The following is a 67,990-nucleotide window of genomic DNA, read 5'->3' as shown; positions in this document are numbered from 1 at the left end:
CTATAGATTTCTGCAGGTCTTTTGCTGTTACCCTTGGGTTCCTTTTTACTTCTTCAGCATTGCACATTGTGCTCTTGGTGTGATCTTTACAGGATGCCCACTTCTAGGGGGAGTAGCGAGATTACTGAAGTTCCTCCATTTGTAAACAATTTCTCTTACGGTGGACTGATGAACACTCAGGTCTTTAGAAATGCTTTTGTAGCCTTTTCTGGCTCCATGCAAGTAGTTGCAATAAGAAGTTCTTTTAAGGTCCCCTGGAAGTTACTTTGATTGAGGCATGGTGCACTTAAAGAGATCTTTCTTAAGAAGAGCAGGCTCTGTCAGTAACCTGACTTTGTCTTTTATAGGGCAGGGTACCTCTACAATCCATTACTCCAATCTCATTTCATTGATTGGAGCACCTAGATTTTGTAGAAGGCAATACCCCAGAGGTTCACATACTTCTTGAATCTAGTCTGTGATTGTTTAAATGGTGTACTCAGTATTAATGGGAAGTACAATTGTTTGTGTGTTATTAGTTTAAGCAGATTGTGTTTGTCTATTATTGTGACTTAGATGAAGATCACATTTTATGAGTAATTAATGCAGAAAACCAGGTAATTGCAAAGGGTTCACAAACTTTTTCTTGCAACTGGAAGAATTACCAATATGTAGCATAGGAAAGGAACCGCTCATTGCTGTGTGTATTCATCTCTAGCTGAACACCAGATTCAGTTGTTTACATGTAATACTTAAATTATAATCAATATTCATAAAGAAATGCAAGGACTAACCGATGCAATAATCAGTAAAGTATTTTGAAATATGTGACAGCAAGAATTCAATTCCTTATATTAACTTTAATTAAATATTTATTTAAATAAAACATTTTAAAAAATTGTATGCAAAATATTCTTTTTACAATTAAAAATATCAATATATAAAGTTCTTATTTACATAGAAAAAGGCTCTAAGTACAATAGTATTCTCACAGTAAGAATGTGCATGTAGTTCTAGGATCTCTCCTCATGATGATATAGGATCCATTTTAAGTAAATAAGATACTTAGTGGCAGTTCATCTGCTGGAGGAACTCAGCCGATTGAGCAGCACCCCTGGTGCAAAACAATTGTTGAATTGTCTCCTCCCTCCCTCCCTCCCACCCACCCCCATGTAACTGTGAGACCCGCTGAGTTCCTCCAGCAGACTGTTCATTGCTCCAGTTCCCAGCGTATGTAGTCTCTTGTGTCTTCAAGATATGAAATATTATGATTGTACCTCAAATCATTCACTGTAATTCTATAAGCTTTCCTAAAAGCGTCCACGTTCATTGGATTGTTTTGGGGAAGTTGCAAAAACATGTTAAGGAGAGCTTCACCCACATCTGTGGTCTGGGATCTGCAGACATGTGACAACCTGCATTCTGGTGCAAGGTGAATTAGGGACACATTTTAAGGATCTTTTTGGGATTAGAAGGGATGTGGTATTTAATAATCCTTAGTCCTCCAGTAAGATGAAAGACGAATTGAATTGGGGCAGTACGGTAGCGTAGTGGTTAGCACAATGCTTTACAGTACAAGCCACCCAGGTTCAATTCCCGACACTGCCTGTATGGAGTTTGTATGTACTCCCTGTTACTGCATGGGTTTCCTCTGTTCCAGTTTCTTCCCACAGTCCCAAGATTTACTGGTTGGTAGGTAATTGTAAATTGTGGTTACAATTTGTAATAGGTAATTTGTAAATTTGTAATTTAAATTGTGTGATAAGGTTAAATTTGTGGGTTCAAAGGGCCGGGAGGACCTATTCTGCGCTGTATATATAGTGCAATAAGTAGATTCAGATTCCTTCCCAAGAACACTGGAGAACATAATATACATTAGTTTTGGAGGCAAAGCGTCTTGTAAGTATTAGTAATGGGACAGAAATATTGAGAACTTATTACCAGAAGCTGCAAGAATGGTACATTGGAGATCCAGCAGTTGTAGGAAATTATGCACTAGTACAGAATGTATGGTAGATATAATATTGTGGAAGTGGCCATTTCCATGGTATATGCAGTCTAATTATACAAGAAACTGGTAATTTAATCAAATCAAATTGTTCAGACTGGGGGCAAATTAAGTCAAAAGGAACCATCAGGAATTTGATCCATTCTTTGGGATAAAACTGAAAAGCCACATTACCCACTATTGTGCAAATCCATACTACTACAGTCCACACTAAGTGGCGCGGTTCACCCACCAGAAAATTATTTCGTAAAATCTTTGGCAGGGAAAGCTGTTGGCCCCCTGCTCAAACACAATGTTGCAAGCAAGAACAGATAACAAGTAATTAAGTGAATAGAAGGCGTACAACTGGAAGTGACATTCTGCTTTGACTCCATCACTAACAGGCAGGCGGTGGGGAATGCCACATCTCTGGATAACGTGTGTGAGCATGGTATCCAGTCATCAGCAATGCGATGCTGTCACAGCTCGGGGCATTAGAGCTTGGAGGTCAATTATGACTTCTTCTATAAAGAGTCTGTACATCCTCGTGGAATGCAGATTCTTCTTCCCCCCCACCCCACACCACCCCGGTTTGGGGTGAGGGTCCCAGACTTCAACTAGGGGAGGCCTGTCTGACAATTCTTATTATGCAAAGGGTTGCATTAAAGACTGCAGTTGCATGAGCAACAGAGTTAAAGGCTGAGCCTGAACTCCATAAACACAAGAGATTCTGCAGATGTTGGAAATCCACAGCAACACACAAAATGCCGGAGGATGTCAGGAGGTCAGGCAGCATCTATGGAAATGAATAAACATGAGTTGTTCTCAAATGCCCCTATTCTGGTGTTGTACTCAACCCTCAAATAGGAAACAGGGTACCTTGAAACAAAGACCTTTACTTCCTTTTTCTTTTTGCTAACCGTACTTCCTGATCTTGACAGATACCGCATGAAAACAGGTCCACTGTATCCACATTAACCATCAACTGCCCATTTTACTCAAATCCTTCATTTGAGTAAATTAAGTTTTTATTCTACCCACATTCTCTTTAACTCCAACCCCATCCCCAGGGACTTACCCATTACTTTGACCTGCTAATCTGCACATCTTTGGATGTGAGAGGAAACCCACAAGGTCACAGGAACAATGTGCAAATCTCCACACAGACAGCATCTGAGGTCAGGACTGAAGCTGGATATCCGGTGGAGTGAGGCAGTGATTACTAGCTCCTTGCTACATCTGTTTTTTAAAAAAAAACAGAATCTAGTATCATTATTCACAAAACTAGACTCCACTTGTAGGTGTAGAAAGCCACTGCTGAGTTACTGTGCGTAGTTTCCAGGTTCTTTGGCTTTAACAAACTTTATGTCCTCTCTGTACTTCATGCTGGTCACTGGCTGTCTCCGGAGCAAGCTGTCACCTTGGTCTATCTCCTCAGGTTCGTCATACACAGTTGAAATCAGGTGACTGGTCTGTCGATATGGTTTCTTCACTGGCTGAAAATTCTGAATTTTTTCTCCATGATATCTGCAGAGTTAGAGCAGGAAAGGAACATCAGTAAGGAAATTCAAATTAATCACATATCATTCGTTTGTTATGTGCCATGTTGTATGACGCATCTTTCCATGACTATAACCATTCTTGGCAAATTCTTCCACAGAAGTGGTTTGCCATTGCCTTCATCTGGGCAGTGTCTTTTCAAGACGGGTGAGCCCAGCCAGTATCAATACTCTTCAGAGATTGTCTGCCTGGCATCAGTGGTCGCATAACCAGGACTTATGATCTGCACCAGCTGCTCATATGACCATCCACCATCTGCTCCCGTGGCTTCATGTGACCTTGGTTGGAGGCTAAGCAGGTGCTACACCTTGCCCAAGGGTGACCTGCAGGCTAACAGAGGGAAGGAGCGCCTTGTACTTCACTTGGTAGAGAAGTATCTCCACCCCACCACCCAAAATCATTGATAGCTAATATATAATTTCAGGTGATACCATAGCAATATCTCTGTTGTAGATTAAAATTCCATCTCCACACTGAGTCAGTAAGTACAGTGGATAGCACTCTTGACAAGTCAGAAATTGAAAGGTTTATCAGTGCTACTCTAGAGATTTGAGCAAAAAAAGGACTGCACTAAGACATAAAAGTTCTTTGTCTCTTTCACCAGCTTTACCACAAGCTCTTCTGAGGCAAGAACATCATCCAGCGGGCTTGCTATTTCAGAGTGGAGGGATTATTGGAAGAAAAATAGAAAGTTCAACACTGTTGAAATTTAGTGGTGAATTAATAAATTCTTTTTTTGTCAGCGCACTGGTTATGGTCCAGAGGCTCACATTTCACAGCCACGTCATTCAGCAGGCAGTGCCAAACAAAATTCTCAGCACTGCTTCTCCCAGACATTCAGCACTAGACCCAGTACTGGAAGCATGAATAATATCCGAGTCCACTGCACTCACAAACAAGTGGGTGAAGGAATATTGTCATGTATGGGGTGAAAGGTACCATAGAGCCAATGATGTCCAAACACTCAGCTCAACAACTGCAGTAGGACAAGGTAGCTAGAGTGCCTAAGAATTTTCGCACAGTACTGTCGTAATTTTATATATTCCACTGTGCTGCTGCTGCTAAAAAAAAAAATCAAATTTCATGATATATATGAGTGATGATAAGCCAGATTCTGATATGGGCCTCTATTGTGGGCTGAGAGTAGGAAGGAGGCAGGGAGAGGGGAATCATGGTTAGGAAAGGGGGAAGGGAGAGGGGAGGGAGCGGGAAGTATCAAAGACATTCTGTAATGATCATTAAACTGATTGTTTGGTATCAAATGATCTTGCCTAGTGTCTCAGGGCTGGGTGTGTCTACAACAGTGCTACCCCCCTCTCCTGGCAGAAGTTCTCTGCCACCTGTCCCACATCCCTCCGGCACTCCACTTTTGCCATTCCGAACATCATCTGTTCCTGCCAGATTTACAAAGTTGCTGTCCACTCCACATTGACAAATACAGTACTGTACAAAAGTCCACAGGCACCACAGCTATATTTACTTCTGCACAATACTGTATACAGTGAGGACATTATCATTTATAGAAGATTCTTTGTTACTAATTCTATAGAGAAACCACCAGCTCGATACGAAAAGCCACTTGCGTAACCTACCCGAATCCTCGCTTACACTTTGGATGCTGCCCGTCATTGTCCAGAGCATCAGCCAACCCAGAGTTGCTACAGCCGAGGCCTTGACCATCCCTCCATCCCTGCCGTTCCATCACTTTCCTGCCAATTCCCTGCAAGAGAAGGAGAAGGAACACATTGATCCACATAACCTGACGAATGGAAATGACTGAGACAAGAGAATAAACAGATTCAATAACCACGTTTGCCCCTGTCAAAGCACAGGATGCACTAAATGAAGCAGGAATCTGTGGCGAGAAGATTCCAGAGCCACAGCACTTTCAGCATCAACTCATGACGGACTTACACAGAGGACCTTGGGTCAATAGATTAAAAATAGCACTGTATTGTTCAAAGTACACATGAATCACCAAACACAACCCTGAGATTTACTGAGTATGCCCACAAGACAGTGAATCTATAGAATAATAACCATAACAGAACCAATGGAAGACCTCCCAATTGGGTATTCAAGCAGAGGGTAGAAGACAACAAATTGTGCAAATCCAAAAAGAAGGAATAGTAATAAATAAGCAATAAATACTGTGAACATGAGATGATGAATCCTTGAAAGGGAGTCCATTGGTTGTACTGCTTACAACAGCCATAACCCAAGAGCAAGAAGAAAACACTACAGCAGAACTAATGGAGCACTGCAGTTATGCAGAGACCGACAACAAAGCCACACCCGAGCCACTTCTGCTCGGGACCACACAAGAAATCACAAAACAATTTTCTGAGAATTAGCAGGGAGCTTTCAAAATATTTCACCCGGCATTCGCTTCTCCAAACTAGTAGGACATTTCTCTCTTTTCCTGTCTGTGGAGTTGAGTGTAAAATTGACAATGAGTTAGAAAGGTACATTCTTGCTATGAGGTTTAATGGTAGCCTCTTGTTCCTTTCCATATGGTGGGTATGAGAAAAACCATATTAAGAGAAATAATTATTGTAGTAGCTTAGATTCAGAGCGAATCTATTGTATTTAAGGTGACTGTACAAATTATCTTGGAAAACCACAGCTGATCACGTGGCTCATATGAACAGAGAGCTCCAGGCCAGGGGTTCCCAATCTGGGGTTCACAGATCCCTTGTTTAATGGTATCGGTCCTTGGCCAATGGATCTTTGCTATATTAGGAAGGTAACATAAACACCAATTCAGAACACACGCTCAATTTAAAACACACATTTAAACAAGAGAATCTGTTTTATCAATAAATGTTGTTTTAAGTCTACTACTGTAGGAGACTTGCTTACCTTGGTGTATCGCTCAAAGCCTCCAATACGAGGGGACTGCACAGATGTGTTCTCAAGACCCTCCCTCAGCCGTTGTTCCAGCCTCATCTGCACATAGTCCTGGGAATCTTTATCACCTCCATCTGTGGAAAGTTCAAAAGAAATTTACTTCACAGTTGTTTCTGCAGAACTTGATCAGAAAATCAATCAACACCAAAACCTCTGAGCAGTTGTAACATCCGTGAAGAATGGAATCCTTCCAGTGACACAGTCAGTAGAGAAGCTTCCTCACAGTGCGTTTGACCACAGACGCTGCCTGTTTATTTTTGTTTATTGACATACAGCACGGAATAGGCCCTTCGAGCTGTGCCACCCAGCAATCCCCAGTTTGACCATCACGGGACAACATACAGTGACCAATTAACCTACCAAACAGTACGACTTTGGGCTGCAGGAAGAAACTGGAGCACCCGAAGGAAATCCACATAGTTGGGGGAGAACGTACAAACTTCTTAGAGACAGTGGCAGGAATTGAACCCGTGTTGTTGGTGCTGTAAAGTCTTGCGCTAACCACTACACTACACGCCGTGCCTTATTTTCTCCTTGGAATCACATGGATATCCTCTGGGTGCTTTGCTTTCTCCCATATCCCAATGATCAACGTGTGGGTGGCTAAATGGCCACTATATATTGCAGGTGAGTGAGAGATTTTGGAGGGTAGGGGGAATATTGATGGGAATATAGAGAGAATGAAAATTGGGATGAATATATTAGTGTAAATGGGCAGAACTCCACCATGGACAGTCCCAAACCTGGTTGCAAAAGCAGGAGGGTTGGGCACGGGTCTAGCAACCCCATCCTGTACAAAACCCAGTGCCACAGAAATGCCAACAGAAGCTCCAAAGACCTCATTCCTGGGAGAGGAAGGATCTTCACCTACAAGACGCATAGATGGGCTACACCTGGACTTGAAAGACAGACCCAGGCCGAGGGGTCTCGAGTGATGGGCTTAAGAAGTAGTAAATTGATGGCTAATGGTCAGTTTGTAAACTATAGCCAGTTTACATGTTTGTTTCTCACTGAGTGTGTCTGAGGGATCATTACAAACTTTCACCATTCATATCAAGGGAAAGTAGAAACTTGTAATATTGCAAAGCACAAAACACAGACTTTGAATTTTATCCCTGAACACTGCATGAAAGAACCCTATTGTATAAGGCATTACAAGAGGTTCTAATCCCTGCTGCACACAGAAGGAAGCAGACCACGAAGTGCCATTCCACCACTCTTCCCTCTAAGCTGTGTGGGTGAGTGGCCACACAACAACTGGAATGTTCCCGTGCACACTGCCTTTGCTGCCACACAGCTGGACAGTCAAGTTAAAGTTTACTAAACATGAACAACCTTCTTTTCTGTACTGTATTTCATTATATCCTTCAATAAATTAAAAATTATTTGATATTTCAATTTTCATTCTAAGTATCCATAGTATACATACTACAAAAATTGCCACACAGTTTTCAGGGCATGTGAAAAATTTCCTGTTCAGAGCAATGGTTAGCTCATGCGGCCGTAATAAAAAAGGGGACATTGCATTCCACAGACAAAAGGGCAGACGAGCACTGATGTCCTGTTCCAGTGGCCCTACAGCTCGTGCAGTATGTGCAGCAAAGTTCAAATATTATCAAAGTACCTATATGTCACCATATACAACTCTGAGATTCATTTTCCTGCGGGTATACTCAACAAACCTATAGGATAATAGTTATAACAGAATCAATGAAAGACCGCACAACTGCTGCGTTCAACCAGAGTGCAGAAGACAAGTATGCTCATACAAAAAGAAGAAACACTAATAATAATAATAAATAAATAAGCAATAAATATTGAGGACACGCGATGAAGAGTCCTTGAAAGTGAGTCCAATGGTTGTGTGGACTTTTCAATAATGGGGCAAGTGAAGTTGAGAGAAGTTCTTCCCTTTTGGTTCAAAAGCAGGATCTCCAGCCAGTGCCGCACTTCACATGATTAACAGCCACAGTCATGATGTGCCATACTAGACAGGACTAGTTCCTCCAGCCCAATTAATACCACACAATGCACACATGCGCACCAAGCAACATAGTTTTTCATAGCCTGTATTGTGCACTCGAGAAGAAGACCCTAAAGTATGCACTATTCTGTACCCTGCATAGAAATGGTATAGTTCACATTGCCCTTACAACATCTTGCTGCATCTGGTATTTCGCACAATCTGTACCGGACTGCAGAGAACAAACTAACTATAGACATGCAATCTAAAGCACACTGCAAATGGCAAATTTGCTAGCCACTGCACACTGCTGCAGTCCCTAAGTAACCATACACGTAGCCACTACACCTGTGTCGGTCACTAAACACCTGACAAGGTGCAGTGCTCAATAAGTCTACACAAACAGGAATTTTAGGCTCAGTTTCCACAATATCATTCTCTTAGGTTCCTTTAATTTGATCCAGTTTCCTTTTCACATTTCTGAATGTTGTGCATTTATACTCAATTCATTAACGCAGATGATAGTTTATTTAACAATTGAATCAGGTTAACTGTTGTATTTGCAAAGGTCTACAAAAGGAATCATGCGTATAAAATTCAAAGTTCCAATTACAAATCAAACAGATGAGAGATGTATAAATTACCTTGCCTTCCCGGTTGCCCTTTGTTGTAGTATACACTCATATCGACATCCCAGTCATCTGCCGTCTCCTCATCAAAATCTGAAATATAGAGCAAAAGTCAACCCTAAACAAATCAACCATCAATGCCTACCCACAACATGCCCTGGTCTCAACTACTGAAGTCTTCTGACCAAAAATAACAAGCATGTCCCACCTGTTTTCTCTTGCCAAAACTGTGCATCTGTATAAAATACCAGGCCGGAACCTCCTTTCTCCCATTTTAGCTCAATTTCTTCCTCAAACAGTCGCTCCTTTGTCCGATCCTGGGTTGTAACATCCTCATACAATGCTTCGTGTCGCTCCCATTCCTCACACTCATCGTCATCCTGGAAATAAACAAAGTAATGTCACCGTTGGATGAGAACTTGCATTTGTATTTGTACATCCTCCCCATGGAATGCGTAGGTTTTCTCCCAGTGCTCTGGTTTCCTGCCACAGTCCAAAGGTTAGCAGGTTAATTGGTCGCTGTAAATTGTCCCGTGATTAGGCTGGGGTTGAACCGAGGGTTACTGGGCAGTACAGCTCAAAGGGTTGGAAGGGCCTATTCTGTGCTATATCCCCAAAATAAAATTAACTTTCCTGTGGCTAACTACTGTTGAAATATCCCTACCAGGGAAGATAGGGTGCCAAAATTAAGAACTACTAACAGTGCTCAGTTTCCAAGTAGAAGGCTCTGTTCGGACTCCTGCACTGCAATTAGCAATGGTGATAGGTTCCTCAACTGAAGCTGAGGCAAAGGCCGAGCTCCACCTACCCCAAGGACGTCCCTTGGGGTTATCAGGGTGCAATGGTCCTCCTTCACTATGGATTCTCAACTCACTTACGACATGAAAATGCTACTTACATCCTCAGAACAGGACTCCTCTTCCTCTTCACTTCTCTTTGGAGATTTCTCATGCACTGCCTCTTGCAGCTCCAGGAAGGGAGGAGTTGAATCTGGCTGTTGGTTCTCTTCTGCTGCTTCAGTTTCAGTCCTTCCTTCAACCTGCCTTGAGGTTGAATTCTGGTACAGGAAAGGAACATTCCCATAACGCCTATTAGAGCTTGTCTTGGGGAACTTCAAACAGAGCTTGGTGATGACACGGGGAGGTAGACGACAAGTTTGGATCAATTCGAGGAAGACCCTCAGCGGCGTTCCCACATTCCCATTGGGCATTACTGCTGGAGGGTTTAGTTCTGCCAATCTGGACAGATCTTCAGTTGTGAATGTTTCACTCAGGGCTCTTCGACTCCGAAGCTCCTTTCTTGTTTTGTATGAAATGTCCGAATCTGTTTAACAGAGAGAAAAAACAATGAGAATACAAGACACTCTGGATGCTGGAATCTGAAGAACTGGGGGCAACTCAGTAGATCAAGCAGTACCAATATGAGGAAAGAAATTATTGATGTTTCAGATTGAAACCTGCATTGGGACTCAACAATAACCTTTCACAGAAGAAATCGGAATAGCATTAAGATCCACACATGCAAACGTGCCCAGTGCCACACTCCCACCCCTTCCACCTTGACTTTCATTACTCGTCAGCTTCCGCATCCCAATCCCAATATAACTTTTGTCCTCAGTCTTCTCTAACATTCCTGCCATCGTACTTCTTCTTTACTTCTATTACATTCTTCCTATGTTCTTCCTCTTTACACCTTGTGGCACATCTTTAGTATTTTTGTTTATTTTTTCAGCAGATGATGGTGGTAATTCACAGTAAGTACAAGAAACACTTGATCCCAACATAGATGGAAAGTGTGCAAGAAGCCAGCCAGATTCGAACCCAGGACCATTTGCCTAGAAGTCTAGTGCTGATGCCACTACACCACCAGCCATCTTACTTCTACTATACTTTTGTTCTTCACCATTAACCCCTGCTGCCCTTTAATACCACCTGCCTTCATTCTTTCACAAATGCAAAAAGAATGTGCAATATGCTTTCTTCTTGTCTCTGCCGTCAGGAAGGAGGTGCAGGAGCCTCAGGATCCACACCACCAGGTCCAGGAACAGTAATTACCACTCAACCATCAGCCTCTTCAACCAGTGGGGATAACTTCACTCGGCCTATCACTGAACTGTTCCCACAACCTATGAACTCACTTTTAAGGACGTTTCATTTCATGATCTTGATACTTATTACTTTTTTCCTTTCCTTTTTGTATTTGCATAGTTTGGCGTCTTCTGTACGTTGGTTGTCTATTGGGTGTGGTCTTTCATTGATACTATTGTTTTCTTGTATTGACAGTGAATTACCACCATGTGCTATGTCATATGACATCATCATTACGTGCCATGTCAAATAACATGGGTGATCATGACCATGATGCTCTTGGCAAGTTTTTCTGCAGAAGTGGTTTACCATTGCCTTCTTCTGTGCTGGGTCTTTACAAGACGAGTGAGCCCAGCCATTATCAATACTCTTCAGAGACTGTCTGCCTGGCGTCAGTGTCACATAACCAGGACTTGTGATCTGCACCTGTTGCTCATACGACCATCCACCACCTGCGCCCATGGCCTAACGTGACTATGATCAGGGGGTGGCGGGGGGGGGAGGTTTAAGCGGTGCTACACCTTGCCCAAGGGTGGCCTGCAGGCTAGCAGAGGGAAGGAGTGCCTCACACCTTCTTTGAATTGAATTGACTATTACTTACATCCTCCATATACGAATAAAAATCTTTACGTTTAAATGTGCAATTTGTAGTAATTTGTAACAAATAGTATGTACAATAGTCAATATAACATAGAAATACATATCTTTGCCCTGCCACCTATTACTGGGAATGCCCATAAGAAAATGAATCTCAGTGTTGTATATGGTGACTTATAAACACTTTGATAAAAATTTACTTTGAACTTTGAGGTAAGGCAGCATCACTGAAGAGGAAAGCTGAGATTTTTTTTCTAGTTAATGATTCACCTTTCTTTTTCATTCCCTTGTGTTCTCGATCCTATTTCAAAGTGCTCCTCTCTCACAGACACTCCCATTCTAATATTTTATGTCTGACAATGTCTTCCGGAGGTGCTGCCTCAAGAAGGTGCAGCTATCAAGGATATGCACCATCCAGGTCAAGCCTTCTTGCTGCTGCCTTGAAACAGAAAGTACAGAAACACCAAGTTTCACACGACCAGGCTCAGGAACAACGATTCCCTCACAATCATCAGGTTTTTGAACTGAGACACAAGTGACTGCAGACGCTGGAAACTGGAGCAAAAATTCACTGGAGGAACTCAGTAGGTCGAGCAACATCTGTGTAAGGAAAGGAGATGTTGATGCTTCATGTTAAAACCCTGTATGTATCTGGACGTTTTGAACTGACCCACCCAACCTTAATCTTACCTAAGTAACAGAACACTACAGACCAACTGTCACTACGATAGACTTGTCTCTATCTTGTTTTTCAGTCTTCCCCAAAAACTTATATAGATGTACCGTGGAGAGCATTCTGACAGGCTGCATCACTATCTGGTATTGGGGGGGTGGGGGGGGGGGGGAAGGAGGAAGAGACTATTGCACAGGACCAAAAGGAGCTGCAGAAGGTTGTAAATCTAATCAGCTCCATCTTGGGTACTAGCCTACAAAGTACCCAGGACATTTTCAAGGAGTGTTGTTTCAGAAAGGCAGCTTCTGTTATTAAGGACCTCTACCACCCTGGGTGTGCCCTTTTCTCATTGTTACCACGAGGTAGGAGGTACAGAAGCCTGAAGGCACCCACTCAGCGATTCAGGTACAGCTTCTTCCTCTCTGCCATCCGATTCCTAAATGGACATTGAACCCATGAACGCTACCTCACTTTTTTTGATATATTTTTACATGATTTTTAATCTATTCAATATACATATACTGTAATTGATTTACTTATTATTTTTTCTTCTATATTATGTATTGCATTGAACTGCTGCTGCTAAGTTAACAAATTTCACAACACATGCTGGTGATAATAAACCTGATTCTGATTTTCTCTTCACTGTATTGTATAATTTATGTGTTGTCCGAACATATGACAATATGTTCACAAGGCAATAAAGGGAACCCAGGAATCATCAGGCTCTTAAACCCAAGGAATCACTTGCCCCATCACTGAACTGTTCCCACAACCTATGAATTCACTTTCAAGGACTCTTCATCATGTTCTCGATATTTATTACTTATTTATTTACATTATTATCTCTTTGTATTTGTACAGTTTGTTGTCTTCTGTACACTGGCTGAACGACCAAGTTGGGCGGTCTTTCATCGAATCTGTTCAGGTTATTTCTATTGGTTTATTGAGTATGCCCACAAGAAAATGAATCATAGGATTGTATATGATGACGTTATATACACTTTGATATTAACTTACTCTGGACTCTCACAGTGATTCTGACTCCGTACTCACCTGGCACCTCCCCGACTCTGACGATGTGGATGTGGCAGAGTCCCCGCAGCGAGTCCCCGGCCCTGTCGACCCACTGGCTGCCGTCGTACATTCGCAGGAACTGCGGGGCCCGCTCGGCCGACAGCCTCACCACGCAACAGCAGGTCAGTGCCTGGTCCTGCCCTTCTCGCCCTGAGCCCTGGTGCCGCTGCCGCTCGGGCCGATGCCGGTAGTGAAAGCAGCTGAAGCCGCCGCTCTCGGTGAACTGTGAGAAGTACTGGCGGAGATCGGCAGCGCGGAGCTGCTGCGGAATGTTCCTCACCACAGCATAAACACAGGCTTTGTTCGCCATCTTGCAGACGGGCAATCTAGAGCATGCGCACGAGCCGTTTGGAGTGAAAGGTCGAGTTCGCCATGTTTGATAATGGCAGATTGTAACAGGAGTGAAATTATTGCGCAGTTTCAACATCCCAAACATTTTTATTTTAATTTGTGCAATTTTCCGTCTAAACTTTTATTATGTCAAGTTTACAGCATATTGCTCCGAACGACTGCTTAAGCTTCACATAAGTACAATGGTATCTGTTTTATTATTTCGTACATTATAATTGCTTAATAATTGTAAATTGTTATTGTACCCTGTATGTATTATTATTCTGCACTTTATTATTAGTTAGGTCTTCACACTGCTGTGTGTCTTTAAATGTTGTTGTAACGAAAGAATTTCCCACTCGGAATCATAAAGTAATTATTAATAATAATTTCCACAAGGGGACGTGGCAAAACGGGATGAAACTGAAGAATTGCCAGAATACAATTAGGGTTTAGAGAATTAACATGAATTTTGATAGAACAACTGGGAAGAAATTAATTAATTTGGCAAATAAAGAGTCATGGATTTGAAACAAAAAATTAAAGGGCAAGGGGAAATGCATAATTTCATGCATGCATGTGACGTTCAAATGTTATGCAATCATTTCTCCCCAGTGCTACAATCTGCCAATATCAAATTAATCATTTTTATTGCAAAATTCACTTTCTAATTTTTAAGTTCCAGTTGGCCTGGCATCTTCCCTTTTCTTTAACACTCTGTAACCTTAGATATCCCTGCATCTCTAACTCTGGCCTTTCCGTCTCCAATTTTAATTGCGCCATTTTTGGTGACAGTACAGTACTCTCAGCCCCCTTGTCCCTGTGCTTATAAATTAATTCCCTGAATCTGACTGCGATATAAATATGTATGTATGTGTGTTTGTGTATATATATGTGTGTGTGTGCGCGCGTGTATATATATATCCTCTCTCCACTTTCCCTCCCTTCATTTAAAGTGCTGCTTATAACCTCAAAACAGTTTGACCAAATTTGTTGTTGAATTTAATTTAATAACTCGCCTGTGAGGTGCCTCGGGCTGTTTTGCGACTTTAAAGAATCTTTAGAAATAAGGGTTCTACTTTGCCTACATTCTTTGAAGATAAGGGTCTGATCAACAGCAATGTATACAAGGCTTTTGGTATTCTTTTTAAACTTTTGTAAGAAAATAGACGATACCGTCCGCATTTGATCAGTCTGGAGCAGTGACAATCTAAGGGTTTTGTGCAAAGAACTTCAGTTTGAGGAAATATAACAAACATCCCAAAAATACAGATGCTAGAAATCTAAAATAGAAGCAGAAAATACGGGAAATTGTTGTGTATTTAATATTTAAGTAATATTTGTCATCTTGCAAATATAATTTTTGATTAAGCATTCTTTGGTGTTTATATAATAATTATGGGTTATAGGTATAAAAACGTGTGAATTGCATACGTCATGACGCTACCACGTGATATGTGCGCGCCGCGCTCTGTCGGCGCTTGTTTTCCTTTGAGTTAGTTGACAGATTTGAAGTTAGAAAATATAAACACGAGAAAGTCTGCAGATGCTGGAAGTCCAAGGAAACACTCACACAAAATGCTGGAGGAACTCAGCAGGTCAGGCAGTCGACGTTTAGGGCAGGACTGGGGAGAAGGGGGAACGATAATTAGAATTGCATTAATGCAAAACTCAAAAGTTCCACTTTTCCACTCAATTTTGTCACCTTCACATTTTACTCTTCCCTCTCTGATACTATTGATCTCCACAGGATGGACTAGCCACCAGCATCCACGACAAGCGCACCACCTCCCACAGCCACCTTGATTGTACAGGTACATCTGCTGATGAAACCTCCCGCAAGAACTGTTCCATTCACCCAATTCCTCCTCCTCCATCGTTTTTGTTCTGATAATGAGACATTCCACACAGATGCCTGTGAGATGGTTTCCGTCTTTAACCATGGCTTCTCCTCTACCAGATTACACAGAGCTCTTGGCCACACCTCATCTGTTTCTCACCTCTGCTCTCACCCCTTCTCCCTTTCTACAGAGTAAGTTTAACTTCCACGGCACCAGTCTCTGTATTTGACCTTTCATCTTTTGCACTTTCCACCACCCCCAGCAGGATTCCACCGTGAGACACACATTCCCCTCCCTCTCAGCATTTCATAGGGAATTGCTTCTTGATTCCTGCCATGGCCTGTAAGGAATTTGTATGTTCTCCCTGTGACCCACGTGGGTTTCCTCCAGGTGCTCTGGTTTCCTCCCAGATTCCAAAGACGTACAACTAGGATTAGGGTTAGTAAATTGTGGGTGTGCAGTGTCGTTGTCTAAAGCGTTGACTGACCCAAGCACAACTCTCGCAGAATTGATTTGACGCAAATGACACATCTCATCGTATGTTTCAAAGTGTATAGGTTTTATTCTTTTACGGCATTATCCTGTGCAACCACAGGAGGTGTCCTCTGGTCCTTTTGCTTTTTCCCCACTCTTCAGGATTTTTTTATTTGGATAAGGTATTCACAAGTATTACACAAACTTTTATTACATATAAAACCTTTTCCATTTTTATATATGTATAGATCGATATATACATTCACAAGTACACACTGAGATGATATTAAAAGAAAAATAATTAGGCACTTAAATAGATATTTATGTGCAATTGTAATTCCATACTATTAAACTAAATAATAATAATAGTTGTTTAAAATTAATAATAATAGTGGTTGAATAATAATTTCCATGTATCTCTTCTCGTCCATTTCTTTCTTGACCAAAATAATATGTGTAATCCTATGTAGGTGTTTGTATCTTAACACGTTCATGTTTGCTCCTACCCATAAACATACTTATCCAATTCCTGTGCACTTATTTACTTCAATTTATCTTTTATTCCCCAAATCTTTTTCTTCACTTGTACTTGTATATTTTAAATATACACTCCAGGCTAAGCAACTATACAATTGCACCTTTTCCAATCTTACTTACGTACTTACTTCCCGTTACATCACTGGCATTTCGGGCAGCAATGAAGGTCCTCCATCTCTGGTGGTGTTCAGGGCTTCTTTCACCATGTCACTAGCTTCCTCCCGGTTTTCACTACTGTCAAATCATGCAAGTCCTGGGTGGAGACTCAGGAATACCGTCACACTCAGACGTAGACAGATTCTTCATTGCTGTTTCTGTAACCACTTTGTATTACCTTTCAGGGTTGTTAGGCCTGAGGTGAACCCCTGAATCCTGAGGTCTGGTGGACCACTCTTAATCTGGCCTCTACTGTTTGACCTGTTTGGCATGGTGACCCGACCAAGAGCCAAAGCATAAAGTCCTGACTCCAGACAGCAGAGCTCCCCGGGTCATTGAGGCACGCGAGCCTCCAAGCCACGACAGTACATTGGAAGAACCTCCTCTTGGGGGTCCTCCCAATCTAGTATGCCGCATTCGATTCTCAGGATGGCGGCCATCTCCCCATTGTTGAGAGATCGCTTTCTGGGGCATCTGCACTCTGTCTACAAACATGACCCTTAACTCCTAGTTGCTTGACATTTTAATTCACTGTCCCATTCCCACACTGATCTCTCTTTCTGTGACCCAGTGTAACAATTCACCTTCTATCTGTGGACAGTGCAGCTTCCCAGGTTTAATATTGCATTCTTTTAAGTTTGGATAACTTGCTTTCTGTTTGCATAAGAAGCATTTCTGCTTGCCATTCCTTTTTCTTCCTTCCTGTCTACAGTCTGGGCTGCTGAGCACGCCTCGGTATACCACAATCGCATCAACAATAAATTATCTGTCTCACCGACACTTTACTGCTCCCCGGACTAACATATTTCTCTTTGTCTTAACATGTTTCTCTTTCTACAGATGTTGCCCGTAGTTTCTGTTTTGTTGATTTCTTGTCCTACACACTAGATTCACCATCTTACCATTAACTCATTGTGCAGACCTGGAAGCTCAATGGGCCGATAAACGTCCCCTATTTTGCCAGCCGGTGGTGTAGTGGCACCCACACCAGACTTTGAGGCAAGAGGTCCCAGGTTCAAATCCGGCCGGCTTCTTGTACGCTTTCCATGTGTTGTTAGGTTGAGTGTCGAGCCTGACCTGATCAGTTTTCCAAGCATTTTCTATGGTAATGGGAAATACTACATTTAGTTTTTGACACGTGACAAGCAGTTAGTTTCAAAGGGCTGTATGGCTATTACTTTTCCTAAATGATGAGCATGAGAGGAGTTTAGATTCCATAAGACATAGGAGCAGAATTAGACCATTTGGCCCATCAAGTCTGCTCCACCATTCCATCACGGCTGATTTATTATCCTCCTCAACCCCATTCTCCTGCCCTCTCCCCATGTGGGCTTAAGCAATTGCCTAATATCCGTGGGGCAACTGGAATGAAATGGCTACAGTGTCTTACCTGTGTGTCACTTTGAGTTAACAATAAGCGTATGGACATTGAGCACATCTACGTGAAACGCAGGAAAGCAGCATCCATCATTGGGGACCCCCACCACCCAGGACATGCTCTCTTGTCGCTGCTGCTGTCCAGGAGGAGGTAAAGGAGCCTCAGGACTCGCACCACCATATTCAGGAACAGTTACTACCCTTCACCCATCGTACTCTTCAACCAAAATTCACGCCCCAACATTGAGATGTTCCTGAAACCAATGAACTCACTGTCAAGAACTCTTCATGTCATATTCTTGATACTTATTGTTTATTTATTTATTATTATTATCTCTTCTTGTTGATTTGCATAGCTTGTCTTCTGAACTCCAGTTGAACCCCTAGTTGCTTGATCTTTCATTGATTCTGTTATGGTTATTATTTTATAAACTTACTGAGTATGCCCACAGGAAAATGAATCTCAGGGTTGTATATGGCGACAAATACTGTATGCACTTGGTTACTAAAGTTACTTTGAACTTTGACTCAGTAAAGGTAATAAACTGTTTAAAATAAGTACAATATTTTTATTCATGATAGAAAATAATACAGAACACCAGGTGGCAGCAAAAGGAAGGGAAACCTGGATGGTCCTTAAGGTGTGAGTGGGTTGTGGCTCTACAAATGAGCAGGGAGATCTCGGTGGGCGAGGGCTGTGTAATGAGGTAGTCCAACATAGAACAGGGCAGGAGCAGTGATGAGAACAGGAACTGCATTAGCAGCAGTGAGGTGCAGAAGGGCATTTGGCAAGGTTAATCAGTGAAAGAACGGTCAAGTATAAGTGGGAGAGGGCGTGGGTGAGTACTGAGGCTCGAGTGGGCAGGTGTTGTAGGAAGGCTATAATGTAGGAGTGACCAAGTGATGTGGGTGCGCCGAGAGGCTTGGCCAGGCAGGGAATCAAACAAACAGTCCATTAGCAGTAATGATGGTAGCTGTGCTTGACTGGTGATAAAGCATCTCTAGCACCAGCTCATTCATGTCGGCTGCTCCGATCACTGGCCTGAAAAAGAGTTCTGTTATGAGATCAGCACTGATGGTCTTCAGGCTGGAGACGGTGAGTAAAACCTGGGCAAAGCGGCTGTCGTCCTTGGAAGGAAGAGGCATCAGGACCTTGTGGAGTACGCGCTGTGCCTCGCGCTGAAGGCTTTCGATGTAATCAGGAGCTTGGAGTCCAGGTAGATCTATAAAAGACAGAAGCACAAGCAAGATCAGATGCAAAGCCCATGCAATGGAGCTAGAGGCAGCAGGCCTATGAAGAATCAGAGCTTTTTATTGAAAGGATCTGACCTTCAAGTTGGTTCAGAATTAGTTTCATCTGTCCAAAACGAGTATCATATTCATTTACTTTGTTTCCAGGATACTCTGTGATTTAGGTTTAACACCATTTGACCCTGAGAGGTTACATCCAAAAAAGAGTCTCTACTTTAATCCTCATTTGGGTTTGGCATCACAGTAAGGATTCATAACCAGAAAATCGGGCAGTTTAAGTCGTTGAGAATGCAGACACCCCAAAAGTGGTGGAAATATTGCAAGACAATGAAAGACAGGAATTCTAAAAATACTATCAGGAATTATTAATAAATAATCACACAACCCCCCCCCCTCCAAAATGCATAATTATTTTTGACAAAAATTGACAGTATCTCCAGACTGTGAACCTCCAGCTCAAATTGCTGCTGACATTCAATATTGACTTAGTACAATAAGGAAGGGTTCAGTCCGCTGAACTGTGCCAGCTCTCAATAGCACAATCCCAACCAAATCCCCTTTCATTTTTTCCCCTGTAGCCCTGCAACTAACTTCCTCTCCCTCTCCCTCTCCCTCTCCCTCTCTCCTTCTCTCTCCCCCTTTCTCACACACTCCCTGTTGACAGCTTTTGCCACTCCAGCTGGCGTAGTTTGCATTAGCTAGTTAACCTACAATGACACGTTTGGGATTTGGAAAGAAATCTATGGAAATTCACACAGAGAACACAGCAACTCCACACAGATAAAATCAAGCCCTGGATGCTAAAGCAGTGAAGCAGAAGCTCTAACTTCTGTGTCACTTCACTGTTAATGTTCCCAGTCACAGGAATATTACTGTTGGACTCCTGTAAACTAATTTATTTTGTGTAAACACACACAAAGAGCTGGACGCTGGAGGAACTCAGCAGGTCAGGCAGCATCTTTGGAAATGAATAAACAGTCGACATTTCATGCCGAGACCAGGACTGGAAAGGAAGGGGGTAGATGCCAGAATACAAAGGTTGTGGGGGCGGGGGGGGGGGAGGAGAAGGAAGTCAAGCTAGAAGGTGAAGCCAGGTGGGTGGGAAAGGTAAAGGGCTAGAGAAGAAGGAATCAGACAGGAGAGGAGAGCAGACTGTGAGAGAAAGGGAAAAAGGAGGGGACTCTGGGGAGGTGATAGGCAGGGGAGGAGGAAAGATAAGAAGTGGGCCAGACTGGGGAATTAAACAAGAGGGAAGAGGGAGGGAAAAAATTACCGGAAAGAGAAATCAATGTTGATACCATCAGGTTGGAGGCTAACAGACGGAGTATAATGTGCTGCTCCAAGCTGACAGTGGCCTCACCGTGGCAGAAGAGGAGGCCATGGACTGACATGATGGAATGGGGATAGGAGTTGAAATGGTTGGACACCAGGAAATTATGCTTTTGGCAGACAGTGGGGGTGCTTGACAAGGTGATCCCCTAACTTACGTTGAGGCCACATTGGGAGCACCAAATAAAACAGACAACCTCAATACTTTTTGTGTAAATATGGCACTATTACAATTCCTTTAGTTCATTACAAATACTAGAATAAAGCAAAAAATAAAGAATGTTAAGTTACCAGGGTTGAAGAGGATTGCTCCTTTCAGATATGCATACTCTGTTGGATTCAGATCCAAGCCCCACAACTTGTGCAGACACATTTTCACTCTCTGTACATCAGCAAGTGTTGGCTGCCTCCTTTCCTCTTGCCCTGTCTTGATCAGGCCTTGCCCATTCAGCAGGATTCTCTTCAGCATACTGTGGCCTGGGGTCTCTATCACGTCAAAGCTCACTCTCTCCTGAGCCAATCCCAACAAGAACAACGGGGTCCAGCAGCTTTCCAGTAACAGCAACTGGTCTGCTCTGGGAAGGTGGTGGAACGAAGGAAGGTTCTTCATAAAACTTACTGTCTTCACCAGCACATCGGATACCATCTGGCAGGTAACCTGCGGAGTTCTCAAACAAACCGTCTGCCTAGTTTCGCAGGAGCAGCTGTGATGTGAGAACTTCAGGTCTCTCTGCTGGCTCAGGATAGCATATAAGATTGCACTCTGTCGCATTCCAGAAACACACTGGCATTTATCGAGCAGAAGACTGACACAAGCCATAACCTCCTCACTGCCAAGTTGAAGTCACTCTGAACTTAACACTCAAATAGCACAACGCAATGATGTTTGCAGCTCAATACAGTTCTGATCTTAACTGGAAACTGAAGCCCCCAGCTTGCAGCACTCCAATGCAATTGTTGTCGTAGACGTGCTATGAATGATTGGCTGAGAGAAGATCAAATATGCTTGTCTCCAGCTCTCAGAACACTAACCTCCACAAGCACCAAATGGGCTGGCTACATCTGACTCTATTTATACTCCGTTTCCTACATTGTCTAAAAGTGACCTTGGCTCCAAGAGGCAAAGCAGCTTTCATTGACAAACAAACTCTCAGCAGATAATTGGCCATGCAACTTGTTACTATGGTCAGGCAAGCAGCAGGTTTTTTTCAGTGATGCACCGGGTCAGACAGATGGAAGTGGCTGATCATGATAACCTGGTGTCATGTACGTTGACTTCTCACCCACCCTGTACATTGCACCAAGGCTACACGTCCATTCACTGGACTTTAATCAGGCAAATATGCATACTCAGTTACATAAATTGATATTGAGCATCCTAATTAGATAAGGATTGTTTCCTGTGTGTAGTTTTGTAAATACCTTGAAGGAAGTGAACTCCTAAACAATTTTACCTGATGTCAGATAACTGAATAAATAAAGCAACCCCTTTCTCACTAAATAATGTTATCTATTGTTATCTCCTGCCTGCCGGCATGAACATCCAACTCACAGACCTCCGTTGATACCCCTGCCCCCCCCTTACCTCCATCCCTATCTATTATTTTATCTGGTTCTCTATCTCTTTTTTCCCCCCTCACTATAATCTCCCTCCAGCCCTACCTTTCTTTCTCTTTTATTCCCATAATTCTCCACCTTCCCCTAGCCCATTTCCCTCCAGCCTATCACTTCCCAGCTCTCTACTTCATCCCTTCCCCCCACTTCTTATCCCCTCTCCACCATCCCATGTTACTTCACTCCTGATGAAGGGTTTTGGCCCAAAACGTCATCACTACCTCCTCCCATAGATGCTGTCTGGCCTGCTGAGTTCTGCCAGCATTTTGTGTTTTTATCTATTGTCAATCTCAGCTCAGTACATTAGTATCAGTAGCTTGTGAGTTACATTTACTGTCAAACTCTTGCATAATCTCATATATTTCAATATGATCACTCTTACTTCTTCTATATTTAGAGATTACAGGCCTGCGCTACGCAATTGCTCCTCCAATCCTACGCTTCATCCTAGGAATCAATCTGGAGAATGCTCGCTGGAGTATCTTCAGGGCAAGTCTATCTTTATCCAAGGAGTTTGAGGAGATTTGGCATGTCACCAAAGACACTTGCAAATTTCTACAGATGTTCCTGTAGGTAATGAGAGGCATCGATCGTGTGGATAGTCAGAGACTTTTCCCCAGGGCTGAAATGACTAGTACAAGAGGGCATAGATTTAAGGTGCTTGGAAGTAGGTACAGAGGAGATGTCAGGGGTAAGTTTTTTTACACAGAGAGCGGTGAGTGCGTGGAATGGGCTGCTGGTGACGGTGGTGGAGGCGGAATCGATAGGGTCTTTTAAGAGACTCCTGGATGGCTACATGGAGCTTAGAAAAATAGAGGGCAATGGGTAAAGCATAGGTAGTTCTAAGGTAGGGACATACTCAGCACAGCATTGTGGGCCGAAGGGCCTTACTGTGTTTCTATATTTTCTATGTACTGTGGAGAGCATTCTAACTGGCTGCATCTCCAACTGGTATGGTGGTGGGGTGGGGTGGGGGGAGGTGTTGCTATGCACAGGATGGAAGTAAGCTGCAGAGTTGTAAACTCAGTCAGCTCCATCTTGGGCACCAGCCTCCCCACCATCCAGGACATCTCGAAGAAGTAATGCCTCAAAAAGCAGCTTCTTTCCCTCTGCCACCCGATTCCTGAATGGACACTGAACCTATGAACACTGCCTCACTACTTTTATGATTTCTATTTTTGCCTTACTCACTATAATTCAGTTTTTATTATTTTGTATTGCAACGTACTGCTGTCGCAAAGACAATGGATTTCACGACATATGTCGATGATATTAAACCTGATTCTGATTTTGATCGTGATGTAATATTTTAGGTGTGTTCTCACCAAAGCCCTCTACAGTTTTTCAAGATTTCTGTACTATTATGCACCATGGTCCTAATAAACTCCAACGTTCATTTTGCATTGCGAATGTTTTGCTGTGCTCACGTGCCAATATCTCGATCTTCAATGGAGACCATTGGGGCAACGACGGTCAGTAGCGCTCAGACCCACACGGTCAATCTTCACGGAAGGACTCAGTTTGTGTGGCTGCTCTCCTCGGATGTTGTTTTCGACATTCTGAGACAAATGTGATTACTGGACTGTTGGTCTCCTTCAGTGTTTCTGCATTTTCCTTCTTAGGCTGATTGGCAGCTGGGTGATCTGTAAGTATTATATGTGTGTGTGTGTGGGGGGGTTGCTGCTACTGTTCATTTCTGTGAGTTGGGTGAGTCGATGATTGTTACTGTCACTGTTGTTTTTCTCTGGGAGAGGGGTTGGGGATTTGATGCTATTGTCTCTTTTTCCCTGCGGGGTGGGGCAGGGGGGATTTGATGCTATTGTCGTGTTTTTTTTCTGTGGGGGAATTTTGAGGTTTGTGAGTTGTGTCTATTTTTCTTTTATGTGCCAGGGAGGGGGGGGGGGAGTTGATGTCTTTCCTTTCAATGACTCCCATGGTCTTTCTATATTTCGTGGCTGTCTGGAGAAGACAAGTATTTGTATTGTACATGCATACTTTGACAATAAAATGAACCTTTGAACCTTCTTAAATCTTTTTCTTTATAACTCTGTATTGCCTCACAACAGTTAAATATTTTGGGCATTTCTATTCCCAGCAAAAGGGATGATTTCCCTGCATCATACTCCACCAGCTATCTGTTTTATCCACTCATTAAAAATGCCTGTGTTCCTTTATGTCCTTACAGATTACTTCTGCATTTTTATATTGTCAGCATACTTACACTCAATCTAAGTCATTAATATTGATTGTAAGTATCTGACTTCTACACTGATCCCTGAGGAAGTCAACTACTTAAAGTTTACCAAGAAGATGTTCATTGCTGATTTCTGTCTGTTAACCAATATTCAGTACATGTTAATACGTTACCCTCAATTCCACAAAATCTTTATTTTCTGCAGCTTTTGTGGAAATCTAAATACTATAAATTATTTGTCTCTCCTTTCTCTACCTTATGTCCAATAAATTAGTTAAAATATTCTCCTTTCAGGTAATTATGTTCACTCTGTTTAATCAAGAGATGTTTTGAAAAGCACACCACTATATCTTACTTAACAATGGCTTTTTATCATTTTCTCGTATTTGATATCAAGCTAGCTGAACGTCAGATCCCTATTTTCTCTCTCCTTTTTACTTCAAAGTTTCAAAGGTACAATTTAATGTCATTGAAATGTATACAATGTACATCCTGAAATGCTTTTTCTTTAAAACCATTCATGCAAACAGAGGAGTGCCCCAAAGAATGAATGACAGTTAAATGTTTGAACCCCAAAGTTACCCCCCAGCTCCCCTCCCTCCCATGCGTAAGTGGCAGCGAGCAATAATCCCCCTCCCCCACCTGCAAAAAAAAGTATCGCCCCGCCACCGAGCATTCAAGCGTGAGTAAAGCAAAGACACAGACTTGCAATTACCCAAAGACTTTGAGTTTCACCCGGTATTCGACATATCACAGGTTTTCTCTCTCCCTAATAAGGGAGGAAGAGATGTCTCCATTTTTCCAGCGGGCAGGGAGACATATCAATCAACTCACTAGTTTACAATGTTAAGAGTCAGTTACGTTGCTTTTCTCGAGCTCTGTGCCTGAAGGTCACCAAGATCCCATGTCTCCAGCCTTACAGTCGCAGGTAACCCGACTCCCCCGACGGTACTTCTGCACAATGATACCTTCACAGAACATATTTACCTTTCTTAGTGATATTAATTGATTTGTGTCCTTGATTTCACTTTTTTCACGTTTCCCAACTATATTTTTGTATATTTTTTATGTGCAAAGAATAACAAAATAACATACAGCTTTCATTTCCATATTGGCCGTTTTAAAAAAATCACTAATTTTTATTGCAACACTAACAAATTACATTCAATACAACCAGCTGCCGATTACGTTTTGACTGTTTATCCCAGCCATCCCCAACCCTCATCCCCACCCCCCGTCCACCCCTTTCTCTCCCCCCGTCCTTCTCCCCTCCACCAGCCAACTGAATAGTAGTGCATACACAGACAGAGCATTCCTATTTTAACAGAAGATCTTTTAAGTTAGATATTAAATTTGTCCACATTAAGATTGTGTTTGGTTGTGCATCATTTACTCTTGCCGATGATAATTCCAGGTAAGAAATGTCCGAAAAGCTCCGAAGCCAGTGAGTACTTGAAATATCATGGGGAGGTTTCAATGCTGGACTACAGTCTCCTTAGCTGCAGTCAGGCCTGCCAGCCAGATTTTGCTTGTTTTTTCCATTAGGGAAAGGTGGGAGTCATCATTTAGAAGATGTACAGCGGGGTCCATTGGTAATTGTACCCCCGTTAGTTCTGTAAGAATATTGATAACCTTCCCCCACAAACCAAAAACCCCTGGACATTCCCATACAACATGTATAAAAGAGCCAACAGTTCCGTGGGGGCAAAATGAGCAATATGGGTGAGGAACCAGTCCCATTTGATGTCTAATTCTCGGTGTTAGATATGCTCTATGACAAAATTTCAAGTGTATATACTGATGATTTGGGTTTTTCGAAGCACCGGCAGCATTACATATTGGCTATTATTAATTTTTCATAAGTATCCTCAAAGGAATCTTTTTCTTTTGTTGCCTTCGTTTGAGCTTCAATGTCAGGGATTAAGCTTCACCTGTATTATTAGCTCAGTGAGGTTGCAGTTGAGTCACAATGATTTGCTTCAGGTTATAATGAATTTGCTTCAAGTTCATTATACGTAATTTGTTTTGAGTCACTCCGTCTGCTGTCCAGCTAGCTTAATGTAGATGTTCAGAGAATGACTGAATCCATTATTACGGAAGTAATTCATTTCCTGTTTTGTTAGTTACTACCTGTTATGACACTGGCATTTAGCACAGCAATGAAGGTCCTCCATCTCTGCCTGTCCTTGGACATCTTCTCTATTGTGCCCCAGGTGTGGTTCAAGGGTCCTCATTTCTGCCTCTGCGGTATGATGACAAGTTGACCAGTGTCCTGCATTTCTTCCGCCCTTCACGGGTCAAATGAAGTGCTGTCTTGGTGATGGAGTTGTCCTCTCTTCTCATCAGGTGCCCAATCCATCTCCAGCATCTCCTCATGATGATTATGGTCATGTTCTCTTGGTGACACTGAAGGAGTAGGGCATAGTTGGAGATCTTTCTTGGCCAGAAAATACACAGGATCTTCCAAAGGTTCATGGTGTGGAATGATGACACCTGGGGTACTAAACTGAGTTTCCAGCTCTCATGATTCTCAAGCCAGATTTTTTGTTTTTGTTATTCAAAGGCATTAAAGGATATGAGGCAAACACACTGGTAGGACAAGGTTATCAAAGGCTATGAGGCAGAGATGTCAAGGGTAAAGTAGATACGGTAAAAGGATTGCTCTTCAGCATCTACCCAGAGTTGTTAGTAAATTAAATTGCCAGTTAATTAAGAGTTGATATGGTTATTCCATTGGCACAGTCCCTCTGCTGATACGGTTACTCCTTTGGTGGTGTTTTCCAGTTGGGAACTTCATCCAGGCTTGTTTGAAGAAAACCCTGCCCAATTACCATCAGCATGTAAACTGTAGCACCGAAGGCCCCAACACACTAGACTATTGTTATACTAAGTCAAGGAATGTGTATTGTTCCATGTCCAGGCTGCATTTCGGTAAATCGGATCACCTGGCTGGCCTTTACCTACCTGGATACAGGCAGAGGCTAAAGAGTGAAGCTGCAGAGATTAGTACAACAACAAAGAGGTGGTTGCAGGAGGCACCACCCGGAACATACTCTCCTCTTGCTGCTGCCATTAGGAAGAAGGTACAGGAACTTCAGGACTCACATCACCAGGTTCAGGGACAGTTATTACCCCTCAACCATCATGCTCTTCAACCAAAGGGGATAAATTCATTCAATTTCACTTGCCCCATCATTGAAATGATACGACAACCAATGGACTCACTTTCAAGGACTCTTCATCCCATGTTCTCGATATTTACTGCTTATTTATTTATTAGTACAATTATTTCTTTCTTTTTGTACTTGCACAGCTATTTGTCTTCTGCACTCTGGTTGAACTCCCAAGTTGCGGGTTCTTTGATTGATTTTGATTTGGTTACCGTGCTGTAGGTATATTGAGTGTGCCCAATAATGAATCTCAGGGCTGTATTATGTACTTCGATAACAATTTACTTTGAACTTTACCCTGCCTACTTCACCCTGACCACTCTCTCAGTGCAATCACCTCAGTAGCCTGTCTACCTTCCCTGCTTCCCTTCTTTTCTCAGTCTTGGAGGAGTGGTGGTGGTGGAGGATGATTAAATTCCATCTACCATTTCTCAGCCCAGTTTCCCAGCTGATTCAGACTCCTCTGCAAGCCACGATAGCCTTCCTCACTGACAACTGCACCCCTGATCTGGGGGTCATCTGCAAATTCGCTAATCCAGATCGATGATATGGATGACAAACAACAATGGACCCAGCAGTACTCTACGAATCACAAGCCTCCAGTAGGAGAGATCATCATCTACTGCCATTCTTTGTCTTCTCCCACAAAGCCAATGTCTAATCCAATTACTACCTCATCGTGAATGCCGAGCGACTGAATCTTCTTGGCCAACCTCCCAAGCGGGACCTTCTCAAATGCCATGTAGGCAGCAGCAGCTGTCTTGCCTTCATCCACTTGTCTGGTAACTTCCTCGAAAAACTAGCCAAACACACATATCTGGTCCCTTAGAATAGCTTCCAGAAATTTTCCCACAACTACTGCCAAACTCACCATCCCATAATTTCCTGGTTTATGTTTAGAACCTTTCTTAAATAGAGGAACAAGCCTGGCTACCCTCCAATGCATTGGTAGCTCTTCTATCGCTAAGGATGATTTAAATATCTCTGCTAGGGCCCTGGCAGTTTGTGCACTTATTCTTGTAGGGTCTAAGGGAACACCTGTCAGGCCCTGGGGATTTATCCACCCCAATTTACTTACACTGTACACCCAACACACACAAAATGCTGGTGGAACACAGCAGGCCAGGCAGCATCTATAAGGAGAAGCACCACCGACGTTGCTTCTCCCTATAGATGCTGCCTGGCCTGCTGTGTTCCACCAGCATTTTGTGTGTGTTGTTTGAATTTCCAGCATCTGCAGATTTCCTCGTGTTTACTTATACTGTAATTGTTTTACTTGTTTATTATTATTATTATTGTTATTTTCTTTTCCTCTCTCTGCTAGATTATGAACTGCATTGAACTGCTGCTGCTAAGTGAACAAATTTCATGTCACATGCCGATGATAATAAACCTGATTCTGATTTGCCTCAGGACAGCACACACCTCCTCTTCTATAATCTGTATAGGGTCCATGAAGTTGATACCACTTTGACTCACCTCTGTAGACTCATGTGTCTGTCTCCTGAGAAAATACAGTTGCAAAAAAAAATGTAAGTTTCCCCCTTCTCTTTTGGCTTCTCACATGGATTACCATTCTGATCTTCTAGAGGACCAATTTTGTGCCTTACAATCCTTTTGCTCTTCACATATCTGTAAAATTTCTTAGGATTCTCCTTCACCTTGTCTGTTAGGGCAACCTCATGCTGTTTTTAGCCCTCCTGATCTTTTTCTTAAGTGTTCTGCATTTCTTATACTTCATCAGTACCTCATTTGTTCTTACCTATATCTGCTATGCACCTTTTTTTTCCCTCCTTAACCAGGCCCTCAATATCTCTTGAAAAAACGAAGTTCTCTACATTTGTTAACTTCACCTTTTATTCTGACAGGCACATACAAGCTTTGTACTCTCAAAATTTCACTTTTGAAAGTCTCCTACTTACCAAGACTATTACCAGAAAACATCCTGTCCCAATCTAAAATTGCCAGATCATTTCTGATACCATCAAAACTGTCCTTCCTCCAACTTAGAATCTCTACCTGCAGACCAGATTTATCATTTTTGCATATTTACTTTGAAACTAATGAAACCTTTTTTTCCCCTCCAATTTTGCGTGACTTGTCTCTGCAATTGGGTTCACCACTATTCTGGGTGAGGGAAGTAAAAACTCAAGAAGTTACCTAGTCAGCTTTGACATAAAGTGTGCACTAGGAAATTACCTGATCAACAATTAAACACGGGACACTACCAGTTATCATTTGGGCCACTGATTGTTTAGAGCAGTTGAGCATATAAGAAAAACACAATCCTTTTATTTATATACCATACATCTTTTACAATCTAAGAACATCATAAGTTGCATCACCTAATATATTAAAAATGTATTCTATATTATTATGGAGAAGTTCACAGCAGTCAATGTTATAATGCAGGAAAAGCAGCAACCAATATACACGGAGTAACATTCCACCCTTGGAAACATGACAATAAAATTAATAATCTGTTTTGGGTAATGAAACAATAAGATTACAGAACAACAAATCCAAAGGTAGAAAACCCTGAAAACGCTTAACGTATCAAGCAGCATCCATGGGAAGAGAAACAGAATTGATGTTTTAAATCAAATATCTCTCGAATGAGAAAAAAAGCTTTTGAAGTTGGTAAGAGGTTAAGGGATGGAGAGAAGAGGAATAAAATGCAAATAATGTCTGTGACAAATTGTAGACCAAAGTTCTCAAGTTAATTATCCTCCAAAAGCAGCAGATGGAGGTGGCACGGGAAAATAATAAACAAATTGAGACAGACGGTTAAAGAACTGTTAAATTTAATATTGAATCGCAAGTGTTGCAAAATGTCTAGACAGAAGAAAGGTTCCTTGAGAACTTACCATTGGAACAGTGCAGAAGGTTGAACTTAGAGAGGTTAAGAGTGCAGAGTTAAAGTGGGAATGAAAAGCTTATGTTTATGCTTGCAGACTGATGGGAAGTGTTCTTCAAAACTGTTTCATTGATACTGATTTTGGGAAGGGTACGAGGATGAACCCCTTTCCATCTTCAGATTCTGCCATGGGATCTTTCAGATCTATCCCATGCAGGGAGAGAGGAACTGTGAGAAAACATTGAAACATCTAACTTTATGTGACTCTCTTGAAGACTGTCAGCTTTCTATGATGATATAATTCCTTTAGAGCTATAATTTTATTAGTATGCTTATAAATCAATGTCAAACTATTCAGATTACAATGCTTGGTCTCAATTGTAGGACCCTTCTATGTTTAAAATGAATAAAACATCAAGAATAGTGTTTTGAAAAGCCTGTGAATGGCAGAAGGAGGGAAACACTAAGAAAAATAATGTCTAGACATTCTGAGGAGATTGAGGCATGTAAAGCTCCCCACCCCCATTCTGCAGGAACACTATTAAGAGTTTCCTGTCTGGCTACATCATTACGTGGCACCAAAGCTGCAAGATATCAGATCGCAGGACCCTACAGAGGACAGTAAAAGCCACTGAGAGAGTCACCCCCTCCCCTTGATTTGTGACATTTACTGGGAGCATTGCAGACAAAAAGCCCAAAGTATTGTTGAGGATCCCTGCCACCCATCCCACAATCTCTTTGACCCACTACCATCAGGAAGGAGGTACAGGAGCATCAGGACTGGGACTGCCAGACTGGGTAACAGCTTCTTCCCCCAGGCTGTGAGACTATCCTGCCACCACCGAGGTCTTTTCACTCGGACAGTGAGCTGTTGCTGTTTACCTGTGCTGCATACATTTTGAATGATATTTTAAGCTATAAGCTATTAGACCATAGACTATAAGGGATGGGAGCAGAATTAGGTCATTTCATCCACTTTTTTCCTCCATTTTTTTCCGATCCATTTTTCCTCTCAACCCTTATGCTTTCTCCCAGTAACATTTCATGTTCTGACTAATCAACTTCTGCCGTAAATACACCAATTGACCTGGCCTACACAGCCTCCTCTGGCAATAAATCCCATAGATTTACCACACCCTGGCTAAAGAAATTCCTCTTCACCTCCGTTCTAAATGGACATCCCTCTATTCTGAGGCTGTGCACTCTGATCCTAGACTCCCAAATCATAGGAAATGTCCTCTCCATATCCATTCTATCTAGGCCTTTCAACATTCAATAGTTTTCAATTGAGATGCCCCCTCATTCTTCTAAATTCCAGCAAGTACAGGCCCAGAGCTATCAAACACTCCTCAAACAATAAGCCTTTCATTCTAGGAATCACTGCGTGAATTTCCTCTGAACCCTCTCCAATGTCAGCACATCCTTTCTTAGATAAGAGGCCCAAACATGCTCACAATACTCCAAGTGAGGCCTCACCAGTGCCTTATGAAGCCTCAGCATTACATCCTTGTTTTTATATTCTTGTCCGCTCGAAATGAATGCTAACATTGTATTTGCCTTCCTCACCACCGACTCATCCTGCACGATAACCTTTAAGAAATCCTGCACAGGACTCCCAAGTCCCTTTGCACCTCTGATTTTTACATTATCTGCCTGTTTCAAAAATAGTCTGAGCTTTAGTTCCTTCTACCAAAGGGCATGACCATACTTACCAATAGAAATATTTTGGTTTATGTGCAGTGTGTGTTGTATGTTTTGTGGGAGCACCGTGCTCTGGTGGGATATTGTTGGGTTGTATGTATGTGCAGTCAGATGACAATAAACTTGAACTTGACTCCAATCTTGTCCAGACTTGCACTTTCCATGTAGTGCAAAGGACTTACAGGCCAGTAATACATTATTTGGTGAAACTGACCCATGTCAGTGTTAATACTCTACATGAGCCATCAAGCATCAATGTTCAACGTAAATTTTATTACCAAAGTACATATATTTCACCATATCCAACCCTAAGATCCATCTTTTTGTGTGCATACACAATAAATACAAGGAAACACAATAGATTCAATTACCATAAAAAACTACACACGAAAAAAGACAAACAACAAATGTGCAAAAGTCAACAAATTGTGCAAATATATAAATGCAAATTAATAATAACAGATACATAAGTAATAAATAATATTGAGAACATAAGTTATCGAGTCCTTGAAAATGAGTCCATAGGTTGTGGAATCAGTTCAGTGTTGAGGAGAGTGAAGTTATCCACGCTGGTTCAAGAGCCTGAAGGTTGTAGGGCAATAACTGCTCCTGAACCTGGTGGTGTGGGATCTAAGGCTCCTGTATCTCCTCCCTGATGGCAGCAGTGAGTATAGTCTGTATAGTGGGGGCGCTTCATGGAGGCTGCTTTCCTGTGACAGCGCTCCTTGTAGATGTGCTCAATGGTGGGGAGGGCTTTACCAGTGATTGGCTGTATCAACTGCTTTTTGTAAGATTTTCCATTCAAGGACATTGATTTGCTATATCAGGCCACGATGCAACCAGTCATTACACTCTCCACTGTGCATCTATAGAAGTGTTAGATGACATCCCAAATCTTCACAAACTTCTAAAAAGTTAGAGACACTCCATGCCTTCTTTGTAATGGCACTTACTGTACTTGTTGGATGCAGAGAAGATCCTTTAAAATGATAATGAATTGACTTTATTTCTTACATCCCACACATACATGAGGAGTAAAAATCTTTACGTTACTTCTCTGTCTGAATGTGCAACGTGCAAATTATAGTAATGTGTAATAACTTTTATGTACAGTAAGATATATAACAGAACAGTCAATATAACTTAGAAATACAATTGTGTCAGCATGAATTATTCAGTCTGATGGTCTGGTGGAAGAAGCTGTCCTGGACCCTGTTGGTCATGGCTTTTATGCTGTGGTACCGTTTTCCGGATGGTAGCAGCTGGAACAGTTTGTGGTTGGGGTGACTTGGGTCCCCAATGATCCTTTGGGCCCTTCTTACGCACCTGTCACTGTAAATGCCAAGGAATTTAAAGTGACTGACTCTCTCCTGATGAGGACTGGCTCATGGACCTTTGCTTTCATCCTCTTGTAGATAAATAATGAGCTCTTTGGCTTTGTGGCATTGAGTGAGAGGTTGTTGTGGCACCATTCAGCCAGATTTTCAATCTCTTTCCTGTATGTTGCTTCGTCACCATCTTTGATTTGGCAAACAGTGGTATCATCAGCAAACCTGAATATAGTATTGGAGCTGTACTTAGCTTCATAGTCATTAGTATAAAGCAGGTATAGCAGGGGACTAAGCACATAGCCTTGTAATGCACCTGTGCTGATGGGAGATTGTGGAGAAGATGTTGTTGCCAATCTGAAATGACTGGTGTCTTCAAGTGAGGAAATCGAGTCTCCAATTGCTTAAGAAGGCATTGAGGTTGAGGTCTTGAAGCTTATTAGCTTTGAGGGGATGGTGGACTTGAATGCAGATCTGTAGTCAATGAAGAGCATCCTGATGTTTGCATCTTCACTGTCCAGATGTTCCAGAGCTGACTGAAGAGCTGATGAGATGGCATCTGCCGTGGACCTGTTGCTCTGGTAGGCAAATTGAAGTGGATCTAAGTCACTCCTTAGGCAGGAGTTGAAATATCTCATTACCAATCTCTCAAAGCACTTCATCACAGTGGATGCAAGGGCTACTGGACGATAGACTTTGAGGCAGGTTACCCTGTTCTTCTTGAAGCCTGCTTGAAGCAGGTTGGTATCTCAAACTGCTGAAGGGAGTGGCTAAAGATATCAGTCAACACTCCAGCCAGCTGCTTAGCACAGGTCTTCAGTACTTGGCCAGGAACCCTGTAGAGCCAGATGCCTCCTGAATACTCCTATGTTGGGCACAGAGACTGAAATCACTGGGTCTCTGGGAGCTGTGGGAGCCTGTGAATGTGCCTCTATGGTCAGAACTTGGAGCAGGCTGCTTCTCTTTTGCTAATTGTGGCATTGCAAGCATATGCAAACCTCAACTATTTCCCATCCCATCACAAAATCTAGTCCCCACCATGTGGATTGTCCTCTTTCCCCAACAGTCCCACCCTAGTATGTTGATGAATCCTTGTACATCCCCAACTCAGACAGATCTAGTTTTGCCTCTCTTAGTGACAGCAAGGGGGGTGGCATTTGTCTGGAAGGCTAAATTTATACTTCCAGGGCAAGATCCTCAGAAGTGTTGATGAGCAGAGAGGGATCTCATGGCCCCTGAAAGTGATTACACGGGTTAAGAATGCAAATGGCGTGTTTGCCTTTATTAGTTGAGGTATTGAGTCGAAAGGTCAGGAAGTTAGGTTGTATCTTTATAAAACTCCCAGTCGCATCTGGAGTATTCTGGTCACCCACGGCTGCATGGTAGCGTGGTGGTTAGCACGATGTTTTACAGTACAGTTCAACTCTAAGGAGTTTGTCCCTGCGGCCGCGAAGGTTTCCTCAGAGTGCTCCAATTTCCTCCCACAGTCCAAAGATGTACTGGTTGGTAGTCACTGCAAATTACCCTGGGACTAGTCTAGGGTTAAATCAGGGGTGGGGGTGTTGCTGGGGGGCTGGAAGGGCTTATTCTCAAAATAGCTGTATCTCAAAAAATCACAGGAAGGATGTTGAGTCTTTGGAGAGAGTCCTTAAGGGGTTTAGCAGGACGTTGCCTGGTTTAGAGGGCGTGTGCTATCACAAGAGGCTGGACAAACTTGGGTTGTTTTCTCTGAAGTGGTGGAGGCTGAGGGGAGACCTGATAGAGGTTTATATGGTTATGAGAGACATCGATAAAGTAGGCAGACAATATCTTGTACCAGAGGGCATGCATTTGAGGTGAGAGGGGGGTTATTTCAAAGGAGATGTGAGGGTCAAGTTTCTTCCCCCGACACAGAGTGGTGGGTCTCTGGAATGTGATAGAGGCAGAAACATTATAGTGACTTTTATGTAGGCACATGAACGTGTGGGAAGTGGAAAGCTATCAACATTGTGCAGGTAGAAGAGATTAGTTAGCCATTTGATTACTAATTTAATTGGCTTGGCACAACACTGTGGGCTGAAGGGCCTTTTTCTGTGCTGCTCTGTGATAAAAAGAAAAACGTAAGATGGAAAACGCTAGAAAACTTAAGCAAATTACCAACGCCTAACCGTTACTAACTCATTCTACAGACTTAGAAGCTGAAGTTTCCATTGGGCTAGTTCAACCAATCCTTCTCAGAGTCACCCCAGTCTCCTGTTGTAAATTAAAGTTATATCTCTCCCCCGGTCTGACGCCTCTGAATCGTTGACTGTTCCCCTTTCTGCAAATGCTAACATGCTGCTCAGTTTCCCAGCATTTTCTGCTTCCATTTCAATCCATCACGTTTATCTGCACACTGCCCGTGTTCTTAACCTACGTGCAAATATTTAAAAAAATTTATTCTAAATTCACCTCAGCAAACCTACGAGACCTTGGTAGGTCACCTTTGATTTGATATTTTCTCGTGGTTACGTTATGAATTTCGGAGTCAATGCAATAATTGCATCGCTTTGCACGGTTTCCAACCGGCCCATACCCTCCTCCCTCACTCCATCCACGTTCCCCGGTCAGAGTGAATCCCGGTCCGTGAGTGGAAAAGATTCCCAGCCGGGCTCCCGGATCCCCTTCCCGAATGTTCCAGTTTCCATGGCGACATCCCAAACAGTCGCACCCTATTGGTCGAACGGCCGAGGTCTGGCCCAGAAGGTACGGTAATTGGTCGGCGGGCCTGTCCATCAGTCGCGGTAGCACTTCCGGGTGAGCGACTGGGGCCTACGGCTTGCGGGCTGAACCTCAGCGAGAAGGACCCGGCTTGCCACCGCGACACCATGGGGGACTCGGCCGCCGAGGATCGTTTCGATGGCATCCTACTCGCCATGGCCCAGCAGCACGAAGACGGCATCCACCAGGTATGAGGGTGGCGACGCTGGGCGAATGGAGTCCCTCCCAGCTCGGTATGCGGTTAGATCATGTCACCCTGCAAATAAACCCCCCGGCACACCTTCCAACCTCCAGTAAACCTGCTGTGATGAAAGGCATCAACCCGAAGCATTAACTTTATATTTATTTCCCCAGCAGCATGATTCCTCTCCTGAATGCAAAATCCCTTTCCGCTCAGTCTGTCCCAGCACGTGGATAGATTCCCCCCACCCCCACCATCGCCTCTAGACCATTTACTGATGGACCCCTTCTCTGTCTAATCCCGAGGGTCAGCTGTCACAAATGCAAAAAATAGTGTTACTTACAAAATAATTGCCAATAAAAAGTGCTACAGCACAAACTACTGAGACTGTCCAATATGGATGCAATGCTGCTTAGCGCTGTGATGTGAGGTTCAGCAGGGTCACAGCCTCAGGGAAGAAGCTCTTCCTGTGCCTGCTGGTGTGGGAGCGGAGGCTCCTGTAGCGCCTACCGAATGGGAGGAGAGTAAAAAGTCCATGAGTATTATCCCTAACATGCCTACCTGTAGGTATTGATTACCTGTCTCGTGGAAAGCTCCCTTACTCCTTCCAGACTAGTTGGACCCTCCCCCAAAGTGCAGAAAGATCTGTTAGGGCAGGGGTTCCCGTGTTCTTTATGACATTAACCGAGGGATCTGTTAGGAACCCCTGTGTTAGAGCTTTCCCTCTTTGTCTGCAGTTAAACCTGTCCCTGACCTTGCATGTCAGCAGATATCCTTTGAATCCGCTTTCAACCTGTGTAAATTGCCTTTCACTCTAGTAGATCTCATCTCAATTCTTTTGATGCCAGTGTGCAGCCTAGCATGGCCCACCTGGGCTGGCACGGACAATCAGCTCAAAGACTCATCGGAGTCTGATGGATGAAAGAAAAAAACTTGTTGGCTATTGTGGAGAGAAGCGTTAGATTGATCTTGTACTAGGTTAAAAGGCCAGCACAACATCATGGGCTGAAGGGCCTGTACTGTTCTATGTTTAGTATTCAACTTCTTTGTGCACAGAGTAAGGCTCTACGTTGGTTGGGGTTGACCATGGACGTTGTGTCCCAGTCGACTATGTGGAAGTTAATACACAAGCCACAATGCAAGTTAGGGAATTACAATATGGAGAGCAAGCTGTTCATGCGGCAGGCAGCTGATGAATCCAGTGGAACGGCAGAGACCGATACAGTTTGGCACCTGTGGCGCTGCAGGAGATGCTAGTCAGCCTTGATCTCAATGTAGGACTGCCTTATGGACTCCATCTCCAGATTTTTCCTCAGGGATTTTTCCCAAAGCCTTCCCCATGAGTAGGTATAGCCGCTAGACAGTGGAGGTTTGAGATCAAAGTGTTCCTCCTAGATGAACTGCCAACCACAGCTGATGAGCCACATCTGTCCAATGAGCAAAATAATTGCTTGTATACAACATCCGTAAACTGTGCTGAATGTGACCATTGACAGGCTAGAGTATGCAGTGATTTCGACCATTCCTAGACCCGCCAACTATGGAAAGAAATATGTTGATTTGGTGCCTGTTATGACATCAAGCCATCCCAATGTTCTTTAAAATCATTCTTTCGTAGTATTGGAAGTGAATGTGCAGTAAAATCGCACTATCAGCAATGTGATAATTGAATAATTAGTTTTATAGTTCTTTGTTCGTTCATTTTGTGCTGTGTCGTATGACATGGGTGATTGTGATCTTTCCATGACTATGATTGTTCTTGGCAAATTTTTCTACAGAAGTGCATTGCCATTGTCTTCTTCGGAGCAGTGTCTTTTCAAGATGGATGACCCCAGCCATTATCAGTACTCTTCAGAAATTGTCTACCTGGTGCCAGTGGTCACATAACCAGGACTTTGGATATGCACTGGTTGTTCATACGACCATCCATCACCTGCTCCCCTGGTTTCATGTGACCCTGATCAGCAGGTGCTGCATCTTGCTCAAGGGTGACTTGCAGGCTGGCAGAGGGAAGGAGCAACTTACGCCTCCTTTGGTAGAGATACATCTCCACCCTGCCACCCATTATAGCTCTTAACTATAATTTGTGGTAGCATAATAGAGCTTTGACCAGCAGCCAGTTGTCATTTTGGATTGATTAGTAAGAGCAAATTAAAGGCAGGCAGGGGTAAGTGCAGTGACTGTCATCTGAGTAGACAGAGTGGTGATCTTAAGGCTTTAGCTTTTTGAGGCTTCACTCAGAGAAAGCAGAGGAAAGAAAAGCTCAAGGTTTTTTACTTCCCTTCTTTATATCTGCTTAGCTGGGACAGTAGAAATGGTAGGGCACTGCTCCACTTGTGGGATGTGGGAAGGCAGGGAGACCTCCAGTATCCCTGACGACTACAACTGTGAGAAATGTATCAAGCTGCAGTTTCTAATGAACCCTGTTAAGGGTTGGAACTGGATGAACTCCGAATCATTCAGGAGGCTGAAGGGGCGACCCAAGGTGCAGGACACAGGAAACCGGGTGGCAGGAAGGGGAAAGGGGTTAAGGAGAGAGTGCAGAGTACCCCTGTGGCCGCCCCCCTCGACAACAGGTATATCACTTTGGATACGGTCGGGGGGGGGGTGGCCTAACAGACAAAATTCAGTGGTCAGGTCTCTGGCACTGAGTCTGCCTCTGTGACTCAGAGGGAAGGGGGATAGAAGGGACATGCTGTGGCGATAGGGGAATCGATAGGAGAACGGATGGGTGGTTCTCTGGGCAAGAACGAAAATCCTAGATGATAGGTTGCCTTCTGGGTGCCAGTGTCCGGGATATCTCGGATCAAGTCCTCAGCATTCTTAACTGGAAGGGTGAACAGCCAGACGTTGTGGTCTGTGTAAGTATCAATGGCATGGGTTGGACAAGTGACAAGGTTCTGCATAGGGAATTCGGTGCTAAGTTAAAGGGCAGGACTTCCAGGGTCGTGATCTCAGGACTGCTACACGTGCCACGTGCGAGTGAGGCTAGAACTAGGAAGATTATACTGTTTAGTATGTGGGTAAGGAAGTGGTGTAAGAGGCAGGGCATAAGATATTTGGACGTACAGAAAAGCAAGATGAACTCAGCAGGTCGGGCAGCATCTGTTGAAAGAAGCAGTCAACGTTTCGGGTCGAGACCCTTTGCCAAAGCCCTGAAGTTGACTGCTTCTTTCAACGGATGCTGCCTGACCTGCTGAGTTCATCCAGCTTTTTTGTACGTCTTGATTTGACCACAGCATCTGCAGTGTACTTTGTGTTTACTATAAGATACTTTGATCCAGGGCATGTGGGATCTGTACAGAAGGGACAGTTTGTACCTAAGCTGGAGAGGGGCTAATATCCTCGTGGAAAGGTTTGTTAATGCTGCACGATGGGGTATAAACTAGAGTTGCAGGGAGATGGGAACCAGAGTGCCAGAACAGATGGTGGAGAGGTTGTGGAGGCAGATGTTGGTAAGACCTCAGACAAAGTTAGGAATCAAAAGGTTGAACATTGTGCAACAAAATTGAAAAGGGTGAATACAGGACTGAAGGTGCTGTATCTGAATGTGTGCAGTATACGGAATAAGGTAGATGAACTTGCAGATTGGCAGGTATGTTGTAGACATAAAATCATGGCTGAAAGATTATAGCTGGGAGCTTAATATTCAAGGATACGCATTGTATTGAAAGGATAGGCAGGAAGGCAGAGGGGGTGGGGTTGCTCTGTTGGTTTAAAAAATTAAATCATTAGAAAGAGGTGACGTAGGGTTGGAAGGTGTTGAATCATTGTGGATAGACACTGATGGGAGTTGTATACACACCCCCAAACACTAGTAAGGATGTGGCCTACAAATTATAATAGGCGATAGAAAATACAGAAAATGCATGCCAAAAGGGCAATGTTACAGTAATCGTTCATTATGCAGGTTGATCAGGAAAATCGGGTTGGTTCTGGATTTCGGGCCAGGAATTTCTAGAGTGCCTATGAGATGGCTTTTTAGAGCAGCTCGTGGTTGAGCCCACTAGAGGATCAGCTATTCTGGATTGGGTGTTGTGTAGTGATTAGAGCTTAAGGTAAAAGAACCCTTGGGGACAAGTGATCATAATATCAAATTCACGCTGAAATTTGAGAAAGAGAGGCTAAAGTCAGACGTATCAGTATTACAGTGGAGTAAAGGGAATGACAGAGGCATGAGAGGGGAGTTGGCCAGAATTGATTGGAAAAGAACACATGCCAGGATGATGCCAGAACAGTAATAGCTGGAATTTCCGGAAGCAATTCGGAAGGCACAAGATATGTACATCTAAAAGAGGAAGAAGTATTCTAAAGGAAAGATAACACAACCATGGCTATCAAGAGAAATCAAAGCCAACATAAAAGCTAAAGTGAGGGCAAATAATAGAGGAAAAAATAGTGAGAAATTAGAGGATTGGGAAACTTTTAAAAACCAGAAGGAAACTAAAAAGTCACTAAGAAGGTAAAGATGGAATAGGAAAGTAAGCTAGCCAATAATATTAAAGAGGATACCAAAAGTTTCTTCAGAAACATAAAGTGTAAAAGAGAGACGAGGGGTTATTATTGGACCGCAGGAAAACAATGCTGGGAAGGTAGTAATAGGAGACAATGAAATGGCAGATGAACCGAGCAAGTATTTTGCAATAGTCTTCACTGTGAAAGACACTGGCAGTATGGTGGAAATTCCTGGTGTTGGGGCATGAAGTGTGTGAAATTACCATTACTAGACAACCATTTCTGGGAGACTGAAGACTGAAGGACCAGATGGTGTACATCCCAGAGTTCTGAAAGAGGTGGCTGAAGAGATTGTGGTGGTATTAGTAATCTTATAAGTATCATTAGATTCTGGAATGGTTCCGGAAGACCAGAAGATTGCATATGTCAGTTCACTCTTCAAGAAGGGAGGGAGGCAGAAGAAAGGAAACTTTCGGCCAGTTAGTTTGACCTCAGTGGTTGGGAAGATTATTAAGGATGAGGTCTCAAGTACTTGGAGGCACATGATAAAATAGGCCATAGTCAGCATGGTTTTCTCAAGGGAGAAGCTTGCCTGACAAATCTGTGTTGAAACTCTTTGAAGAAATAACAGGCAGGATAGACAAAGATGTTTTGTACTTGGATTTTCACAGGTCCTTTACCAAGGTTCCACACACGAGGCTGCTTAACAAGTTACGAGCTCATGGTGTTACAGGAAAGATTCTAGCATGGATAAAGCAGTGGCTGAATGGCAGGAGACGAAGAGTAGGAATAAAGGGAGCCTTTTCTGTCTGTCTGCTGGTGACTAGTGGTGTTCCACAATAATTATTCGGAGCGATACAGAAAATGCCAATGATTTGATTGATGGAATCGATGACTTTGTTGCAAAGTTTGCGGACGATATGAAAATAGGTGGAGGAGGATGTGATTTTGAGGAAGTAGAGAGGCTGCGGGAGGACTTGGATTAGGAGAATGGATAAAGAAATGGCAGATGGAAAACAGTGTTGGGAAGTGTACGGTCATGCACTTTAGTAGAAGAAATGAAAATCTCCTGTTTTCTAAAGGAGAGCATATACAAAAAACTGAGGTGCAAAGGAACTTGGGACTCCTTATGCAGGGTTTCCTAGAGGTTAATTTGTAGTCCGTGGTGAGGAAGGCCAATGCAATGTTAGCATTCATTTCAAGAGGACAAGAATATAAAAGTAAGGATGTAATGTTGAGACTTTATAAAGCACTGGTGAGGCCTCATTTGGAGTATTGTGAGCAGGTTTGGGCATATTAGAAAGGATGTGCTGAAACTAGAGAGGGTTCAAAGGTTCACAAAAACTATTCCAGGATTGAATGGCTTGTCATATGAAGAGTGTTTGATGGCTCTGGGCCTGTATTCACTAGAATTCAGATGAATGAGGGGTGACCTCATTGAAACCTATCAAATGGTGAAAGGCCTTGATAGAGTGGATGTGAAGAGGCTGTTTCCTGTGGTGGGGAAGCCTAAGGCCAGAGGACACAGCCTCAGAATAGAGGGGTGTCCTTTTAGAATGGAGATGAGGAGGAATTTCTTTAGCCAGAGAGTGGTAAATCTATGGAATTCTTTGCCACAAACAGCTGTGGAAGTCAAGTCTTTATGTGTATTTAAGACAGAGTTTGATAGATTTTTGATTGGTCAGGGCATGAAAGGATACTGGGAGAAGGCAGGAGATTGGGGCTGAGAGGAAAATTGGATCAGCCCTGATGAAGTGGTAAGCATACATGATGGGCCAAATGGCCTAATTCTGCTCCTATATCTCATGGTCTTGTGGTCTTAATTGTGAAATAAATATCGGCAAGGACATTGGAGAACACCTCGGCTCTTGTTTGAAAATGTAGAAAGTACTTTTGCATCTCCTAAGAGGGCAGAAAGGCCCTCAGTTTTATATCTTACTTACTTTGGGCAGCAGGCTTTTAAACTCTGGCAACAAGAATGTAGATTTTCAAGACTCGTCTCAGGATTGAAGCTTTGAACCCAAGACTTTCTCACCACTTTGCTGATGAATGCTCTGGCACATGAGATGGTCTTTAGTCTACCTGGCTCTGATCTGCTCTGCACTATCTCTTTGTCCAGCAGCCACATCATTGTTGAGGGGTGGTTTAATTGTTGAATGGGCTGAATGAAATATCTGATGGTGTTAAATCTGGTCTACTAGCAGAGACTGAAATCTAACACTTCACCGTGCTCTTCACTGGCCAGTATACTGTATATGGCAAGCTGTTCCTTTTTAAACTACAAATATAATCAACTTCAAATATTCTATTTAGAAATGCTGCCCGGAGGAGGCCCTCTTGGCCCTTCAAGCCCAGCAATCCCCAATTCGGCCCAAATTTACATTTACCAATTGACCCACTAACCGATACATCTTTGGATTGTGGGTGGAAACTGGAGCACCTGGAGAGTACCCAAGCATGCATTCCACTGGGAGGACATACAGAAACTCCTTTCAGATGTCACCACAATGGGACTCTGAACTCCAATGCCCCGAGCAGTAATAGCGTTGCATTAATCATTGTTCTTTTTCATTTGGAGTGTATTTTCAATTTTGATGTAATTCTATACTGTAAAAATAATCTTAGACACATAGATTTTTTTATATAAGATCTTCAGATGGTATGGCCTGTACAGAGCATTGATCCCAACATCACCAAGGCTGTCTAGGATTACCTAGAGAGATAAAAGCATGTGAGACAGCTGAAGTCTGCAGAAGAACTGTGGCAAGTTCTCCAAGATGCTTGGAACAACCTACCAGCTGATTTCTTACAAACTGCACGACAGTGCGCCTATGAGAATTGATGTAGTTTTAAGGGCCGAGGGTGGTCACTCCAAATATTGATTTGATTTAGTTTATTACTGTTTACTGCTCTTGTAGTTAACTTTTTGATATTTAGAAACTGTGCATTTCATTATTTTGAAAGCATCTTCACTTTACAGATTTTTTTTACATGTACTTCAGACTTTTGCATAGTACTATATGTATTTTAAGCGAGATAATTTATTTGGTGCGTTCTGGGAAACCACAACCAGTTAAATCAATAAAAAGGACTGTGCTTTCATTCTTCCAGCTTGTAGATACGTTCTTCAGTTTCCTGAGGCGTAAAACTGACTTCTTCACTGGTGGAGAGCAAGGAGCAGCTGAAAAAGTGAGTATTGAGGTTCTTCTGCAGTCAGTGGGAGATCATGCTTTGCCTCCGTTTCTTTCAATGCTGTTTTCATAGCACAAAGGTTCCACCCCTCTGTGCAAACTAGAGGACTGCTGCACTGATACCGGTGAGTCTCTTTGCATCCCTCCCCCACCCCCAAAGGCCCCATTTGCTCGCGGTGTCTCCCCAGTAGTCTGTTGGTGTAATTTATTTTTCAAACAGACTCCTGTTTTCCACAGTTGGTCATAGAGACGTTCAAGCGCCACCAGAAGTTAGCCGCACAGGCCCAGATGGAGAAAGAGGTGAGGCGGGAAGCTGAGAAAAAGGAGAAGGTGGAGCGAGCCCTCCTCACGGAGGCCAAGGAGAGATCAGTGACTGCGGCAAAGCAGCCGAAGATCAAGGAGCTAACGGACGAAGAGGCAAACCAACTGCAAAAGGAGATTGATCAGGTGAGCGCACCACCGAGGCCAGTCGCTGGAGTTAGCTCAGCAAATGGTTACTCATTCAGCTTTGCGGGCTGTCAAGTTTATTGGGCTGTACACTGAGATCCTACCACAGGAGAAAACGCTAACCCTGTCAAAAACCCGTGGGATGTTACAGAAATCTGAGCAAGCTCAGTGCCACAGCTGGTGGCACAGTGTTGCAGCTTCATGGGTTTGATTCTGTCTGTATGGAGTTTGCTGTTCTCCCTGAGACCACGTGGTGCTCCACTTTCCTCCCACGTCCCAAAGCTACACAGGTAGCTGGGAGAATTGGCCACTGTAAATTAAGTGTGTGTGAAGAATAGTGAAGCAGGAAAAGAGCAGGTGCCTACTCCTGCTCCTTTATGTCCTCTTCTACATCTCATTTAGGTTTTCATCAGTCCTCTTTACCAGTTATTTTTCCTTTTTGTCATCAGCACCATACCTCAAAGTTAAAATTATATTTTATTACCAAAGTACATATATGTCACCATCTACAACCCTGAGATTCATTTTCTTGTGCGCATACTCAGCAAATCTATAGAATAGTAACTATAACAGGATCAGTGAAAGATCAGCCAGAGTGCAGAAGACAACAAACTGTGCAAATGCAAATATAAATAGCAATAACTAATGAAAGCGTGATATAAATATTCCTTAAGTGAGATCAATGGTTGTGGGAACCAATGCTTCAGTGCTTTTATCCAAGTTTTTTATATAAATTGTGAAGCAGAAACTCCAGCACCAATCACCTATCAACCATTTATGCCTGTTCTCTATTCCCTGCCAACCAGACCAGATTTTTTTTTCCATGCCAAAATATTCCTTTCCCTGCAACAGCACATACTTTTTCACGAGGTGCCCTGGTAGGCTAGTGGTTAGTGTGACGCTGTTACATATGGGGGCGTGGGAGTCAGAATCCTGGCATCGTCTCTGTACATACTCCCTGTCCAACGTGTGGTTTTTCCTCTGGGTGTTCCAGTTCCCTCCTCCACTCCAAACACTTGCTCGGTGGGTTAATTGGTTGTTGTAAATTCTTCCGTGAGTAGGTTAGGGTTAAATTGGGGTTCTTATGGGTGGGGAGGGGCCTACTCTGTGCTATATCACTCAATAAAAAAAAAACCTGTGATGCAACAACTTACCATGAGAATTCTGGGGTGAAAAAGACAGAATCTGGTAGGAGTCAAGAGTGGACCATGGAAGAAAGGGAAGGAGGAAGGGCATCAGAGGGTTGATGGGCAGGTATGGAGGAGAGAAGGGGTGAGAGGAAACCAGAATGTACATCCAACGGTTGTCGTTTATCCACAGTAAATATTACTTCTCCAAAGAACTGGTGGAAACATGGTTTCTAAAGCTTTGCCTTTCCCCTTTGCCATACATTAACATCTTTAACAATAGTTTCCAACTTTCCCCCTGTGATGGCTGTCTGTCATTTCTTGCTTTTTGAATAAGGGAGTGGTGAGTAGGCTTCTGGTAGAGGGAGATGTTGTACTGGTGTTATGATCAAACACGAGGAAATCTGCAGATGCTGGAAATTCAAACAACACACACAAAATGCTGGTGGAACACAGCAGGCCAGGCAGCATCTATAGGGAGAAGCGCTGTTGACGTTTTGGGCCGAGACCTTTTGTCAGGACCCTTGAGTCCAAAACGTCGACAGCACTTCTCCCTATAGATGCTGCCTGGCCTGCTGTGTTATACCAGCATTTTGTGTGTGTTGTCTGGTGTTACGATGTTAGGTATGGTGAAGGTTGTCTGGTTGGGTGTTTGATCTGACAGTGTGTATCAGGATGAAAAGGGTTAGGTGTTTTTATGTAGAGATATAGCACGGAATAGGCCCGCCTTGCCTTTCGAGCCACTCCACCCAGCAAACCCTGACCACCCCGATTTAGCCCTAACCTAATTTACAGTGACCGGTTGACCTTTGGACTGTGGGAGGAAATCGGAGCAACTGGAGAAAACCCGTGCATTCTGCGAAGGGGGATACACAGAGACTCCTTACAGCAAGTGCTGGGATTGAACTCTGAATTTCTGACACCTTGAGCTGTCGTAGCGTCATGCTAACCACTAGGCTGCTGTGGCATGTGGTGTTTCTTTTAGGTGTTGGTGTCTACCTCATTGCCTGTGATTTAGGCCTTTGCCTCCACCCCTGTGGAAGTGCATACATTTTGACGTCCACCTTGTGAACTTTTCTAACTGTTCCTTTAAGAACCCTGATTGAGGTGGTATTGGCTCAGGGGTCTCTGAGTGGAGCCCCATGGAACGTGTCTTGGCATTTGTAGGTAGCTTCTTACAGCTGATGCCAGGACCTGGATGGGTACAACTTGCCACTTGTCAAGGCATGTTGCATCATATCAGCTTCCAGTTTCTCCAGCAGGCAAATTTGTGACTTCAGATTTGGACCCTTAATATCGTCACCCAAGCAGTGTTGGATATTATGGCAAAGTAACATAAGCCTGCCATATGAAAGTACCTAGATTTTGTTGCTTATAAAATGTAAATCAAGGCCTGTACAGTTTGGACATAATCTGTAATGGTGTCTTCTCAATTTGCTGTTGTCAAATTTGTCCCACTCATGCTAAAATACACCTGATTTAGAACTTCATCGCCCCTTTTTAAAGTGAAATGCTTAAACGAAAAAGAAGGTGCCTTGTGATATTTGTGCAATTTACATCAGACCAAATAAATGGAGAGTTTTATCACAAAATTCTTAAAATTCAGTACTTTGATAGGCCATCAGAAGTTAAATATGACAGGAATGTTTAAATGTAGCATTCTAGAGAGAAATGAAGCAGGTGGGATTAGTTCATTTGAACACCTTGATCAGTGAAACATGGTTGCAGGAAGGGTGTGATTGGCAACTAAATATTCCTGGATTTAGTTGCTTCGGGTGTGATAGAGTAGGAGGGGCCAGAGGAGGAGGTGTTGCATTGCTTGTCCGAGAAAATCTTATGGCGGTGCTTTGGAAGGATAGATTAGAGAGCTCCTCTAGGGAGGCTATTTGGGTGGAATTGAGGAATGGGAAAGGTGCAGTAACACTGATAGGAGTGTATTATAGGCCACCTAATGGGGAGCGTGAGTTGGAAGAGCAAATGTGTAAGGAGATAGCAGATATTTGTAGTAAACACAAGGTGGTGATTGTGGGAGATTTTAATTTTCCACATGTAGACTGGGAAGCTCATTCTGTAAAAGGGCTGGATGGTTTAGAGTTTGTGAAATGTGTGCAGGATAGTTTTTTGCAACAATACATAGAAGTACTGACTAGAGATGGGGCAGTGTTGGATCTCCTGTTAGGGAATGCGATAGGTCAGCTGACAGATGTATGTGTTGGGGAGCATTTCGGGTCCAGTGATCACAATAGCATTAGCTTCAATATAATTAGGGAGAAGGACAGGACAGGATCTAGAGTTGAGATTTTTGATTGGAGAAAGGCTAACTTTGAGGAGATGCGAAGGGATTTAGAGAGAGTGGATTGGGTCAAGTTGTTTTATGGGAAGGATGTAATAGAGAAATGGAGATCATTTAAGGGTCAAATTATGAGGGTACAGAATCTTTATGTTCCTGTTAGGTTGAAAGGAAAGGTTAAAGGTTTGAAAGCACCATGGTTTTCAAGGGATATTAGAAATTTGGTTCAGAAAAAGAGGGATGTCTACAATAGATATAGGCAGCATGGAGTAAAGGAATTGCTCGAGGAATATAAAGAATGTAAAAGGAATCTTAAGAAAGAGATTAGAAAAGCTAAAAGAAGATACGAGGTTGGTTTGGCAAATAAGGTGAAAGTAAATCCAAAAGGTTTCTACAGTTATATCAAAAGCAAGAGGATAGTGAGGGATAAAATTGGCCCCTTAGAGAATCAGAGTGGTCAGCTATGTGTGGAGCCGAGGGAGATGGGAGAGATTTTGAACAATTTCTTCTCTTTGGTATTCACTAAGGAGAAGGATATTGAATTGTGTAAGGTGTGGGAAACAAGTAAGGAAGTTATGGAACCTATGACAATTAAAGAGGTGGAAGTACTGGCGCTTTAAAGAAATTTAAAAGTGGATAAATCTCCGGGTCCTGACAGGATATTCCCCAGGACCTTGAGGGAAGTTTGTGTAGAAATAGCAGGAGCTCTGACGGAGATCCTTAAGATGTCATTAGAAACGGGGATTGTGCCGGAGGATTGGCGTATTGCTCATGTGGTTCCATTGTTTAAAAAGGGTTCTAGAAGTAAGCCTAGCAATTATAGACCTGTCAGTTTGACATCAGTGGTGAGTAAATTAATGGAAAGTATTCTTAGAGATAGTATTAATAATTATCTGGATAGACAGGATCTGATTAGGAGTAGCCAGCATGGATTTGTGCGTGGAAGGTCATGTTTGACAAACCTTATTGAATTTTTTGAAGAAGTTACGAGGAATGTTGACGAGGGTAAGGCAGTGGATGTAGTCTATATGGACTTCAGCAAAGCCTTTGACAAAGTTCCACATGGAAGATTAGTTAAGAAGGTTCAGTCGTTAGGTATTAATGCTGGAGTAATAAAATGGATTCAACAGTGGCTAGATGGGAGATGCCAGAGAGTAGTGGTGGATAATTGTTTATCGGGATGGAGGCTGGTGACTAGCGGGGTGCCTCAGGGATCTGTTTTGGACCCAATGTTGTTTGTAATTTACATAAATGATCTGGATGATGGTGTGGTAAATTGGATTAGTAAGTATGCCGATGATACTAAGGTAGGAGGTGTTGTGGATAATGAGGTGGGTTTTCAAAGCTTGCAGGGAGATTTATGCCGGTTAGAAGAATGTGCTGAACGTTGGCAGATGGAGTTTAATGCTGAGAAGTGTGAGGTTCTACATTTTGGCAGGAATAATCCAAATAGAACATACAGGGTAAATGGTAGGGCATTGAGGAATGCAGAGGAACAGAGAGATCTAGGAATAACAGTGCATAGTTCCCTGAAGGTGGAGTCTCATGTAGATAGGGTGGTGAAGAAGGCTTTTGGAATGCTGGCCTTTATAAATCAAAGCATTAAGTACAGAAGTTGGGATGTAATGTTAAAATTGTACAAGGCATTGGTAAGGTCAAATTTGGAATATTGTGTGCAGTTTTGGTCACCGAATTATAGGAAAGATATCAATAAATTAGAGAGAGTGCAGAGACGATTTACTAGGATGTTACTTGGGTTTCAGCACTCAAGTTACAGAGAAAGGTTGAACAAGTTAGGTCTCTATTCATTGGAGCATAGAAGGTTGAGGGAGGATTTGATCGAGGTATTTAAAATTTTGAGAGGGATAGATAGAGTTGACGTGAATAGGCTGTTTCCATTGAGAGTAGGGGACATTCAAACGAGAGGATATGATTTGAGAGTTAGGGGGCAGAAGTTTAAGGGAAACACGAGGGGGTATTTCTTTACTCAGAGAGTGATAGCTGTGTGGAATGAGCTTCCTGTAGAAGTAGTAGAGGCCAGTTCAGTTGTGTCATTTAAGGTAAAATTGGATAGGTATATGGACAGGAAAGGAGTGGAGGGTTATGGGCTGAGTGCGGGTAGGTGGGACTAGGTGAGATTAAGAGTTCGGCATGGACTAGGAGGGCCGAGATGGCCTGTTTCTGTGCTGTGATTGTTATATGTTATATATGTTAGTCTCGATGAACTGGGCTGAATGGTCTGCTTCCTGTACTATATAGCTTCTTGTTGAAGGTTTGGATCCACATGGCCACAACCCATGTTTCTGAATCAGTTGCTTGCTGACACAAGTATTGAGACTGCAGTTAAACTAACTTTGCTTTGCATTTTTCTTCTAGAAAAAAGAACAAGAAAGTGTTGGGGATGGAATTACAGTCAATGGGGAAAAGCCCTTGGAAAATCAGGATTCAAAGCAGGTAATGGGGAAGCTGAGACTTTGAGATGGGGTAGTGGTCTATTAAATGGGTTCCCGTTCCAACATGTCAGTTCATAGCCGCCTCTTTTGCCACGATGAGGCTACTTTCAGGGTGGAGGAGCAACACCTCATATTCTGTCTAGGTAGCCTCTGACCTCATGGCATGAACATTGATTTCCCCTCCCTCTCCCTCTTCTGGCTTCTTGCCTCTTCTCCTCACCTGCCTACCATTTACCCCTGGTGCCTCTCCTTTTTCTCAAATAGTCCACTGTCTTCTATCATATTCCTCCTTCGCCAGCCCTTTACCTTTCCCACCCACCAGGGTTTCCCTATCACCTTCCAGCCAGCCTCCTTCCCTTCTTCTCCACCTCCCCACCTTTTTATTCTGGCGTCTTTCCCCGTCTTTTCCAGTCCTGATAAAGGGTCTTGGCCCAAAACCTTGACTGTTTGTTTATTTTCTTAGATGCTGCCTGACTTCTGAGTTCCTGCAGCATTTTGAGTGTGTTGCTTATTAAAAGGGTGTATCATATAAAACCCTGCATATTTCTTATCTTCAGCTCTTTAGATTGCAGGGTTTTTTTAATGATTTGTCTCCGTTCCTTTATTAAATTTCTTTGGGGCTCACACAAATGTTCTTTCTTTCTGTGGGCTCAGATGACTATGTGCTGGATCAGAGCATGTGTACTCTACAGTAGAAGTTATTGAAAAGTTGTATGATTTAATAATCATCATTGTAGATTAGATGGATGAAAGAAAGCAACTTAAAAGTGTGGGTAAAAGTAATTCTAACTACATAACAGTGTGGAGAGTGAACAGGAACGTGGGCTGGCTGGTGTGAGTAGCCTGTTTGAATGTTGTTACTTTTTTCTAAAATATGCCAGAACAGAGTGTATGTGGAAATCTGCTTCTTAAACGCTGTCCTGTGACATTTATCGCAGGCAATGCAGTCAGGAAAATACTGAAGTTGAGTATCCTGAGTAAAGAACACTGACTGAGACTCCCTCAAAGTGAGTGTCAGGCTTCACCTTGCTTCCTATTTTGTCCCATCTTCAAGTTCAATATTTAAAACTTTAGTCCCTTTGGTTCATCTGGTTAAATATTTAATTCTCACTGTGCAATCTGTAAATTGGTTCAGCATGGCTGCTGCATAACCCCTGTATGTGACTGCCCCAGTTAGTCTGTGAGCTGGACACCACAACTCAGATCCTGTTGCTCGTTCGTTTTGTGTCCATGTGCACAGTTGTGGAACGCGCCGTGCACACTGGGGATGCTGCAGAATGAAAATGTGTCCTCTTGACCCCACACAAATCTGTAGGCAGAGTCGGAATCCGAAGGCGAAGAGGATGAGAAGGAGAAAGGGAAACTGAAGCCCAACGCTGGAAATGGTGCTGATTTGCCCAACTACCGGTGGACCCAGACTCTGTCTGAAGTGGATGTGAGTGTCAGACATTTATCTTAACACAGATAGGAGTGGCTAAGACAGGAAATGATGCAACATTGATACAGAACATAGACCAGTACAGCACAGGAATAGACCCTTCAGCCTACACTGTTGTGCTGAACCAGCTAAAAAGCAAAGGAAAAGCATCTAAACACTAATCCCTCCATGTCCATATCCCTACATCCTTAGACCCCTGTTCCTATCTAAATGTCTCTTAAAAGCCCCTAACGTATTTGCCTCCCCCACCAAACCAGGCAGCGCATTTCCAGGTATCCGCGACTCTCTGATTTAAAAGAAACTTGCTCCTCGCATCCCCGTTGAACCTACCCCCTCCCAGGTTCAATGAATGCCCTGTGGTGTTAGCTATTTCAACATGGGGGAAAAGGTACTCTCTGTCCACCCTGCGGCTCTCATAATCCTGTAAACCTCTCAGATCTTCCCCTCAGTCTCTGTCGCCAGAGAAAACAAACCAAGTTTATCCAGCCTCTTGTGATAGCACATGCCTTCAGAACCAGGCAGCATCCTGGTAAACCTTTTCTGCACCCGCTCAAATGAGGAGGTAATATTTAGACTGAGGATATGGAGAGGAATTTTGATGCAAGGGTATGATCATCAAATGGTGGTAATATTTCCAAGTGTATCATTATTGTGTTATGCAGCAGAATATTTCATAATTACTCTCCTGGGGAAGTTGGAGTGGAAATAAATGAGTTTTGGTTGCAGTGTAGGCTTAGGCAACACTAGATGAAGTTATGACTGAATGCCCTTTCTATCATTCTTGTCGGGTTTGTGTTTCCAGCTTCTGGTACCATTCCAAGTCAGCTTCAGATTGAAGAGTCGGGATGTGGTTGTGGAGATCCAGAGGCGTCACTTGAAAGTGGGCCTGAAAGGCCACCCACCGGTAATCGATGGTGAGATGTTCAATGATGTGAAAGTTGAGGAAAGCTCATGGCTGCTGGAAGATGGAAAGAGCGTTAATGTACATCTGGAGAAGGTGAGCTGGCATTGATGGTGGGTAAAGTGACGCCTCTCTCTCTGTCTCTCAAAACTCTTCAAAACGAGTGAATATCATCTCCCTGAACAAGAGCAGCGAGGCGCCTTCACTTCCTAAGGAGATTGAGGCAAGCAAGGCTCCCCCTCACCCAGGCCACCATCTTAATTGAATTGACAGTGCCCTGACAAGCTGCATCTCCTGGTACAGGAGCAGCAAACCATTGGACCAGCAGTCCCTGTGAGAACAGCTGGTCTCCCTACCATCCATCGGGGCATTTATCAGGAGCGCTACAAATGCAGGGCCCTTAGTACCTCTTTGACCTTCTACCATCAGGCTGGAGACTCCGATGCATAAAAACGAGAACGGTCAGGACGGGAAACAGTTTCTTCCCTCAGTTCGTTAGGATTCCACACGCTCTGTTGCATCACATTCACTGGTTCCACACATTACACTATTTAATTTGTGCACTTTAGTTTACTATTTATGTGTGACTCATCTGTAGGTTTTATCCTGGCCTTCACAAGTTATTGTGTTATGTGTACCACTATGCCTTCCACCCTGGTTCAGAGAAATGTCTCATTTCTATATACATTGTATAGTTATATACGTGTATATAGTTAGAAGACAATAAACTTGATTTGACTTGATCAACAGTCTTTCTTCATGTGACAGTCCTGTCATTCCATGGTGAACATTTTGTGTATGAACTCAGTCAAAAGAGTATCTTATTTTTTATTGATTTCCAAATAAAGAATATACAAATTGGAAAAGGAGTTTAACAATTAGATAATATAAAAGACACAAAAACAGCAATAGTAAAAATAAAAAGTATATAATATCAAAATCGAATAAGTAAAATATTATGCGGTTATATATACAACGGTCAAAAAAAACAACTCCTGAGAGTATCTTGAGAATACTGGGATATTGTACCCAATACTGCAGGAGTGCTCTCACCAAGGTCTTGTGTGGTTTCAGAAAAACATCCTTGTACCATTACTAAGATCCTCTTGTAATGAAGACCAACCTATTGTTTACTTTTTTAATTACTCACTGTATCTGCATGATTGCCTCCAGTGACTTTTGTACAAGGATACCCAGATCCCTTCATGCAAAGAAATTTCCCAATCTATCACTGTTCAAGTACTACTGTACCTTTCTGTTTTTCCTGTCAAAATGGATAAACTCAACCACATTTCTATATTGTACTGCATGTGCGAATATATATGCTCATTCATTTGAACTGTTTAAATTGCCAGTAAGCTTTTTAACAAATCCCTAACTAATCATAAATCACCCAGTTTTTGTTATCAACAAATTTCAGAGTTCTACATTTAGTTCCCTCATCCAAATTATTCGGAACAGTCTTAGCATTGATCCTTATCCCGCTGGTCATTTCCTGCCTTTTGATATTTCTTTTTGTTATTTTTTGCTTTTCAACCGATTTTCAATTCATAGAGCAGTACAGCACCAAACCAGGCCCTTTGGCCCATCTAGTCAGTGCTGAACTATTATTCTCCCTAGGCCCATTGATCTGCACCAGGACCATAGCCTTCCATTCCTCTCCCATCCACGTACTCATCCAACTTAAATGTTAAAGTCCAACCCGTGTCCACCACTTCTGCTGGCAGCTAGGTCCACACTCTGAGTGAAGAAGTTTCCCCTTCATGTTCTCCTTAAACATCTAACTCATGACCTCTAGTTGTAGTCCTGCCCAACCTCAGTTTATTACAAGCACGAGAAAATCTGCAGATACTGGAAATCCAAAGCAACGCGCATAAGATGCTGGAGGAACTCAGCAGGCCAGGCAGCATCTATGGAAAAGAGTAGACTGTTGATGTTTCAGGCCGAGACCCTTCTTCAGGACTGAGAAGGGAGGGGGAAGATGCCAGAATAAAAAGGTGGGGGAAACAAAAGAGGCTGGCTGGAAGGTGATAGCTTAAGCCAGGTGGGTGGGAAAGGGCAAGGGCTGGAGAAGAAGGAATCTGATAGGAGAGGAGAGTGGACCATGGGATAAAGGGAAGGAGGGAGAGTACCTAGGAAGGTAAAAGGTCAGACTGGGGAATGGGGGGGGGGGGGAACAGTTTACTGAAGGAGAAATCGATATTCATGTCATTAGTGGCCGTGTATTACCCCCAATTCCACATGCTTTAGTTTTGGACAAACTACCTGTTACGTAGATTTTTATTAAGTGAAACTTTCTAAAAATTCAATGCGCCACTGAGACTGCTTCTCTTTATTTATTGTTGCATCTTCAAGTGACTCCAGTTTGACAAATACATTTACCCTGTCAAATCCATCTTGACTTTGTCTAATGCTGTTGATATTTATTGAGTGTCCTTTTACCACATCTTTAATAATATTTTACTATTTTTTCCCTTCAGGCTAACTGGTCTCTTACTCCTTTTTTTGTAGAAACTGGGTTTACGTTTGCGTGTAGACCCTTGTCTGCTCATGTCTCAGTCCTTGAATTGCTTTTCAGCCTAGTAGGTGTGGTGTTTACAGGTAGAGTGTGCCCTGTTGTTGGAGGTTCATTCCTCTGTAAAGAAAGGTTAGTCAAGGTTTCCTGATCTGCTAGTGAGGGTTAAAGTCCTATCCCCACTTTGTGACCCAGAGATCCATTTGTGAGTGACGCTTACCCTGGTGGTGGGAATGGTGGAGATGTGAGATGTTGAAGGGATTGCTGCTTATTGTGTTGACTTGGTGCTGAATTCCAGTTCATTTGTATGTTCTGTGTGCTTTTTTTTTCTCTATTTTCAGATTAATAAAATGGAATGGTGGAACAAATTAGTGACAACAGATCCTGAGATTAATACCAAAAAAATTAACCCTGAGAATTCAAAGGTGAGTCTCTTCCTCTGCCTCAATCCTGGCCTGTGGTGAGAAAAGATTATGCTTCCCGGTCAATGCAGTGACTTTAAATTTTAAATGTTATAATTTAAGCCTTCTGTAATATGCAAAAAGCCCAGACATGGTTTTTAATTAGTTTTTGTCTGCGAACTTTATAATTCTGTATACCTTTATAATCCTCTGCACTGAACAAGTGTGAACCGTTAACATCAGTTGTAATCAATTGCTTGCAGTAGTTCAGAAGAATGGGTTTCTCAGCCAGAAAGTTTGAACACATCAAAGTTTAAACCCTTGCACCACATTTGTAGCAGTGAACAATTACACATGTTTTCTTTGAGATGTGTGGATATTATAATCATGAGACTATAAGACACAAAAAAAAGATTTAGGCCATTCAGCCTATCGAGTCTGTCCCCCATGGCTGATCCATTTCTGTCTCGACTCCATTCTCCTACCTTTCCTTTCTTGCCCATATCCTTTCCCAGCCAATCAAGAACCTGTTAACCTCTGTTTTAAATGCACCCAATGACCTGCCCTCCATAGCTATCTGTGGCAACGAATTCCACAATTTCACCACCCTCTGGCTAAAGAAATTCCTTATCACCTCTGTTCTAAATGGACTTCCTTTTAATTTGAGGTTGTGCCCTCTCATCCTAGACTCCCCCAGCAAAGGAAACCTCCTCTTCACACCCACCCTGTCTAGGTCTTTCAACGTTTGATAAATTTTAATGAGACGCCCCCCTTCATTCTTCTAAATTGCAGCAAGTATAGGCCCAAAGCCTTCAGTCGCTGCTCGTATAACTCTTTCAGTCCTGGAATCATTCTCGTAGACCTCCTAAACACTCTCCAATCTCAGCATGCTGCCTGGCCTGCTGTGTTCCACCAGGTCCTCCTGAAATGAATGCTAACATTGCATTTGCCTTCCTCCTCAGAGATTCATCCTGCAAGTTAATCTTTAGGAAGTCCTGCACAAGGACTGCCAAATGCCTTTGCACATTGGATTTTTTTGAATTTTCTTCCTGTTCAGAAAATAGTCTGTGCTTTTATTCCTTTTACCAAAGTGCATGACCGTATACTTTCCGACACTGTATTCCATCTGCCATTTCTTATCCCTTTCTCCTGATCTGTCTAAAGTCCTTCTGCAGCCTCTCTGCTTTCTCAACACTACCTGCCCTTTCTCCACAAACTTGGCCACAAAGCCATCACTTCCATCATCTAAATTATTTGCGTACAACATAAAGAGAAGTGGCCCCAACACAGACCCACGTGGAACACCACTATTCAACAGCAGCCAATCAGGAAAGTATCCCTTTATTCCCACTCTTTGCTTCCTGCCACTCAGCCACTGCTCTATCCATACTGGTATCTTGTTCAGCAGCCTCATGTGTGGCACCTTGTTAGAGGCCTTCTGAAAATCCAAAGACATAATATTCACTGATTCTCATTTATCTATCCTGCTTGTTATTTCTGCAAAGAATTTCAACAGATTTGTCAGGTAAGATTTTCCCTTGAGGAAGCCAGTCTGATTTTGGCCTGTTTTGTCATTTACCTCCAAGTACCCAGAAACCTCATCCTTAATAGTTGGCTCCAACTTCTTACCAATCACTGAGGTCAGGCTAAATGGCTTAAATTTCCTTTCTTCTGCCTCTCTCCCTTCTTGAAGAGTGGGGTGAAGTTTGAAGTTTTCCAGCCCTGGGATCATGCTGGAACCCATTGGTTCATGAAAGGTCATTACTAATGCCTCCACAATTCCTTCAGCTACCTTTTTTAGTCCATCAGATCCAGGTGACTTATCTACCTTCAGACCTTTCGGTGAGCCAAGTACAACTTATTTGTAATAGTAACTGTACTCACTTCTGCCCCTTGACACTCTAAATTTACAGTATACTACTAGTGTCACAGTGAAGATTGATGCGCCATTTCCTTGTCCTCCCCGTACTAGCTCTCCAGCGTCATTTGCAAGTTAGCCAATATCTATACTGTCCTTTGTTTTATTCATTATATAACTGAAAAAGTGTTTTAGTATAACATTCGATTTATAAATGATGATGCTTACATGAAGTACAACAGCTTTAGCTCTGCGACTTTTTTTAATCTTTGTTATTTGGGCCACCTCTTATTTAATTTCACTCCAGTTTGTCTTCCTTTCAAAAACATTTTATACTCTATTCATCATTGTGTCCCTTCCTCTTCAATAGTTTTAATCTTCCTATGATGTAATGTACTCTCTGATTAGTTTCCTCACAGGACAATTCTACTCGTCCCCTTTTGATAATTCCTAATTTATCCTTGACTTTAAATAACCTCCATGGCCTTACCTCTTTCCCTTGAACATGTTTACTTTATTAAAAATAAAATTCATCCTCCATCTGCTATTTTTTTTTTCAATCTCATTATTGAAAGTTTGTTCCAGTGACCTAGGTTTCGTTGGTATTCTTTTCATAATTTTATCAGGATATCAGCCTTCTCCTTTTAAAATCCTTTTTAAGACTCTTAAAACCTGCTCAGGTTTTTGGCTCATCGTCTCCTATCCTTAATCATCTGTTATTCCAGGTTAAATGTTCTTTTAATCTAGTTGTCACCATTAACGGCTGGCTTGCATGAGCTAGAGATTTCTCTAGTTGAGCATTCAAAGAAAGCAAAGCTATTATGTGATTCCTATCTGAGGTGCATCAATGCTTTTTGCATGTTCTTTATCCGAGCAAGTAATGGAAGTTGTGGGTTGTCTGGTTTTTCATTTTTACTCTGTTTTTGGTATTCCTTTTACCAGTCTGAAAGATCTGATATTCAAAACTCTGCAGCTCGTACTCTGCCTTGTAATAAATCTTACTGATGTTTTAATCAATTACATAATTATATAGAATTAGAATTATAATTAACCTTTTTATTCTGGCACCTTCTCCCGTCCTGAAGAAGGGTCTCAGCCTAAATCATTGACTCTTTATTCATTTTCATAGATGCTGAGTTCTCCATCATTTTGTGTGTGTTGCTTTGGATTTCTAGCATCTACAGACTTTCTCATGTTTATATTTTACCGTTATGTCCTCCGTGCATCAAATTTAAAATATTTGCCTTTTTCCGTATTTATGGCTTCTCCAACCAATGGAATTACCATCTACTCCAGTCTACTGCTGCATACCTTTTGATGTTGATGTCACTGTGACATCCCCAGTGGTCTCCATATTCTGTGCATGGAAGATATATATCTATTTTCCAAGAAGGATGGTAGCAGCTTATGCAATTGTATGTTTAGAAAAGTTTCAAAATTGTTCATTATGTGGAGTATTTTTTGGGCCATTTTCCCATTTCATAATTTTTGAAAAGATGAGAACTGTTCTTACTGTTGAATAATTCGTCATATTAACCTATCAAGTCTTGTTCCTCTTGATAAGAATAAGTTGGTAGCTATCACCCCATTAGGCTCTTCAACTAACTTCACTCAGCTTTACTTACTGCATCACTAAACTGTTCCCGCAACCTATGGATTCACTTTCAAAGACTTTTCATCTCATGTTCTTGATATTTATTATTGTTTCTCTTTGTATTTGCACAGTTTCTGTCTTTGGCACATCGGTTGTTTGCCCATCCTGTTGATTCTATTTTGTTTCTTGTATTTACTGTGAATGCTGGAAGAAAATGAATCTTGGAGTTGCACATTTATGCATGTACTTTGATAATTTACTTTGAACATGGAGACCTACTGATTAGCTGCTTCCCTTCTGTACCATAGTTATCAGACTTGGATGGTGAGACTCGGAGTATGGTGGAGAAAATGATGTACGACCAGCGCCAAAAAGCTATGGGACTACCCACTTCAGAGGAGCAGAAAAAACAAGACATGTTGAAAAAGTACGTACTCCTTTGCAGCTAATGTAAGCTGCACCACGTTCAAGCCACATAGACTATAACATGCGGTTTGGAGACATGAGACTGCAGATGTTGGAAGTTGGGAGCAGCATACTAAACACTGGAGGAACTCAGTAAATCAGGCAGTATCAATGGAGGAAAATGGACAGCTTCAGGCTGAATGCGTGTATAGATGCTGCAAGTTTCTCCAGCATTTTGTTTGTTACTATAGCTTGCAGTAGTCAGGGAAAAGATACAGGATGAATGAAACTTTTGGTAATTTGGTCATTTGGTTGGGGTGTGGTGTGCAGTCAGGTGGGTCAGTGGGTATTTGTATCCTGAATAGATGGTTTCAAATGTGTTTTGGGTTGGTTGGTGACAGATGGTTTACAATCCAGCAAAGCCAATAAGTGCAGATGTTTAAGCAGGTCTCTCTTCTTCTTGGAGGTATTAATGAAGACTAATATTAGAACTGAAAGGGTTAGAAACAACTGAGCTTGTGTAATGAACTGGATTTGATTAGATTTAAGGTATAGGAACCCAAGGGAGACAGTGATCATGATATGATGGAAGCTAAAATCAGGTGTATCAGTATTACAGTGGAATAAGGGGTATTATAGAGGCGTGAGAGAGGAGCTGGCTAAAGTTGATTGGAAGAGGACACTAGCAGGGATGATGGTAGTTTGGGGTTTCTGGGAGCAATTTGGAAGGTGCAAGGTAGATACGTCCCAAAGAAGAATTAGTATTCTAAAGGCAGGATGACACATCTGTGGCAGACAAGGGAAGTCAAAGACAACATAAAAGCAAAGGAGAGGTCTTATAATAGAGCAAAAATTAGTGGGAAGTTAGAGGAATAGGAAAATTTTAAAACCAATCAAAGAGAACTAAAGAAGCCATAAGGCAGGAAAAGATGAAATATGAAGGTAACCTAGTCAGTAATATTAGTCAATAAAGAACAAACGAGAGGCAAGAGTATATCATGGACCACTGGGAAATGACATTGGAGAGGTAGAAATGGGGGACAAACGGAATAAGTATTTTGCATTAGTCTTCACTGTGGAAGACACTAGCAGTATGCCAGAAGTGAGCGCAGTTGCTATCACTAGGGAGAAGATGCTTGGGAAACTGAAGGTACGTAAATATGTTATCTGGTCCAGGTAAACTACACCCTAGGGTTCTGAAAAAGTTAGCTAGAGATTGTGGAGGTATTAGTAATGATCCTTCAACAATCACCAGGTTCTGGCATGGTTCCAGAGGACTGGAAAATTGCAGATGTCAATCCACTCTTCAAGAAGGAAAGGAGGCAGAAGAAAATAAATTATAGGCTAGTTAGCCTGACTTCGGTGGTTGGCAAGATGTTGGAGTCCATTATTAAGTTTGAGGTCTTGGAGGCACATTATAATATAGGCCAAAGTCAAAATGGTTGCCTTAAGGGAAAATCTTACCTGACAAATATGTTAGAAATCTTTGAAGAAATAACAAGCAGGTTAGACAAAGGAGAATTGGTGGATGTTGTGCACTTGGATTTTCAGAAAGCTTTTGACAAGGTGCCACACATGAGGCTGCTTAACAAATTAAGAGCCCATGGTATTACAGGAAAGATACCAGCATGGATAGAGTATTGGCTGATTGGCAGGAGGCAAAGAGTGGGAATAGAGGGGGCCTTTTCTGGTTGGCTGCCGGTGACTAGTGGTGTTCCATGGGTCTGTGTTGAGATCACTTCTTACGTTATATGTAAATGATTTTGATGATAGAATTGTTGGCTTTGTAGCCATGTTTGCAGACGATACAAAGGAAGGTGGGGGAACAATTAGTGTTGAGGAAGCAGCGAGTCTGCAGAAGGACTTAGACAACTTAGGAGAATGGTTAAAAAGTGGCAGATGGAATACTGTGTCGGGAAGTGTGTGGTCATGCACTTTGGTAGAAGGAATAAAAGCACTGACGATTTTCTAAATGGGCAGAAAGTTCAAAATCCAAGGTGCAAATGGAGTCCTCATGCAGGATTCCCTAAAGGTTAACTTGCAGGTTGAGTCGGTGTGAGGAAGGCAAAAGCAGTGTTAGCAATCATTTCAAGAGGACTAGAATATAAAAGCAAAGATGTAATGCTGAGGCCTTATAAGGCACTGGTGAGTCCTCACTTGGAGTATTGTGAGCAGTTTTGAGCCCCTTATCTCAAGAAATGATGTGCTGACATTGTAGAGGATTCAGAGGAGGTTCATGAGAATTATTCCCGGAATGAAAAGGTTATTGTTTGAGGAGCGTTAGATGGGTCTTGGCCACAACACACTGGAATTTACATGAGTGGTGGAGGAAGGCAGATTGATGTGTCATTGAAACTTATCAAATGTTGAAAGGCCTAAATAGAGTGGATGTGGAAAGGATGTTTCCTGCAGTGTGGGAATCTAGGACCAGAGGGAACAGCCTCAGAGCAGAGGGATGGCCATGCTGGAGCCAAGATTACTCTTATGGTAATGACATTCATAACAAATACAACAATCAACAAGCCACAATGGACTTGTATGTGGTTTAAAAACAAGAGGACCAGCATTAGCTGAGGATAAGAGGACATGATTAGCTGAGACAATGACAACTTAATTGGAGATCCATCTACCAGTTGTATGCCCCATTCCTGTAAGGGAGTCAACTGAAAGCAAGTTAAGAAAGGTTAATGCCACAACTGTCTTCATTGTGTGCACCATGAATCACTGCCCAACAGAGGGCAAACAGGTATCGGTGTCTTCTTCTGTGCCTTTGGTTGGAAAACATTGGACCAAGGAAGGACCATGCTGCTCAGAGGAAGCATTAAAGTGATAAAAGCTGTGGTCTGACTACAACAGTTTTTGTAGGCAACATCTGTGAAAGCTTTGATACATTATTAGGCAGTTACTTGCAAAATGTGGCTTGGTTTTAAGATGGAAGAGAGTTCAAGGAGCTTCAGGAAAGTTGTAAGCATTTGGTTTTTGTGAGTATAAAGAACCAGAACCTAATCTGCATTCATTGAGGTCATTGCATGAACTTCAAGCGGGAGACAAAAGGCTGCTTGTAAAAGTAGATGCAAAGACCAAAGCCCAGCTGCATGAATGGAAGGCCAAAAAAGAAAGGAGTCGATAGCGAGATGGAAACGGGATTTGCAAATAATGTGGATGAGGAAAAGGGGAGAAGAAATTATGAAGGGAGCAAAGAAAGATTAATAAGAGAATACTCCAGTGAACTAAAATCCCAAACTCAGGATGTACATCCTAAAAAGATGAAAAAGAGAGTGATGAAGAGAGAGAAAGAAGGCAAGACCAGGAGCAAAGCAAGGATCAAAGTAGATCTAGAGAGAATAACCAAGAAAAGGGGAAGAAAGGTATCCAGAGCTGTTAGTGCCACATCCTGCGGTCCAAGTTCACTCCTACAACCACCATGGAGGAAGTTCAGAATCTGAGTCTGTTTCAGTCACAAGTCTCACCTGCCAAATCTCCCCCTTGTCAGGAAAGATGTTTCCCCACAAGAGTAAGAAATCCCCTACAGTGATTAAATCTTTTAGGCCTGAATGGGGTGATGTAACATTAATTATTGCTGTAGGTGTATTCTATAATATATTGTGTATACAGTTGAGATGCATTCTGTATTGAGTTGGAGTTTATAGCTAGGTAGGGAGGAACGTTATGTGTTTAATATTTCAGTAGTATTTGAGTAAAGTAGTATTGTTTGATTAAGGATTCTTATTCATTTAAATAATTATGGGTTATGTGTTTTAAAAAAAAGCAAATTACATACGTCATGACATTACCACGTGACACGTGGTGCCCCTTGTTTAAACACGAAGTTAGACTTGCATTTCTGATTCCATGTCTTCTTTTTAATTAGTTGAATGTTTTGAAGTTACAAAAAATATCAGAATACCGATCTCCCAGTTGTTAAGTTTTTTGAGTTATTTAGGATCAGGGTATTTAAGGCATCAGAATTAAGTGGATCAGTTGTGCAAGAGTGCCCACTGACTCACAAAGCATGCAAGAGGAATATGTTAGTGTGTGCCCCGTGGAAGTGGGTTGTTTCCTAGTTAGGTCAATATGTGTGTTGCAATATGCTGTTTTTCAGATCACCAAGCCTCCTTGATGGTCAAAGATTAACAAAGCTATGAGCTGAAACCTTGCCTTTAGTCTGACTGTGGAGGTACCTAAAGGTGCTGTAACACTGGAATGAAATCATGAACAGGGTACTGTCTAGCTTCTCTGATTAGGCACTTGGAAATGGAACAAATATTTTCCATTACTGTGAAATGCACAAGTAACAGACACGCCAAAAGAGAGAAGTCCTGGAGAAACGAGAGAGGCAGCTTGCATGAAGAGAGAAGCAGATTTAGAATTTCAGGTTTGGGCCTTTTTTATTGAAACACACGCACACACCCATCCACCATGACACGGACATTCACACATACACAAACACACACTTACCTTTTCTAAGTTCAGACTTCTGTTCCACAGAGCAAACTCCTGGTCCCAACACCCATCTGCCTCCAACTTGTGGCCTGATTGAGTGTGGCTTCTGCCTGTAACTCAATCTTTAGAGTTCAGAGTTCAAAGTTCAATTTTTGAGGCTGCTGAGATCCTCTATCAAGACTAATTACCTTACGTGGAAAGAATTTGTATGATGGTTCTTGGCTACTGTGGTTCATTTTATTGGTTTGCATTCTCTCACAAACCATTCACTGTTATATCATCCAGTTTTGAAGTAGCTATCTCTGGTTTCCCACTCATTTTGAAAAGTATCTTTCTTCCTTCTCTTGTCTGTGAGTGTCTGTGCTTTCCCTTATTCTGCTTTATTTAATGCTGTTCATCTAGATTATTTTACATTTATAATGAAGAGTATGAGCATATACACACAGCTGTTTTTCCTGTCTTTTTAAAAGTTTAATACATGCTTCAAGATGTTTTTTTCACTTCTTTGCATGTCTCAGAATTTTGAGTAAACTTCTGTCTGCTGTTTGTCACATTATTGTCTGATTATTGTCACATTAGAAGGTCTTGTTGATAATGGCAAAGAGATCTTGGTCAGTCAGAGACGGGGGCTGAGGAATGACAAATGCATTTGAGTGAGAGGTCATGCATTTGAACAGTCAGGTTAGGGTAGGACTTGAACTGTGAATGGCAAGTGTTGTGGAACAGAGAGAATACAGGTGCACAGTCTGCGCAAAACAACCCTGCAAGGTGGTGAAAGAAGGTGTTTAGCATGCTGGCCACTTTCAGTCAGGACACTGAAACTATTGAATAAGGACATAATGTAACAATTATAAAAGTCATTGGTGAGGTGTACAGTTTTGGTCACCCTGTTGTAAGAAAGACACTGGACAGGCTACAAAAGAGATATACGAGGAAGTTGCCTGGTTAAAGGACCTGAGTTAAAGGGAGTGGTTGGACCATACTAGATCTTTATTCCCTGGAGATCAGGAGAAGTTCACATAATCGTGAGGGGCATGGATACAGTGCAGGGTCATAATCTTTCCCCCAGATTTGGGGAGTCTGCAACCAGAGCACACAGATACGGAAGAAAAGGAGAGAGAGGTTTAAGAGGTATGAGGGAAACTTCTTTACACAGGGTAGTGAATGCCTGGAATGTGCTTTCAGAGGAAGTGGTGAAGGCAACTAAATTACAATAAGAAGCACTTGCACAGGAACATGGAAGGAAGGAGCTTGGAGAATTATGGGCTGTGGTCAGCAATGAGCAGTTGGACTAAAGGGCCTGTTTCTGTGTTGTATTACTCTGACTAGATTAATTCCATATAACCAAGATTTGAGTTTTGCTGTGTACAGTTAATTAATCCTAGTTAAGGTATGGGTTGCCAAAAATCAGCCCTGAATCTGTTCCTGATTGATGTCCGGTGAGTTTGTACATTGCCATAGCACAGCCCATTATAATGGGGAAAGTCTATTTCCTAAACACCCTTGGGGCACTGGGTCTGGTTGGGGCCAGATTAATGCACTGGGGCCTACTGTAACATTTCCCAACAGCTGTAGTAGAGGACAAAGCAATAGGTCCATTTAAACCTGTTGCCCTTTTCACTTAAGACTGCAGAGTGGATAAAAATGTGAATTGTGGTTGATTATGTTTTGACCAAGCTTTCTGTTAACTCTTCTGAAGGTCCTGGGCAGATGGCTACTCTTTTGGATTAAAAAAAATGAATTATATGAAATAAAACTATTAAATTGAGTAGCATTAGTCCTGTAAGATTTAACCTTACTGTGCTTCTCTGCAGGTTCATGGAGCAACACCCTGAAATGGACTTCTCAAAGGCCAAGTTCAGTTAAAGATCTGTGCCTACCCTGGGGCTGAAAGGGATACTCAGACTATTGGAAGAGTTTCTGAAAATGGTTACATTATGAGCATTGCCTCGTGCTGTGTATCCTGCATCCCAAGTTTGTTACACCATCTGGGTTGTTCTTGAGCACAAACAGAAGGTCTAACATCTGCATTGCAGTCACCACACTGCATTCATCAGAAGGTGTTTAGCTGATGAATTTGCGTTTTCTGGCTGGCCTCATAACGATCATCGCACCTCCTTAGTGTGTCAGTTTCACAGACTAGCTGTGAACTACTGTCTGGCAATGTGCATTGCAGTTACTGTGGTCTTTATCATTTTTCAACAGGGCTTTACCCAATATCTCTGTCCGAATAAAATCTCCATTTCCTATATCCTTGCATCAGTCTTGGAGTGAGAGTTTAGTTGGCATCCCATCGAAGCACGTTGTATGACAGAAGCCACCCAGAAAATGCTTGATGGTTCTTTATTTTTCTTTCCTCTTGAGTTTAGATGAGGAGCGCGTGTGTGTCAATAGCATTTGGCCACCAACACATTATGCAAACAGCCTGCGTTAGAATCTCTCGTGTTCACTCAGCATGGAGGCTGTTCAGTAAGTGCTATGCAACCCCCCCCCCCCCCACCTGCTGATAAAATGGAAATGGCTGAACTTGCGTTCAACCTTGTGTTTCTTGCTGGTTGCTGTGTGCTCTGGCCCAGTCATGGCCATGTTGATATACATGCTGCTCTGAGATGGGCTGTTGTATGTTTGGTTTTGAAGTCATCTGGTTGACTGAACTGCTGTACATTTCCAGGTGAAGGGCAAAGTGTTGTAATTATATGGGTCATCGCTCTCCCTTTCCTTCTCTGTGTTTCCAGGTCAGTAACAGGGTGCCGAGATAAATTAGTGTCTTTCTTCATCAAGCGTGCTATGTTTTTAAAAAAATATTGGATTGCATTGATGCACTGGACCATAAGCTGAAATCCATTTCTCAATAAAGTCAAGCCACCGGCAGCTGTGTGGCAATGGTTTATAATTTAAGATGTGTTCAAAAGAGAAACAGTAAATTTTGCAGCACGGGGATCCTGTCCCACAGATCTGGCACAAATGCTTCTGTTTTAAAGACTAGCAAAAGAGGTGCACCGGAAGGATTCTGTTTGTGTGAAGCTGACCACAAAGATTGGGGTGCCACATTAGCATAGTGGTTAATGCAACGCTCGGGGGGGGGGGGGGGGTCGGAGTTCAATTCCGATGTCATGCATAAGGAGTCTCTTTACGTTTTCCCCGTTTAATGCATGGGTTTTCTCTGGGTCGTCTGGTTTCCATCCTCAGTCCAGAGATGTGCAATATGGTAGGCTAATCAGCCGTTGCAAATTGTCCCATGATTGGGGTAGGGTTAAATTGGCAGTTGTTGGGACGTGCTGCTAGAAGGGCCTATTCTGTACTATATCTCTAAATAAAATAAAAATCTGGCAGGGTGTTAGTTTTTAACCACCTATGTTTCAGTGGAAACAGGCTAAAACAGTTGATCCCAAATGGGAAACATGAAGACTTCACCAATGACAAGGCAACCTCTTATCAAACCCTCTGGGACCTCTGTCTTCAAAAACAGCATTACAAGAGCATAATTTCCATCAAGTTAAATGGGAGAGGTTAAAGCCATTACCTAGTTCCAGTCCATTTTAATTAATATGTATTTATTTCAATTTCTGGTTTTGTTAATTTTTGTCCTCTTTGAATTTTAGTATTGGGCATAAGATATAGGAACAGAATTAGCCCATTCAGGTCATCAAATCTGCTCCACCATTCAATCGTGACTGATTTATTTTCTTCTCAACTATATTCTTTTGCCTTCTCCCTGTAACTTCTAACGCCCTTACTAATCAATAACCTATCAACCTCCACTTTAAATATACCCACTGAATTGGCCTTCACAGCCATCTTTGGCAATGAATTCCACAGATTTACAACCTGGCTAAAGTAGTTCTTCCACATCTCTGTTCTAAAGAGACGGCCTTGACTTCTAAGCTGTGCCTTCTGGTCATAGTCTTTCACTATTGGAAAAATTCTCTCC

At 42.5% G+C, this 67,990-nt stretch overlaps 3 protein-coding genes and 1 long non-coding RNA gene across 4 annotated transcripts; 2 read left to right on the top strand and 2 right to left on the bottom strand.

Moving 5' to 3' along the window:
• Nucleotides 1-846: 846 nt before the first annotated feature.
• On the bottom strand, nt 847-15,277 carry gpatch3 (G patch domain containing 3). The gene is made up of 7 exons (XM_059954670.1): nt 13,442-15,277; nt 9,927-10,351; nt 9,237-9,408; nt 9,044-9,121; nt 6,389-6,510; nt 5,119-5,246; nt 847-3,493 (listed from the first exon to the last, which is right to left on the bottom strand). Exons 1-7 carry the CDS (start codon nt 13,896-13,898, stop codon nt 3,289-3,291), a joined length of 1,587 nt encoding a protein of 528 aa, XP_059810653.1. The 5' UTR covers nt 13,899-15,277; the 3' UTR covers nt 847-3,288.
• On the top strand, nt 3,494-4,605 carry LOC132383549 (uncharacterized). Its single transcript, XR_009508709.1, has 2 exons — nt 3,494-3,523; nt 3,627-4,605. It is a non-coding gene; the product is annotated as an uncharacterized LOC132383549 (long non-coding RNA).
• Nucleotides 15,278-18,792: 3,515 nt separating the features above from the next.
• Nucleotides 18,793-22,229, bottom strand: LOC132383547 (nuclear receptor subfamily 0 group B member 2-like). Its single transcript, XM_059954668.1, has 2 exons — nt 21,049-22,229; nt 18,793-19,400 (listed from the first exon to the last, which is right to left on the bottom strand). Exons 1-2 carry the CDS (start codon nt 21,575-21,577, stop codon nt 19,117-19,119), a joined length of 813 nt encoding a protein of 270 aa, XP_059810651.1. The 5' UTR covers nt 21,578-22,229; the 3' UTR covers nt 18,793-19,116.
• Nucleotides 22,230-36,369: 14,140 nt separating this feature from the next.
• nudc (nudC nuclear distribution protein) lies at nt 36,370-66,310 on the top strand. Its single transcript, XM_059954667.1, has 9 exons — nt 36,370-36,548; nt 44,108-44,185; nt 44,425-44,634; nt 50,428-50,505; nt 51,820-51,939; nt 52,745-52,939; nt 55,700-55,783; nt 59,520-59,638; nt 65,874-66,310. Exons 1-9 carry the CDS (start codon nt 36,468-36,470, stop codon nt 65,923-65,925), a joined length of 1,017 nt encoding a protein of 338 aa, XP_059810650.1. The 5' UTR covers nt 36,370-36,467; the 3' UTR covers nt 65,926-66,310.
• Nucleotides 66,311-67,990: the final 1,680 nt, after the last annotated feature.

The sequence above is a fragment of the Hypanus sabinus genome, chromosome 30 (assembly GCF_030144855.1).
Source record: "Hypanus sabinus isolate sHypSab1 chromosome 30, sHypSab1.hap1, whole genome shotgun sequence".
Lineage (NCBI taxonomy): Eukaryota > Metazoa > Chordata > Chondrichthyes > Myliobatiformes > Dasyatidae > Hypanus > Hypanus sabinus.
The sequence above is the reverse complement of the archived record's forward strand: the minus strand, read 5'-3'. Positions and strand labels throughout refer to the sequence as shown.

Coding starts and splice junctions, on each gene's coding strand:
- gpatch3 (XM_059954670.1), bottom strand. CDS start 13,898: ATGTTTGGGATGTTGAAACTGCGCAATAATTTCACTCCTGTTACAATC. Junction 9,409..9,926: donor AGGAGTCCTGTTCTGAGGAT/GTAAGTAGCATT, acceptor GTTTATTTCCAG/GATGACGATGAGTGTGAGGA. Junction 3,494..5,118: donor AAGTGTAAGCGAGGATTCGG/GTAGGTTACGCA, acceptor CTAACTCTGCAG/ATATCATGGAGAAAAAATTC.
- LOC132383547 (XM_059954668.1), bottom strand. CDS start 21,577: ATGGCTTGTGTCAGTCTTCTGCTCGATAAATGCCAGTGTGTTTCTGGA. Junction 19,401..21,048: donor AGCAATCCTCTTCAACCCTG/GTAACTTAACAT, acceptor TGTCTTTTATAG/ATCTACCTGGACTCCAAGCT.
- nudc (XM_059954667.1), top strand. CDS start 36,468: ATGGGGGACTCGGCCGCCGAGGATCGTTTCGATGGCATCCTACTCGCC. Junction 44,635..50,427: donor TGCAAAAGGAGATTGATCAG/GTGAGCGCACCA, acceptor TTTTTCTTCTAG/AAAAAAGAACAAGAAAGTGT. Junction 52,940..55,699: donor TTAATGTACATCTGGAGAAG/GTGAGCTGGCAT, acceptor CTCTATTTTCAG/ATTAATAAAATGGAATGGTG.